At 41.9% G+C, this 72,089-nt stretch overlaps 1 long non-coding RNA gene and 1 other non-coding gene across 2 annotated transcripts; one reads left to right on the top strand and one right to left on the bottom strand.

Moving 5' to 3' along the window:
• The first annotated feature begins 1,112 nt into the window (after positions 1–1,112).
• Positions 1,113–1,193, top strand: trnav-uac (transfer RNA valine (anticodon UAC)). Its single transcript has one exon. It is a non-coding gene; the product is annotated as a tRNA-Val (tRNA).
• Positions 1,194–43,182: 41,989 nt separating this feature from the next.
• Positions 43,183–67,183, bottom strand: LOC115145878 (uncharacterized). Its single transcript, XR_010459734.1, has 3 exons — positions 66,907–67,183; positions 46,771–47,508; positions 43,183–46,367 (listed from the first exon to the last, which is right to left on the bottom strand). It is a non-coding gene; the product is annotated as an uncharacterized LOC115145878 (long non-coding RNA).
• Positions 67,184–72,089: the final 4,906 nt, after the last annotated feature.

Below are 72,089 nucleotides of genomic sequence, written 5' to 3'. Positions count from 1 at the left end.
GGTCAGGGTGGTGCAGCACCTTTGTTCTTCTCTGACAGACAGACCTGGTGTGTTTGGGAATAGGCCTGTTTTACTACCTGGAACACAGCCCAGTCTAGTGAGACACAGATGGGTCTCTGTGTGAACTACACCTGTACCTGGTTACAGGTAAACTGACACCACCAATGGCCTTTCAGAGAATCAAATGCTAATGTGTACTATCTGTACTATAACGGTCAGTTAGCACTGGACCCAATGCCGCTAATAGAATTACAGGGGGATCATGAATGTCATGTAAAGAATGATATATGTATTTACAAATAAATCCGCTGTATAGGCTCAGTCCCTGAAACACAACTGAAAAAAAACGAAATCAAGTCTGTTTATTTAAGCAGCAATGTATTTGTCCTCCAGTGAAAGTAAATGTTCAGTTCCACAATTTAGCAAGAAGTAAAATAATAAGCAAACATGTCATTGATACAGCTAAATGAAACAAATGTAGTTTGTGTAAAAAATCCCAAAAGAGGAATAGTCCACAGAGATCCCCACCACCACACACACACACACACACACACACACACACACACAAGAAAACATACATTGTACATAGTACAGATGTAGGATCTTAATTTGGTTACCCTGTTGCAGGAGAACTTTCCTGCTTTAAAAAGGCTTCTAAAGTTTTAAATGTTCACTTCGAAATTTCAGACTTTATTTTCCCTTATGAAAAAAGTATCAACCCCTACAAAAATGGCCATGAATTATAATCCACATAATAATTCACATTTCCTGTTGCTGCAGGATTATTTTCCTGCTGTAGGAAACTGGCTCAAATTAAGATCCTAAAGCTGAATATGCACAGTAGAGACACATTATTAATAGTTTTCCCCACAAAACCCTTTATGTTTCCACAAATTGAATACAATTTTACTTCTGGGAATCACAGCCTCCACTCTGATGAATTTCTGTTGCTTCCCTCAGAGCACAGATACAAGCTCCCTATGATTAAAACGAACAGGTCAAAACTGTACTTCATGCCAGCTGCTATCAGCTTTCTCAATAAGCTGCAGTAGTACTGTTAGGTATGGATTGACTCTGTATTCATGCCTGGTTTATAGGTCTACTTCCTTACTTCCTCTTGTACTTTGTGGCTCAGTTGGTAGAGCATGGCGCTTACAACGCCAGGGTTGTGGGTTTGATTCCCATGGGGGGAAAAATATGAAAATGCATACACTCAGTACTGTAAATTGCTCTGGATAAGAGCATCTACTAAATTACAAAAACGTAAATATCAGGGTTGGGGTCAATTCAGGAAGTACAATGAAATTCCAATGCTTTTCAATTGAGGAACATTTGTAATTCGGTTTGTACAGTGCCCTCAGAAAGTATTCACACCCCTTGACTTTTTCCAAATGCTGTTGCGTTACAACCTGAATTGAAAATAGATTCAATTGCGATTTCCTTTTTTGTCACTGACCTACACAATGCCCCATAAAGTGTATTTATTTATTTTTTATGTTTACAAATTAATTGAAAATGAAAGCTGAAATAACTTGAGTCAATAAGTATTCAACCCCTTTGTTATGGCAAGCCGAAATAAGTTCAGGAGTAAATATGTGCTTGACAAGTCACATAATAAGTTGCATGGACTCACTTTGTGTTCAATAATAGTTTTTAACATGATTTTTGAATGACTATCTCATCTCTGTACCCCAAACATACAATTGTCTGTATGGTCCCTAAAGTCGAGCAGTGGATTACAACAAAGATTCAACCACAAAGACCAGGCAGGTTTTCCAATGTCTCGGAAAGAAGGGCACATATTGGTAGATGGGTAAAATAAAATAATATACCTTTGAGCATGTTGAAGTTACACTTTGGATGGTGTATCAATAAACCCAGTCACTTCAAAGATACAGGCGTCCTTCCTAACTCAGTTGCCAAAGAGGAAGGAAACCACTCAGTGATTTCACCATGAGGCCAATGGTGACTTTAAAAAGGTTACAGAGTTTAATGACTGTGATAGGAGAAAACTGAGGATGGATGAACAGTATTGTAGTTAATACACAATACTAACCTGATTGACACAGTGAAAAGATGGAAGCCTGTACAGAATAAAAATGTTCCAAAACATTCATCCGGTTTGCAACAAGGCATTAAATTAATACTGCAAAAAAATTGGTAAAGCAATGAACTTTTACCCTGAATACATAGTGTAATGTTTGTGGCAAATCCTATACAACACATTACTGAGTACCACTCTCCATATTTTCAAGCATAGTGGTGGCTGCATCATGTTATGGGTATGCTTGTAATCGTTAGGACTGGGAAGTTTTTCAGGATAAAAAATTAACGGAATGGAGCTAAGCACAGCCAAAATCCTAGAGGAAAACCTGGTTCAGTCTGCTTTCCTCCAGACACTGGGAGATGAATTCACCTTTCAGCAGGACAATAACCTAAAACACAATTTTACACTTGAGTTGCTTACAAAGAAGGTAGTGAATGTTCCTGAGTGGCCGAGTTACAGTTTTGACTTAAATGTATTTGAAAATCTATGGCAATACCTGAAAATGCTTGTCTTGCAATGATCAACAAGAAATTTGACACAAGCTTGAAGAATTTTGAAAATAATAATGGGCAAATGTTGCGCAATCCAGGTGTAGAAAGCTCTTAGAGACTTACCCATAAAGACAACTGTAATCGCTTGCCAAAGGTGCTTTTGCAAAGTATTGACTTTGGGTGTGAAAACTTATGTAAATGAGATATTTCTGTATTTTATTTTCAATACATTTACAAAAATGTCTAAAAACATGTTTTCAGTTTGATATTATAGATGTGTAGATCGTTGAGAAAAAATATATTTAATCCATTTTAAATTCAGGCTGTAACACAATAAAATGTGGAATTAGTCAAGGGGTATGAATACTTTCTGAAGGCAGTGTATTGCTGTATATATTGCTTTTTTGTGTATCTTTAATGTAATTTGTCCATTGAGTTTTTCCAATGCGATGTTAAATGAATTGCTTCCAATAATTTATATATATGGTAACCTGGTGGGTAGGAGTGTTGGGCCAGTAACCAAAAAGTTGCTGGATCGAATCCCTGAGCTGACAAGGTAAAGATCTGTCATTCTGCCCCTGAGAGCAAGGCAGTTAACACACTATTCCCCGGGTGCCGAAGACATGGCTGTAGATTAAGGCTGTCCTCTGCACCTCTCTGATTCAGAGGGGTTGGGTTAACTGTGGCAGACCCATTTCAGTTGAATACATTCAGTTGTATGTAGGTATCTCCCTACATACACTATATGACTGATAGGGGGTGCAGTTTGGAAGCCACTGCGCTTCCATCTTGGCACTCCCCCACCTATGTAAAACGTATTTTGCAAGCTATAGAAATGCATTTATTAATGTCTACATTTGTTTTTGAAACGTTTATTCTAATACAGACACCTTAACTTCATTGGGATAGGGGGCAGTATTTTCACGTCCGGATGAAAAGCATGCCCAAAGTAAACTGTCTGTTTCTCAGGCCCAGAAGCTAGGATATGCATATCATTGGTAGATTTAGATAGAAACTTTTGAGTGTTTTCTAAAACTGTTCAACTCATGTCTGTGAGTATAACAGAACTCATTTGGCGGGCGAAACCCAGAGGACAAACCATCCAGGAAAAAACTAATTGAGGTAACTGTGTTTTCAATTAGTTTCCTAAGGGAAATTATATGTATGAGGAATCTGGTTGCAGTTCCTATGGCTTCCACTAGATGTCAACAGTCTTTAGAAATTGGTTGATGTTTTTATTTTGAGAAATGAAGAAGTAAAATATAGGCCACATGGGCCTGCCATCATGCACTTTGAACTGGACTGTGTGTTTACAGGAAGAAGTAACAGCGCAACTGTAGACCATTAGAAAGCGATCGCTTTTTTGGGCATTTGCCAAAAGCACAAAAAACACCTGAATGGATTTCTGCAAATATACATTTGGGAACTTTACAATCCTATTGATACAAACAACCATGAAAAGGTAGGCTCTCTTTCCCTCAGTTGCCTATGCACATCAACAACAAGATCAACAACTAATGTTAGCCAGGGCGAGATGAGATAAAAATAAACAAGGGAACAGTATAAATCCTCTCAAACTTTTTTGGGTAGTTGCCGTTAAAATTGCACTGATAAACATTGGGGAATAGTAGCATGCATGCCTTTCTGCAGCTTTCCTGCCAATGCATGCTTGTCCCAACCCATGTTTTGACAACTGAATGTGAACTTGCTAGCCTGCCCGCTTGTTTGATCGATGCCAAATACATTTGATTGACAACTAAGAGATATGCTAACTATGGATAACAGTCATTGAAATACAGCATAGCTAGCTAGAAAAGTAATTCACGTTTCTTACAAGAAAACCAAATGACACCTGCATCTCTAGCTGTAGCCACAGAAAAACAATATGGGGGAAAAAGTTGGCCACTCACTCACTCGTCCAACGACAACATCCTCCCAGCAGCTGGCTAGCTAACATTTTTTAGTTTGCTAAATAAATAGAAAAGCTAGCCTATTAGCCATGTTATGACTAACTTGTGATTATAGCCCTTGCTTGTTTGGTTGTATTGACATTTGCAGCCTTTTTTTCTTTTATATATACAGTGCCTTCAGAAAGTATTCAGACCCCTTGACTTTTTCCACATTTTGTTAATGTTACAGCCTTATTCTAAAATAGATTAAATAAATGAAAATCCTCAGCAATGTATACACAATACTCATAAAGATAAAGCGAAAACACGAATACGTAAGTATTCAGACCCTTTGCTATGAGACTCAGAAATTGAACACAGGTGCATCCTGTTTCCATTGATCATCCTTGAGAAGTTTCTACAACTTGATTGGAGTCCACCTGTTGTAAATTCAATTGATTGGGCATGATTTGGAAAGGAGTTGACAGTACAAGTCAGAGCAAAAACCAAGCCATGAGGTTGAAGGAATTGTCCGTAGGGCTCCGAGCCAGGATTGTGTCAATGCACAGATCTGGGGAAGTGGCCTTCATCATTCTTAAATGTAAGACGTTTGGAACCACCAAGACTCTTTCTAGAGCATGCTGCCTGGACAAACTGAGCAATCAGGGGAGAAGGGCCTTGGTCAGAGAGGTGACCAAGAACTTGATGGTCACTCTGTCAGAGTTCTAGATGGGAGAACCTTCCAGAAGGACAACCATCTCTACAGCACTCCACCAATGAGGCCTTTATGGAAGAGTGGCCATACGGAAACCACTCCTCAGTAAAAAGGTATATGACAGCCCGCTTGGAGTTTGCTAAAAGGCACCTAAAGACTCCCAGACATGACAAACAAGATCCTCTGGTCTGATGAAACCAAGATTGAACTCTTCATCAATAATTGCATCGATGACGTCATCTCCACAGTGACTGTACGTACATACCCCAACCAGAAGCCATGGATTACAGGCAACATCCACACTGAGCTAAAGGGTAGAGCTACCGCTTTCAAGGAGCGGGACTTATAAGCTTATAAGAAATCCCGCTATGCCCTCCGACTAACAATCAAACAGGCAAAGCTCCAATACAGGACAAAGATCGAATTGTACTACACCGGCTCTGACACTCGTCGGATGTGGCAGGCTACAAAGGGAAGCTATTACAGCAGCACCATGAAGACCAAGGAGTTCTCCAAACAGGTCAGGGACAAAGTTGTGGAGAAGTACAGATCAGGGTTGGGTTATAACAAAATATCAGAAACTTTGAACATCCCACGGAGCACCATTAAATCCATTATTAAAAAAAGGAAAGAATATGGTACCACAGCAAACCTGCCAAGAGCGGGCCCAGCAAAACTCACGGACCAGGCAAGGAGGGCATTAATCAGAGAGGCAACAAAGAGACCAAAGATAACCCTGAAGGCGCTGCAAAACTCCACAGCGGAGATTGGAGTATCTGTCCATAGGACCACTTTAAGCTGTACACTCCACAGAGCTGGGCATTACAGAAGAGTGGCCAGAAAAAAGCCATTGATTAAAGAAAAAATAAGCAAATAGGTTTGGTGTTTGCCAAAAGTAATGTGGGAGACTCCCCAAACATATTGAAGAAGGTACTCTGGTCAGATGAGACTAAGATTGAGCCTTTTGCCATCAAAGAAAACACTATGTCTGGAGCAAACCCAACAACTCTCATCACCATCCCAGTGAATCATGGTGGTGGTAACATCATGCTGTGGGGATGTTTTTCATCGACAGGGACTGGGAAACTGGTCAGAATTGAAGGAATGATGGGTGGCACTAAAAACAGGGAAATTCTTGAGGGAAACCCGTTTCAGTCTTCCAGAGATTTGAGACTGGGACGTAGGTTCACCTTCCAGCAGGACAATGACCCTAAGCATACTGCTAAAGTAACATTCAAGTGGTTTAAGGGGAAACATGTAAATGTCTTGGAATGGCCTAGTCAAAGCCTCTGATGACAGGTGTTGGGTTCAATCCAATTGAGAATCTGTCTTATGACTTAAAGATTGCTGTACATCAGCGGAACCCATCGATCTTGAAGGAGCTGGAGCAGTTTTGCCTTGAAGAATGGGCAAAAATCCCAGTGGCTACATGTGCCAAGCTTATTTAGACATGCCCCAAAGGTGGCTCTACAAATTATTGACTTTGGGGGGTGAACAATAATGCACACTCAAGTTTTCATTTTTTGTCTTGTTTTTTGTTTGTTTCACAAAAACTATTTGGTATCTTCAAAGTGTTAGGCATGGTGTGTACATCAAATGATGCAACCCCCCAAACTATCAATTTAAATTCCAGATTGTTAGGCAACAAAATAGGAAAAATGACAAGGGGGGTGAATACTTTCGCAAGGCACTGTATAGCTGCACCATCGAGAGCATCCTGACAGGTTGCATCACTACCTAGTATGACAACTGCTCGGCCTCCGACCGCAAGGCACTACAGAGGGTAGTGTGTATGGCCCAGAACATCACTGGGGCCAAGCTTCCTGCCTACCAGGACCTTTATATACCAGGCGGTATCAGAGTAAGGCCCTAAAAACTGTCCAAGACTCCAGCCACCCTAGTCATAGACAGTTCTCTCTGTTACCACATGGCAAGTGGTACCAGAGCGCCAAGTCTAGGTCCAAGAGGCTTCTTAATGCATACTTTAGAATTATATTATGTGAGCTAAACAAAAACAACAACAAAAAGTTTGTTATTCATTTCATTTTCATTTAAGTCATTTAGCAGACGCTCTTATCCAGAGTGACTTACAAATTGGTGCATTCACCTTATGACATCCAGTGGAACAGCCACTTTACAATAGTGCATCTAGATCTTTTAAGGGGGGGGTGAGAAGGATTACTTTATCCTATCCTAGGTATTCCTTAAAGAGGTGGGGTTTCAGGTGTCTCCGGAAGGTGGTGATTGACTCCGCTGTCCTGGCGTCGTGAGGGAGTTTGTTCCACCATTGGGGGGCCAGAGCAGCGAACAGTTTTGACTGGGCTGAGCGGGAACTGTACTTCCTCAGTGGTAGGGAGGCGAGCAGGCCAGAGGTGGATGAACGCAGTGCCCTTGTTTGGGTGTAGGGCCTGATCGGAGGCTGGAGGTACTGAGGTGCCGTTCCCCTCACAGCTCCGTAGGCAAGCACCATGGTCTTGTAGCGGATGCGAGCTTCAACTGGAAGCCAGTGGAGAGAGCGGAGGAGCGGGGTGACGTGAGAGAACTTGGGAAGGTTGAACACCAGACGGGCTGCGGCGTTCTGGATGAGTTGTAGGGGTTTAATGGCACAGGCAGGAAGCCCAGCCAACAGCGAGTTGCAGTAATCCAGACGGGAGATGACAAGTGCCTGGATTAGGACCTGCGCCGCTTCCTGTGTGAGGCAGGGTCGTACTCTGCGGATGTTGTAGAGCATGAACCTACAGGAACGGGCCACCGCCTTGATGTTAGTTGAGAACGACAGGGTGTTGTCCAGGATCACGCCAAGGTTCTTAGCGCTCTGGGAGGAGGACACGATGGAGTTGTCAACCGTGATGGCGAGATCATGGAGCGGGCAGTCCTTCCCGGGAGGAAGAGCAGCTCCGTCTTGCCGAGGTTCAGCTTGAGGTGGTGATCCGTCATCCACACTGATATGTCTGCCAGACATGCAGAGATGCGATTCGCAACCTGGTCATCAGAGGGGGGAAAGGAGAAGATTAATTGTGTGTCGTCTGCATAGCAATGATAGGAGAGACCATGTGAGGTTATGACAGAGCCAAGTGACTTGGTGTATAGCGAGAATAGGAGAGGGCCTAGAACAGAGCCCTGGGGGACACCAGTGGTGAGAGCGCGTGGTGAGGAGACAGATTCTCGCCACGCCACCTGGTAGGAGCGACCTGTCAGGTAGGACGCAAATCAAGCATGGGCCGCGCCGGAGATGCCCAACTCGGAGAGGGTGGAGAGGAGGATCTGATGGTTCACAGTATCGAAGGCAGCCGATAGGTCTAGAAGGATGAGAGCAGAGGAGAGAGAGTTAGCTTTAGCAGTGCGGAGTGCCTCCGTGATACAGAGAAGAGCAGTCTCAGTTGAATGACTAGTCTTGAAACCTGACTGATTTGGATCAAGAAGGTCATTCTGAGAGAGATAGCGGGAGAGCTGGCCAAGGACGGCACGTTCAAGAGTTTTGGAGAGAAAAGAAAGAAGGGATACTGGTCTGTAGTTGTTGACATCGGAGGGATCGAGTGTAGGTTTTTTCAGAAGGGGTGCAACTCTCGCTCTCTTGAAGACGGGAGGGACATAGCCAGCGGTCAGGGATGAGTTGATGAGCGAGGTGAGGTAAGGGAGAAGGTCACCGGAAATGGTCTGGAGAAGAGAGGAGGGGATAGGGTCAAGCGGGCAGGTTGTTGGGCGGCCGGCCGTCACAAGACGCGAGATGTCATCTGGAGAGAGAGGGAGAAAGAGGTCAGAGCACAGGGTAGGGCAGTGTGAGCAGAACCAGCGGTGTCGTTTGACTTAGCAAACGAGGATCGGATGTCGTCGACCTTCTTTTCAAAATGGTTGACGAAGTCATCTGCAGAGAGGGAGGAGGGGGAGGGGGAGGAGGATTCAGGAGGGAGGAGAAGGTGGCAAAGAGCTTCCTAGGGTTAGAGGCAGATGCTTGGAATTTAGAGTGGTAGAAAGTGGCTTTAGCAGCAGAGACAGAGGAGGAAAATGTAGAGAGGAGGGAGTGAAAGGATGCCAGGTCCGCAGGGAGGCGAGTTTTCCTCCATTTCCGCTCGGCTGCCCGGAGCCCTGTTCTGTGAGCTCGCAATGAGTCGTCGAGCCACGGAGGCGGGAGGGGAGGACCGAGCCGGCCTGGAGGATAGGGGACATAGAGAGTCAAAGGATGCAGAAAGGGAGGAGAGGAGGGTTGAGGAGGCAGAATCAGGAGATAGGTTGGAGAAGGTTTGAGCAGAGGGAAGAGATGATAGGATGGAAGAGGAGAGAGTAGCGGGGGAGAGAGAGCGAAGGTTGGGACGGCGCGATACCATCCGAGTAGGGGCAGTGTGGGAAGTGTTGGATGAGAGCGAGAGGGAAAAGGATACAAGGTAGTGGTCGGAGACTTGGAGGGGAGTTGCAATGAGGTTAGTGGAAGAACAGCATCTAGTAAAGATGAGGTCGAGCGTATTGCCTGCCTTGTGAGTAGGGGGAAGGTGAGAGGGTGAGGTCAAAAGAGGAGAGGAGTGGAAAGAAGGAGGCAGAGAGGAATGAGTCAAAGGTAGACGTGGGGAGGTTAAAGTCGCCCAGAACTGTGAGAGGTGAGCCGTCCTCAGGAAAGGAGCTTATCAAGGCATCAAGCTCATTGATGAACTCTCCGAGGAACCTGGAGGGCGATAAATGATAAGGATGTTAAGCTTGAAAGGGCTGGTAACTGTGATAGCATGGAATTCAAAGGAGGCGATAGACAGATGGGTAAGGGGAGAAAGAGAGAATGACCACTTGGGAGAGATGAGGATCCCGGTGCCACCACCCCGCTGACCAGAAGCTCTCGGGGTGTGCAAGAACACGTGGGCGGACGAAGAGAGAGCAGTAGGAGTAGCGGTGTTGTCTGTGGTGATCCATGTTTCCGTCAGTGCCAAGAAGTCGAGGGACTGGAGGGAGGCATAGGCTGAGATGAACTCTGCCTTGTTGGCCGCAGATCGGCAGTTCTAGAGGCTACCGGAGACCTGGAACTCCATGTGGGTCGTGCGCGCTGGGACCACCAGATTAGGGTGGCCGCGGCCACGCGGTGTGGAGCGTTTGTATGGTCTGTGCAGAGAGGAGAGAACAGGGATAGACAGACACATAGTTGACAGGCTAGAGAAGAGGCTACGCTAATGCAAAGGAGATTGGAATGACAAGTGGACTACACGTCTCGAATGTTCAGAAAGTTAAGCTTACGTAGCAAGAATCTAATTGATTAAAATGATACGGTACTGCTGAGGTAGGCTAGCTGGCAGTGGCTGCGTTGTTGACTTTGTAGGCTAGCTGGCAGTGGCTGCGTTGTTGATACTACACTAATCAAGTCGTTCCGTTGAGTGTAAAGTTTCTACAATGCTGCTATTCGGGGGCTAGCTGGCTAGCTAGCAGTGTTGATTACGTTACGTTGCGTTAAAAGAACGACAATTGCTGGCTAGCTAACCTAGAAAATCGCTCTAGACTACACAATTATCTTTGAAACAAAGACGGCTATGTAGCTAGCTATGTAGCTAGCTACGATCAAACAAATCACACCGTTGGGACTGTAATGAAATGAAATGAAAATGTGATACTACCTGTGGAGCGAGCGGAATGCGACCGAATGCGAAAGTTCTATTCAGTAGACGTTGGCTAGCTGTTGGCTAGCTAGGAGTGACTCCTACGTTAAGGACGACAAATAGCTGGCTAGCTAACCTCGGTAAATTAAGATAATCGCTCTAAGACTACACACTCTAAACTACACAATTATCTTGGATACGACGACAGCAAAGACAACTATGTAGCTAGCTAACACTACACTAATCAAGTCGTTCAGTTGAGTGTGATAGTTACTACAGTGCTACGGTAGACGTTGAACGTTAGCTAGCTGGCTAGCTGCTGGGCAGATAGGAGGACGACGAAATACGATAATTACGCAATTATCTTTGATACAAAGACGGCTATGTAGCTAGCTAAGAAGAAATTGCTAAGATTAGACAAATCAAACCGTTGTACTATAATGAAATGTAATGAAAAGTTATACAACCTGCAGACCGAAGCAGACCGAAGCGCGGATGCGACCGCTCGCTCCAACATCCGTGCCCAACCTCACTAATGCTCTTGTGGCAGTTATAAGTTATAATGCTACTGTCCCCACTTCAAAAGCAAGTACTTAAATATGTGTGATTTTGTCCTTTAAACATTGAATTGAAATAGTGTAGAATTCCATTCATTCCTATGGAGGAATGCTCCTTCTGGGGAGTGCCAATATGGCCGACCGGTGGCGTCAAAGGGTCTATAATAAAGGCTCTATAATAAATACTCTACTCTACTATGGTATTATTGTTTATGTTGCCAAAAATGAAACATTTCATTGTGAATCCAACCAGAACACTGACCTAACCTGTAATCATGAATAATAATGCTCCAACCCAAGGCTGTGGTTATAGGCAAGTCTGACCCCAAAGGCAACCACCATTTAGCAGCAACATGTGATTTGTGTTCGGCTTGTGGGTGAGAGTTTCAGTATTATCTTTTTTTTTATTTTTACAACAGCAAGTCCACAATTCAGCAGCTGAGAGGGAAAAGCTAGTTATACACACCAACTTTACCCCTCTCTCTAAGAATCAAGTGTTTCAACTACATACATGATGTCCTGTGGTATTGTGACCATAGAGATCCTATTAAATAACTAGAGGAGTTATGTCATAAAATCTCAAAGTTCCATAAAGTGGTGAAAATGGCAGCCATCTTGGTCAGGGAGGAATCCAAACCAGTCAAATGGGAATTAATGGCAGTAGAGGCATAGGTGATGCATTTCCTGCTTTTACTTATACAGGAAAATAAAAGTAAGGCATGTGATGTATCAGACATTGTGTAATGGAAATGTAGTCAACCTAACATATTGTCACATATGATTATAAATACCATTTACATTAGTTTTAGACACATGTTTATACACACGAAAAACATACGATTGCACCCCATATTTTAAATTGCTCTATGGTGTCTATTAACTATCCAAATGCATGACCGCTTTTCCACTCTATATTGCAATAGAATTTTCACAAATGTCTTACTATTGACCGTATACTAGATTACATATTGTTTAAACACTTTCAGTTCCACTTTGAAGTCGTTGTCCAGTGTTCCAGATTTCTATGAAATATCATGAATTATAATATGAATTAAATAGGTTTCCTTCCAGAAAATTAAAGAATTGAAAAAGTAGCTTTTCTCTTTGCCCCTGCTAGGCCTGTTAGGAAACAACAGAATGGTGTGGGCTATACTGGTCAAAAAAAGCTGATTTGCCAGCTCAGCTAATGAGACGTGCATTCACATAGATATTCGAATTAGCTACAAACTCCAGGTAGGGCAGGGCTGCACATACTGGCTAGCAGGCTTGCTTTATTTTACCCTTGCGGCAGCTTAACCAAGTCAAATAGTGTGGATGGATTCAGGATTTGGAAAAGCATTCATGGAACTACTAGGGCACTTTACTATAACAGCAATAACTGCAGACTGATTATTTATCAAAAGTGAGTTGTTTCTGTCCATTGCTTTGTCACTATTCCTGATATTTGTGTTGTTAGCTAGCTAGCTGTGATTGCTAGCAGCTAAGCTAGCTACTGCTGTTACATATATCAGTCAATAACGAGTGGCGCAGCGGTCTAAGGCACTGCATCTCAGACCTAGAGGTGTCACTTACAGACCCTGGTTCAATTCCAGACTGTATCACAACCAACTGTGATTGGGAATCCCATAGGGTGGGTTAGGGGTTGGCTGGGGTAGGCCGTCATTGCAAATAAGAATTTGTTCTTAACTGACTTGCCTAGTTAAAAAGTAACTCAGCAAAAAAAGAAATGTCAACTGCATTTATTTTCAGCAAACTTAACGTGTGTAAATATTTGTATGAAAATAACAAAATTCAACAACTGAGACATAAACTGAACAAGTTCCACAGACATATGACTAACAGAAATGGAATAATGTATCCCTGAACAAAGGAGGGGTCAAAATCTAAAGTAACAGTCAGCATCTGGTGTGGCCACCATCTGCATTAAGTACTGCAGTGCATCTCCTCCTCATGGACTGCACCAGATTTGTCAGTTCTTGCTGTGAGATGTTACCCCACTCTTCTACCAAGGCACCTGAAAGTTCCCGGATATTTCTGTGGGGAATGGCCCTAGCCCTCATCCTCCGATCCAACAGGTCCTAGACGTGCTCAATGGGATTGAGATCCGGGCTTTTCGCTGGCCAAGGCAGAACACTGCCTTGCAGGAAATCACGCACAGAACGAGCAGTATGGCTGGTGGCATTGATATGCTGGAGGGTCATGTCAGGATGAGCCTGCAGGAAGGGTACCACATGAGGGAGGAGGATGTCTTCCCTGTAACGCACAGCGTTGAGATTGCCTGCAATGACAACAAACTCAGTCCGATGATACTGTGACACACCGCCCCAGACATAACGGACCCTCCAGCTCCAAATCGATCCTGCTCCAGAGTACAGGCCATGGTGTAACGCTCAGTCCTTTGACGATAAACGCGAATCCGACCATCACCCCTGGTGAGACAAAACCGCGACTCGTCAGTGAAGAGCACTTTTTGCCAGTCCTGTCTGGTCCAGCGCCGGTGGGTTTGTGCCCATAGGTGACCTTGTTTCTGGTGATGTCTGGTGAGGATCTGCCTTACAACAGGCCTACAAGCCCTCAGTCCAGCCTCTCTTAGCCTGTTGCGGACAGTCTGAGCACTGATAGAGGGATTGTGCGTTCCTGGTGTAACTCGGGCAGTTGTTGTTGCCATCCTGTACCTGTCCCGCAGGTGTGATGTTCGGATGTACCGATCCTGTGCAGGTGTTGTTACATGTGCTCTGCCACTGCGATGATGATCAGCTGTCCGTCCTGTCTCGCTGTCTTAGGCGTCTCACAGTACGGACATTGCAATTTATTGCCCTGGCCACATTTGCAGTCCTCATGCCTTCTATTAGCATGCCTAAGGCACGTTCACGCAGATGAGCAGGGATCCTGGGCATCTTTCTTTTGTTTTTTTTCAGAGTCAGTAGAAAGGCCTCTTTAGTGTCCTAAGTTTTCATAACTGTGACCTTAATTGCCTACCGTCTGTAAGCTGTTCCACAGCCATTCCACAGGTGCATGTTCATTAAATGCTTATGGTTCATTGAACAAGCATGGGAAACAGTGTTTAAACCCTTTACAATGAATATCTGTGAAGTTATTTGGATTTTTATGAATTATCTTTGAAAGACAGGGTTTAGTTTTCCTCTTGACATACAACTTTTAGTTAAACACAGGGTTTCAAATAGAATTGACTGGTAAGATAGTTGTTGTCCTTTTTGCTGACACCAGCTGTGGATTGCTTGGTTTACTAGCTAGCTTGTGTGTAGTGTGCACTCCTGATCAACAACAACAACAAAAAACTGCTGGACCAATCCCATACAGGCCTGTCTCAGCCAAAGAGGATGATGTCATGTTCCAACCAAATCTCAAGCATTTAAAAAAAAAAAAAAAAAAAGTCCCCATCCTCTCAGGCCAGAGGCACAATATATGGATTTGTGGTTGGATCAGAGTCAGAGAGAATTAAGTAAAACCACAAGTCCAAATCCCTATCCCCCATCCATGGCTAAATTAGGAAAGGGACAATTATATCTAGATAGGTAGCCACTGGAAGACAACAACACAACGAGATGCAACAATTACATTTTTTTCTGTCAATGACCTTTGGCTTTTGATGTAATTGGTGTGAAGCCAAATCCAAACTGGCTTCCCTTGAAACTTTTTTTGGTGCGCCAGGATCATTCACAGTTGAGCTCACTCAGTTTAGCTCAACGCTGATTGGCTATTATTTATATTTTTTATCAAGAGAACCCAAATACTTGCTGGCTTCCCTTTCATTCACTGCTACAGATGGCAACAATGTCATACTCTTTGACCAGACAGCATCAGATAGATGGGATACATACATACACAAAGGGGCACTGTTTCGCTCATTCGGATACTTTGTCCAGGGAGATACACTATATATTTAAAAGTATGTGGACACCCCTTCAAATTAGTGCATTCGGCTATTTCAGCCACAGCCGTTGCTGACACGTGTATAAAATCAAGCACACAACCATGCAATCTCCATCGGCAAACATTGGCAGAAGAATGGCCTTACTGAAGAGCTCAGTGACTTTCAAAGTGGCACCTTCATATGATGCCAACTTTCCAATGAGTCGGTTCGTCAGAATTCTACCCTGCTACAGCTGCCCCAGTCAACTGTAAGTCCAGTTATTGTGAAGTGGAAACGTCAAGGAGTAACAACAGCTCAGCCGTGAAGTGGTAGGCCACACAAGCTCACAGAACGGGACGATCAATCATAATCTGCCCAATTCCGTACTATCATTAGAAAAAAATACATTCCCAAACTGTTGAGCCTTAAGGCTGCTGCTCAACAGTTTCCTTTTCACTGGGATATCATTTTTTTCTGACCCCAAACGTAGCTCTTCCACCACTGAAGGGATGTAGCTGAGTGGAGGAGTTCATGTCTTGCATGTTTGAGACCCCGGGTTCAATCCGCTGCATCTCCATGGAACTGCCAATCTCAGTTTGCCACTCCTCAGCAAGAAAAACAAAGCTGCTATTCAAATCACATAGGGCTTGTCTCAGCCAAAGAGGATGATGTCATGTTACAAGCAAATTTCAAGCATCTTTTTAAACGGGAAATTAGATTTTTAGTGAGTGTTTTCTCTCTCATTTGTGCTTTGGACCCAACTACTGTACAAGTAAAGGATGAGTCAACAACATTATTCAGGTATGAGTTAACAGAATATGAGCTGTTAAGAAATGAGATTTTCACTGGACAGTTCATTTAAAGTCAAATTGTATTGAATTTAAGCAGTGTAACTGAGTTGTGTTGTCTCTCTTCCCCAGCTCAATTGGACAAAGGCTCTCTGGCTCCAAACTGTTTCTTTGTTGATGTTGCTGGCCTTTTCTGCCGTTTTGACACCTGCAGATGCCATGGGGATTTTTGTTTGTTTTTGTGCACTCACGGATGAAGGGCCCATCACTTCTACAGTGATGGGCCCTAGTCTACACTGCTGGGTCTAAATGCATTTGAATAACAGCACTAATCAGCAACTTATTTTGGCTGTGGTTGTCTAGAGACAAAAGTACCTGATGACATTGACCTTGTCATACAGGGCCACCGGAACCTTTCCTGGAATCTGTCACTGTCTCTGGCAGCTAAACTGAGGCTCCGAACCGAGGGAGATCAGATTTATTTTGACCATTATACTGTAGAATCAGGACATTGCACTTCAATTACCTTTGAGAATTACTGCAGGGACAAAAGACATACGGACGGACGCCTGCACACGCTCATGCATCCCCACCAACACACACCACTATTCACACATTGTCAGTGTATGACTGAATGTCTATAATAGGAATTGTCTCATGTCCTGTAGAATTCATGACCAGATGTCCCATTTACATTTACTGTGCTGTCTACAGGGTGGGGGAGGCAGATACACTGTCTGTCTTTAATTAACGCCAGGTTTGACACTTCCCTTTAATGACTGTGCCAGAAAAAGATGTGTCCAGATACGACGATTATAATGCCAAACAATCAGACTTCAGAGATGGGAAACATACCCAAACACTTGGCTCAAGCCCTGGATCATGTCTACCTGGTTCACAAATACCAGCCCTAAAAATAACAATTTCTCTACTGCTCGATCTGCAAAAACAAATCAAACTTTTAGGCTTCAAAGGGCTAGACATTCCAATATTTCTGATTGTGATCTGATTGGATTTGCTTCATAGGGCAGGCTCAAAGTGACAATTGTATTTTGTAGCAACCACATTATATCATAATTTGATTATGAAATAAAGTTAGAATTTGGGAGAAGGTAGATTGATTATAAATTTGTGCTAATGGGACAGAAGGTAAAATAGAGTACAGTGGCAAATATTGGCAGCAATTCACAAAGATACTGTATACCATGGGGAATGAGTTAGAGATATAAGTCTATGAAAGATATCCAATACTTTGGATGGATACATGGAAATCATTGCTCAAAGTCTTGGGAAGTGTGGGAAAAGATTGGCTTTCCATTCTGCTGGAAAAGCTGAGCATATCAAATACAGCAAAAACAATACAGAAGTTTGTTGACATTAGGTTGACAATGGATTCTGTGTTACATTATGCATGGACTTACTTTGCAATGGGATTTGCTAAGATAGCCTTCTTCTTTATAGTTCTAGCTGAAATTCAATTGAATTATATGTGTCCCTATAGTCCAAAGGTCCTATGGTGTGTTTCATCCTCAGAACTTCTAATAAACATGATCATCTTTCCAAATTAATCAACAAAACCCAAATACACCCAGCAATTATATGATGCCTGGGTGATGCCTTCTGCACTGACCCAAACGTAAAAATCATCACCATCTGATTCCACCCCCATAATCTTGTTAGGGAAGGAAATGGAAGAAACCTAAGGATTTATGACCTACAATTTGACCGTTGTAGCCAGGAGTGCCTCCACTCCCATCCATAGCCTATTAATCTGCATTGCCCTGAGGAAGAGAAGATAGAGAGAGGAAGAGAGGAAGGAGGCTGGCAGGAGCCATATCAGCTTTCTGTAGGTAGCCTTCTCTTCTCACGGTCCTCGGATGATGCCAAAGTCAGGACATGTTAAGACAGAAGCACGGACCTGGATCGAAATGGACTTAGCCCACTCAGATGAGTGATGAGCCCCCTCAGTTTTGTTCCAATTTAAAAATAGAAAAAAAGTTCTAAAGATTGCGTGACAGGTTGGCTAAAAATCGGTGTCTCCGCTGCGTTGTGTCAGCACAATGGACAGAGTGCACCACGGTGTGTGTAGGTGGGCTATGGAAAACCACTTGGGTGGTTAGGAATGACTCCTTTAGGTTTCCATAAGAAGCAGGAAAAAAGTGCTTCTCATCTGTGGTAGACTAAGTGAATAACGTGATACGCCCCCACCTGTAATATTTGATTTAGATTTATAAGGGCGGGATCAAGTTTACCGTTGAAGCTGCTTCACTCAACTCTGCCTCACCACTATAGAGTTTAGTTAGCTTCTTAGCTAGCTGTAACAAGCATTAGTGTTATTAGCCTTAGGCTATTTAGCAAGCTCGAACCAGCTAATCTGCCACTGCCACGATGTATAACAGAAATTGGCTTCGCCAAAGAACCCAAACAAAGCCAAAAGGAGGGGAGCGATGAGCAGCAGAATCAGCATCAAACCACAGAGGTCGCCACCAAGCCCAGCAGCGATGATCCTGCCAAGCTCTACGTGCAGAACCTACCCACCCTTCCAGAAGTGCCGCCAGGATAATGGCTCCACAGCCCCCTCCAACTGTTCCCGACGGCAGTGCAGGGGGCCTGCAGTGGTGATACCTCTGAATATTAACCACTAGACCACCAGGTAGAGGCTTGCCACTTGTGGCCTTGAGGCGACTCAACAGTTTCCTTTTCACTGGGATATCATTTTTTCTGTCCTCAAACGCACCTCTTGCACCACTGAGGGGATGTAGCTCAGTGGATTAGTCTATATTCATTACCAAAACGGCCTTTACTGTGTAGGGCGCTGTCCATTATGCTGATACAGCGCAGCGGAGATGGGCTACAGATTTCGCGACAACCTGTCACTTCAAGAGCACTCAATCAATGGTCTTGGAGTCTCGGCATTTGAACTTTATGTTTATTATGGTATAGCATGGTATAAGCAGAATTCAATATAATTCCAATGCAAGAACCCCACCAAAACTGTGCCCCTTCAACGATTTAACTACCCTCTTGGCCACTTTATCCTGGTGGAAGGACAAGAGGACATAAGGGTTAGACTAGGTGAAAAAGAGAATTATGATGGGAGGCAGAACACAGTGAAACCAGAATGGAATAGAAAAGAACACACTTTTTGCCAGGGGCAGCTCCACCATGTACATTACGTGCCTAACAAAAGGAAATTGTATCAGAATTATGGATAACTTTTTCTCCAACAATACGCCATTGTACCAAAATGAAAACAAATAACATTGCGTTTAACTCTTAAGGCCCAGCACAGATCCTGTGGATGATGTGAGGAATCACGCTCGGTTAGGAGGTGATAGAGAGCAAGCTCTGAAACGAAACAAAAAAACTCTCCCTGCCAGGTCTTGTTAGTGATGTTTGAACACCTAACTGCTAATAAAACAAAGTAATGGAAGAAACCCAGCCAAGTCTTGAGGGCTTTTGGGCCTTGTGTTCGAAGGGGCTTGACGTCATCACAAACCACAATGCTTTCAATATCCCCACTCAAGACGTAGGACAGCTGACGTGTATTGTGAGGAAGAATCGTGCCAGCTTCTCTCCCTCTCTTCTCCCTCAGTGATCAACAACAATGCGTCAGGCCTGTCTAACGGAAGAGGAACAAACATTGGGAAATTTAGCGGAATTCTATCACAGTTCTAAATCCTCTGATTGTCCCCGGGGTTCCTCCTCTGATCTCCTGGTGGAAATGGGCTCTGGGAAAGACGATAGGATCAACTACACAATGGTACAGGGTTCAGCCAAAAGTGGAACCGCTCTTTCTCTCTCTCCCTTTCTCAACTAACTTTTACAACCTCCCACTGTCTCTCTCTCTCTCTCTCTTTGTACCCCCACCCACACCCATTTCCTCTTCTTAAAAGCTGCCCTAAATCATGGTTGGACCAATGCAGTGTATAACTCCTTTTCTGGTGATGAAATATGACCCCCATATCCCTCCACGCCCCCCTCCCACATCACTTCCCCCTGCTCTGGATATAAACTCAGAGTTTTGGATGGGAGCATGTTTTATCTCAGTGAACCCCAACCCCCCTCCAGCCCCCAAACCCTTAAAGGGCTACTTTGGGATTTTGGCAATGAGGCCCTTTATCTACTTCCCCAGAGTCAGATGAACTCAAGGATACATTTTTATGTCTCTGTGTCAAAAATAAAGGAAGCTAGAGGAAGTTTTGCGACCCAATGCTAACTAGCATTAGCGCAATGACTGGATGTCTATGGGTATCTGCGAGCATGCTAGTAGATAACCATAGACAGTCATTGCGCTATGAATTTGTTATTCAATGTGTTTCTATGGGCTAATAGCAGTAAGGCCAAATTCAATGTTTTATCAAATATACATTACCAGTAAAAGGTTTGGACACACCAAATGGTTTTTCTTTATTTAAAAAAATATTTTCTACATTGTAGAATAATAGTGAAGATATCAAACTATGAAATAACACATATGGAATGATGTAGTAACCAAAAATGTGTTAAATAAATCTAAATATATTTTAGATTCTTCAAAGTAGGGACCCTTAGCCTTAATGACAGCTTTGCAGACTCTTGGCATTCTCTCAACCAGCTTCATGAGGAATACTTTTCCAACAGTCTTGAAGAAGTTCCCACATATGCTGAGCACTTGTTGGCTGCTTTTCCTTCTCTCTGTGGTCCAACTAATCCCAAACCATCTCAATTGGGTTGAGGTCGGGTGATTGTGGAGGCCAGGTCATCTAATGCAGCACTCCATCACTCTCCTTCTTGGTCAAATAGCCCTTACAAAGCCTGTAGGTGTGTTGGGTCATTGTCCTGTTTTAAATGAAAGTCCCACAAAGTGCAAACCAGATGGGATGGCGTATGTCTGCAGAATGCTGTAGTAACCATGCCGGTTAAGTGTGCCTTGAATTCTAAATATATCACAGACCGTGTCACCAGCAGAGCACCCCCACACCATCACACTTCCTCCTCCATGTTTCACAGTGGGAACCACACGTGCGGAGATCATCCGTTCACCTACTCTGCGTCTCACAAAGACAGGGCGGTTGGAACCAAAAATCTCACATTTGGACTCATCAGACCGAAGGACAGATTTCTATCCGTCTAATGTCCATTGCTGGTGTTTCTTGGCCTAAGCAAGTCTCTTCTTATTATTAGTGTCCTTCAGTAGTGGTTTCTTTGCAGCAATTTGACCACGCAGGACTGATTCCCCTTCCTAACCATCTTAAATAAACATGCCCCATTCAAGAAATTTAGAACCAGGAACAGATATAGCCCTTGGTTCTCCCCAGACCTGACTGCCCTTAACCAACACAAAAACATCCTATGGCGTTCTGCATTAGCATCGAACAGCCCCCGTGATATGCAGCTGTTCAGGGAAGCTAGAAACCATTATACACAAGCAGTTAGAAAAGCCAAGGCTAGCTTTTTCAAGCAGAAATTTGCTTCCTGCAACACTGACTCAAAAAAGTTCTGGGACACTGTAAAGTCCATGGAGAATAAGAACACCTCCTCCCAGCTGCCCACTGCACTGAAGATAGGAAACACTGTCACCACTGACAAATCCACCATAATTGAGAATTTCAATAAGCATTTTTCTACGGCTGGCCATGCTTTCCACCTGGCTACTCCTACCCCGGTCAACAGCAATGCACCCCCAACAGCAACTCGCCCAAGCCTTCCCCATTTCTCCTTCTCCCAAATCCGTTCAGCTGATGTTCTGAAAGAGCTGCAAAATCTGGACCCCTACAAATCAGCCGGGCTAGACAATCTGGACCCTTTCTTTCTAAAATGATCTGCCAAAATTGTTGCCACCCCTATTACTAGCCTGTTCAACCTCTCTTTCGTGTCATCTGAGATTCCCAAAGATTGGAAAGCAGCTGCGGTCATCCCCCTCTTCAAAGGGGGGGACACTCTTGACCCAGACTGCTACAGACCTATATCTATCCTACCATGCCTTTCTAAGGTCTTCGAAAGCCAAGTCAACAAACAGATTACCGACCATTTCGAATCTCACCATACCTTCTCTGCTATGCAATCTGGTTTCAGAGCTGGTCATGGGTGCACCTCAGCCACGCTCAAGGTCCTAAACGATATCTTAACCGCCATCGATAAGAAACATTACTGTGCAGCCGTATTCATTGATCTGGCCAAGGCTTTCGACTCTGTCAATCACCACATCCTCATCGGCAGACTCGACAGCCTTGGTTTCTCAAATGATTGCCTCGCCTGGTTCACCAACTACTTCTCTGATAGAGTTCAGTGTGTCAAATCGGGGGGCCTGCTGTCCGGACCTCTGGCAGTCTCTATGGGGGTGCCACAGGGTTCAATTCCGACTCTCTTCTCTGTATACATCAATGAGGTCGCTCTTGCTGCTGGTGAGTCTCTGATCCACCTCTACGCAGACGACACCATTCTGTATACTTCTGGCCCTTCTTTGGACACTGTGTTAACAACCCTCCAGGCAAGCTTCAATGCAATACAACACTCCTTCCGTGGCCTCCAACTGCTCTTAAACGCTTGTAAAACCAAATGCATGCTTTTCAACCGTTCGCTGCCTGCACTCGCCCGCCCGACTAGCATCACTACTCTGGATGGTTCTGACCTAGAATATGTGTACAACTACCTAGGTGTCTGGCTAGACTGTAAACTCTCTTTCCAGACTCATATTAAACATCTCCAATCCAAAATCAAAGCCTCCTTCACTCACGCCGCCAAACTTACCCTAGTAAAACTGACTATCCTACCGATCCTCGACTTCGGCGATGTCATCTACAAAATAGCTTCCAATACTCTACTCAGCAAACTGGATGCAGTCTATCACAGTGCCACCGTTTTGTTTCCAAAGCCCCTCATACCACCCACTACTGCGACCTGTATGCTCTAGTCAGCTGGCCCTCGCTACATACTCTTCACCAGACCCACTGGCTCCAGGTCATCTATCAGTCTATGCTAGGTAAATCTCCGCCTTATCTCAGCTCACTGGTCACGATAACAACACCCACCCAGCCAGTGACTGGAACGAATTGCAAATATCGCTGAAGCTGGAGATTTATATTTCCCTCCCTAACTTTAAACATCAGCTATCTGAGCAGCTAACCGATCGCTGCAGCTGTACATAGTCCATCTGTAAATCGCCCACCCAATCTACCTACCTCATCCCCATATTGTTTTATTTACTTTTCTGCTCTTTTGCACATCAGTGTCACTACTTGCACATCATCATCTGCTCATCTATCACTCCAGTGTTAATCTGCTAAATTGTAATCACTTCGCTACTATGGCCTATTTATTGCTTTACTTTCTCGCGCCATTTGCACACTATTGTGTTATTGACTGTACGCTTCTTTATTCCATGTGTAATTCTGTGTTGCTTGTGTCGCACTGCTAGCAGGGTCTTGTAGATGACCTGGAGCCAGTGGGTTTGGCGACGAGTATGAAGTGAGGGCCAGCCAACGAGAGCGTACAGGTCGCAGTGGTAGGTAGTATATGGGACTTTGGTGACATTTACATTTACATTTAAGTCATTTAGCAGACGCTCTTATCCAGAGCGACTTACAAATTGGTGCGTTCACCTTATGACATCCAGTGGAACAGCCACTTTACAATAGTGCATCTAAATCTTTTAAGGGGGGTGAGAAGGATTACTTTATCCTATCCTAGGTATTCCTTAAAGAGGTGGGGTTTCAGGTGTCTCCGGAAGGTGGTGATTGACTCCGCTGTCCTGGCGTCGTGAGGGAGTTTGTTCCACCATTGGGGGGCCAGAGCAGCGAACAGTTTTGACTGGGCTGAGCGGGAACTGTACTTCCTCAGTGGTAGGGAGGCAAGCAGGCCAGAGGTGGATGAACGCAGTGCCCTTGTTTGGGTGTAGGGCCTGATCAGAGCCTGGAGGTACTGAGGTGCCGTTCCCCTCACAGCTCCGTAGGCAAGCACCATGGTCTTGTAGCGGATGCGAGCTTCAACTGGAAGCCAGTGGAGGGAGCGGAGGAGCAGGGTGACGTGAGAGAACTTGGGAAGGTTGAACACCAGACGGGCTGCGGCGTTCTGGATGAGTTGTAGGGGTTTAATGGCACAGGCAGGGAGCCCAGCCAACAGCGAGTTGCAGTAATCCAGACGGGAGATGACAAGTGCCTGGATTAGGACCTGTGCCGCTTCCTGTGTGAGGCAGGGTCGTACTCTGCGGATGTTGTAGAGCATGAACCTACAGGAGCGGGCCACCGCCTTGATGTTAGTTGAGAACGACAGGGTGTTGTCCAGGATCACGCCAAGGTTCTTAGCGCTCTGGGAGGAGGACACAATGGAGTTGTCAACCGTGATGGCGAGATCATGGAACGGGCAGTCCTTCCCGGGAGGAAGAGCAGCTCCGTCTTGCCGAGGTTCAGCTTGAGGTGGTGATCCGTCATCCACACTGATATGTCTGCCAGACATGCAGAGATGCGATTCGCCACCTGGTCATCAGAAGGGGGAAAGGAGAAGATTAATTGTGTGTCGTCTGCATAGCAATGATAGGAGAGACCATGTGAGGTTATGACAGAGCCAAGTGACTTGGTGTATAGCGAGAATAGGAGAGGGCCTAGAACAGAGCCCTGGGGGACGCCAGTGGTGAGAGCGCGTGGTGAGGAGACAGATTCTCGCCACGCCACCTGGTAGGAGCGACCTGTCAGGTAGGACGCAATCCAAGCGTGGGCCGCGCCGGAGATGCCCAACTCGGAGAGGGTGGAGAGGAGGATCTGGTGGTTCACAGTAATGAAGGCAGCCGATAGGTCTAGAAGGATGAGAGCAGAGGAGAGAGAGTTAGCTTTAGCAGTGCGGAGCGCCTCCGTGATACAGAGAAGAGCAGTCTCAGTTGAATGACTAGTCTTGAAACCTGACTGATTTGGATCAAGAAGGTCATTCTGAGAGAGATAGCGGGAGAGCTGGCCAAGGACGGCACGTTCAAGAGTTTTGGAGAGAAAAGAAAGAAGGGATACTGGTCTGTAGTTGTTGACATCGGAGGGATCGAGTGTACGTTTTTTCAGAAGGGGTGACAAAACGGATGGCACTGTGATAGACTGCATCCAATTTATTGAGTAGGGTATTGGAGGCCATTTTGTAAATGACATCGCCGAAGTCGAGAATCAGTAGGATGGTCAGTTTTACAAGGGTATGTTTGGTAGCATGAGTGAAGGATGCTTTGTTGCGAAATAGGAAGCCAATTCTAGATTTAACTTTGGATTGGAGATGTTTGCTGTGAGTCTGGAAGGAGAGTTCACAGTCTAACCAGACACCTAGGTATTTGTAGTTGTCCACATATTCTAAGTCAGAACCGTCCAGAGTAGTGATGTTGGACGGGCGGGCAGATGCAGGCAGCGATCGGTTGAAGAGCATGCATTTAGTTTTACTTTAATTTAAGAGCAATTGGAGGCCACGGAAGGAGAGTTGTATGGCATTGAAGCTTGCCTGGAGGGTTGTTAACAGTGTCCAAAGAAGGGCCAGAAGTATACAGAATGGTCGTCTGCATAGAGGTGGATCAGAGACTCACCAGCAGCAAGAGCGACATCATTGATGTATACATAGAAGAGTCGGTCCAAGAATCGAACCCTGTATATAAAGTAACGGTAAAATAAAGGTGAAATAAAATAAGACAAGAAAACGTATAATTGTTTGTGTTATTAGTTTAAGCAGACTGTGTTTGTCTATTGTTGTGACCTAGAAGAAGATCAGATCAAATTTGATTCCCAATTTATGCAGAAATACAGCTATTTCCAAAGGGTTCACATACTTTTTCTTGCCACTGTACCCACGTGGGTGATTGGAAGTTGAACTGAGGCCCACACTCCAGTCCAGTTGGTGGTGGTAATGCCGCTTGAAGTTGGTTGCCAACCACCTTATAAAGTCCACAGAAGAAGACTGAACTAGGAGACATTACCAGAAACTAACTAGGTTTCCCCTTTTATCTGTCGATTAATTGTCGGAGTAGAGAACACACGATTTTGTATGACTGAAAATGGGTCAAAATTCTACAAAGATCCAGAAAAAAAAGGACCTTGTGCATTTCAGGTAAAATAACAACCCAATGTTTATATCCCAGGACAAATGAGCTAGCAACATCAAGCTAAATAGCTCAATTTCCATAAATTTGTCATGGGTTTCGACCTGTCCCCAAATTAGTATAGTTGGTTCAGAGTTAATTTTGATATTTCAATCTGCGTGTCCTAATTGCTTCTGGTGTGGATGGACAAAATCAACATGAGCATGCAGACACGCTCCAGTCCAGTCTAGTCAGCATGTTATACAGACGTGCACACACCAAGGGCCAAAATGACTGACGCACCTCCTAACCCGTTCTTCAGGAGAAGCCAATATAAAGCAAATACTTGGCCTATATTTTCCCTTTCCGACAAAAGCCCCTCCAACGCTAAACCACTCCAGAGTTCATAAACACTTGACTGACATGCCAAAGAGAGAGAGGGGGAAAAAAATGGATTTCTCCAGTTTAACAAGATAACTCTTCCTGAGCAGATCTGAATGTGGGAGGACGGGAGATAGAGTATGGAGTCAGAGGGGCATATTTAATAACCCAGTCAGTATAGAATCAGCCTGGTGAATGGTTATTTATGACTGGGTCCTGGTCTATCAAACCCAGACAGAGTACAATGCTGTCTACTGTATCTGGTCAGATATTCATCTTCTCCACTCCTCACTGGTCCCCCCTCTCTCATAACCATAATGGAGACGGGTCTGATCCAGAACATCCCACACATATACACATACAGGCAAGCATGCACGCACACACACCACAGTGGAAATCCAGTCTGGTCCTCCATCTTGCCATCTTTCTTGGGTAAAGCTTTTCTCCAGACACGGTTTGTCTGCCTGGGTCGAATGCTCTATAGGTCTGGACAAGTCAATGCAGACTACAGGAATACACTAATGGAGGTTGAATACATTAGTCATTGGCATTGCCTTTATAGGTCATAAGTGCACCTTTCTGTCTTGTCTCTGATGAATCATTTGAAACTCACAAGTGAAAGTCTACTGACATAAGGATTCAAATATTAAAATAGCTAAAAACGGACACATGCAGTGAACTTCCTCTCTCTTCTCAACACTTCTACATATAAAAGAGTAGTCAGAGAATGAGGAAATCATGTATGAAACAATTTAGCTAAGTTGACTTGGAAGAATATCGGTTTTGTACTACCCAGCAGAAAACTGAAATTTAAAAAAAAAGGCAGTTCAGTCACTGCATTCTCCACGGCTGAGTTTCCTGTATCTGTGAGTCTGCTGTGGAAATTGAATACACTCCGGAAAAAAACTGTAAGTCTCAGGGTACCTTAGGAAACCACAACACAGTTTTGGAAAGAAATAAGACAGTTAAGTCTGTCACTGCCATCCACCGGAATGGTAGAAAAGTCGGAAGGCTGGACGGAAGGAAGGGTAAGTCCTGTTGGACATAATGCCATAGGGGTCTAATTACATAGAAAACAGAGTGAGCAGTGCGAGTGTGGGACTTCACTATGCCCTGGGTAGGAAAGGAGAAAGGGAGGAAGAGGAGGGGGGAAAAAGAAGACAAAAGGAAAGAGAGGGGGCGTGGAGAGTGAGACAAAAGAAATAAAAAGAAAGCAAGAGTGGGAGAGAAAGGGAGAGATAGAGGCTAAGAGGCTAGGATAATCTGCTTTCCATTACATATCATCTCCCAGGTCAATATCCAACTCAATCATGCAAGCCTCCATTCATCAACACAATGGAACTCACAATGAGCCTGAAACCCTGCCATAAGTACATCAATGGGGGAGTGTGTGTTAATATCTATGTGCAGGGTAATAAGTGTGTGTGTGTGCAGGCTTGGGAACGGAGTGCATTTTGAGGATTGTATGTACAGTGCCTTCGGAAAGCATTCAGACCCCTTGATTTTTTCCATGTTACAACCTTATTCTAAAATTGATAAAATAGTTTTTTTCCCTCATCAATTTACACACAATAACCCATGATGACAAAGCAAAAACAGGTTTTTGCAAATATATTACAAATAAAAAACTGAAATATCACATTTACGGAAGTATTCAGACCATTTACTCAATACTTTGTTGCAAAACCTTTGCAGCGATTACAGCATTGAGTCTTATTGGGTATGACGCTACAAGCTTGGCACAATTCTATTTGGGGAGTTTGTCCCATTGTTCTCTGCAGATCCTCTGAAGCTCTGTCAGTTTGGTCGGGTGGCCAGCTCTAGGAAGAGTCTTGGTGGTTCCAATACTCTTCCATTTAAGAATGATGGAGGCCACTGTGTTCTTGGGGACCTTCAATGCTACAGAAATATTTTGGTACCCTTCCCCAAATATGTGCCTCGACACGATTCTTTCGACCTCATGGCTTGGTTTTTGCTCTGACATGCCCTGTCAACTGTGAGACCTTATATAGACAGGTATGTGCCTTTCCAAATCATGTCCAACAATTGAATTGATCACAGATGGTCTCCAATTAAGTTGTAAAAACATCTCAAGGATGATCAATGGAAACAGGGTGCATCTGAGCTCAATTTCGAGTCTCATAGCAAAGGGTCAGAATACCTATGTAAATTTCTGTTAAAGTTCTGTTCTTCATTTTTAATAAATATGCCCCCAAAAAATGTTAAACTGTTTTTCCTTTGTGATTTTGGGGTATTGTGTGTAGAACAAGGCTGTAACATAATAAAATGTGGAAAAAGTCAACGGGTCTGAATAATTTCTGAAGGCACTGTATGGGTGGATGTGTGTGTAGTGTGCAAGTCGGCCATGTTTCCATCTACGTATCATTCCAGTTCTTCAGTGAAGGACACTTGGCTAACCACAACATGTTTTCAGGTATGGTATGACTATTCTCTTCAATTAGAGAAGGTTCTTCCTTTACACCAGTGTTTTATTGTTTTATGTCACTATCAGAGCGGTATCAACAATCAGAGTTCTTTCCAGGACCCTGCTTTCCTGATTTTCTTTTTGGCATGCCATTGACAAGGTGAGGTGGGGAGGTGGAAGGAAACAAAGAAAGAATGAATGAAAGAAAAAGAGAGAAACAGGAGTGTAGTATAAATAGAGTCCTTTTGGTGTGGGAGCGGAGGGATTTCCTCCACCCCTAAAAAATGGGAACACCAGGGAGAGTCAATGACATCATAGCCTTAGCGGTGGGTAGCCAAGCAGTTAAGAGTGTTGGGCCAGTAACCGAAAGGTCGCTGGTTTGAGAAAAACGTGGCAATATTACGGTTATTAATTATAAAGTTTTTGCCGAGCTCTTATTCGCACAATTTTACATCTAACTAAGATGTTGGGTGCTATATTTCTTAAGTGAAAAAAATGCCATGAAAACTAGTTGTCCAACTGTTTTGACTGGGAAGCATAAGGCAAACTTAAGTCTCACTGGATAAGAGCGTCTGCTAAATGACAAAAATTTTTTAAAAAAGAAGACAGAGAGAGAAGAACCTTCAGCTACGAGGCCTTGGCAGCATTCAGTCATCTAAGTTCACATGGGGGAGCTGACCAGGGCAAACATCATGGCTGAGGTGTTACAATATTCACTGCTCCGTCTACAGCATCCAACAAAGGAAGCTTGATAAACACAGGCCAAGGGTCTCTGGGTCTGTAAATCACCTCTGTGTGTGTGTGTCTGGCATCTGGCAGTCCTATTAACCTTGACGCCTCAGCAGCTCGGTCCTCCTTGGGTTATGAGACCCACAAAACGGATACAGCAACATAACTTTGACTGTGTGCCATGTCAACATCTGCTGTAAGCTAGTGAACGGCAGCTGGAGGGTCTACCCTAGCATGACCTGTGATATGATTATGTTGTAATTTATGTCACATGGCCGAGCGGAACCAATCAATAATGCCTCTCGTTATAAACAGGAAGTGTTACGCTGTACACCGTATCCTGCCGGCAGTGTTCTACCAGATAAAACCTGGCTCAAAAACAGCATTATCTGGGTTTCATTCAAAATCACATGCAGTCTTCCTCCCTGCCCTGAAGGAACACGATACAGAGGAAACACACTTGGAGATTTCTCTTTTCTTGTTGTTAGGGCATCCTTTGACGTCCTCTCCCCCTTTCTCCTCCTCTTTTTAACCCAAGGAAATTTTGGTTCAGGGCTGTTTCAGTGCCCGATGGAGTTCTGGAGAGTACGAACTGACCTGGATGTCTGTTCCCAGTGGTGTTGCCTCCACACACTCCTGTCATCGTCAGGAAGGTCACCAAGGTTACCGCTCTGCAGAGAAGAATGTTGTGCATGTTTTACGTCGCAGCAGCCATTGCTTCCAGAGTCCCCCTGGCAGGCAGCAGGAAGATCGATTTGTATTTTAGATCATAATGAATAAGATTATATGCACAGGGAGGTCCGGATCCTAGATCAGCACTCCAACTTCGAGCCACTGAATATGGGCCCAGAAAAATGAATAACACAATTCCAAATACCATCTATTGTTTACTGTATGACTTCTCAAAGACATTCCCAGCCCATTGAGAGAGCAATATGAGAGTGATGATAAAGTTAATATTCACTTTACATATACATCATTTGTTACAATTTTTGTCATTTAGCAGACACTTATGCAGAGCGATTTACAGTTAGTGCATGAATCTTCAGCCTGGTCTCATAGACTAGACGTAACATAGTAAAAGTAAATCCGGGACACTCAAATTAGTATGATATGTTATGTTTGGTATGGTTACATAAGACAGACTTAAGGCAAAACCAAAAGTAGGGTTGTTGGCCAGAGTGGATAGGTAGGCATATAACCCGAATGTCTAGCAACCCAAAGGTTGAGAGTTCGAATCTCATCACGGACAACTTTACAATTTTTGCTAATTAGCAACTTTAACTACTTACTACTTTTTAGCTACTTTGCAACTACCTAGTATCCCTTCCCCAAATAATAGCCTTAACCCTTTTAGCTAACCCTTCAAATTGGAACTGACAGCATTTGAACTACTTTGCAGATATGAAAGAAACAATATATCTGTAACAAATATACAATCCCAGTTTATGCTATGAAACCAACTTTATAAGAGGTTTTAAAAGTAGGTTAAATTTGACTCAATATTCTATGGCATACACTAAGACATTGTTGGCAGAACAATTCAATGCATGATTAATATAATTCACCAATACATTTCTTGGTAGTGCAAAAAATATTTTTATTAGGTTGTAAATTATAGCTAGCCTGGTACATTGTCTGCTGCCTCCATTCAGGATTCACTGTTTCAGTTTCAATGACTCAATATTTTTGAAAAAAACAGACGAATGTAACCAGGGCTGGGGATGTCAATTCAATCCAACTAGCAAGGGCATTGATCACAAGTCAGTCATAACTTGGCTAATATCTTAGCGCATCTAATTAAGTAGCAAGCTAAAAACACAGAGCCTAACGTTAGCTAGATAGCTAGCTGCTACGAAGACATCATGTCATTGGATGAGTGGTTGAGTGACTGACTTTTCCCCTCATATAATTTTTCAGTGACTACACAGCTAGAGATGCACGTGCCATTTGGGTAGCTAGTAAGAAATGTGAAACACTAGTTAAACGGAACGACTGTTATCTAGTTAGCATATTGTTTGCATTCGCAAATTCACTCTGGCTAGCTGTCTACTCTGATTTCAGAGCACTCTTCTCTGAGTGTGCCAGAGCACAGAATAACTGATGAATTTACAAACGCACAACACCAACTGAATATGACCGGTGTCAGTAAACATAGGCAAAAAAATTTAAGTTAGTCACGAATGCTATATACAACATGTTAACAGCCTAACCAGCTCTGTTAGGGTGAGTAAAATGGTCAGTGAGGTGTTCTCTCATTTGTGTCTGGACGTAGCTGGCTAGCCAACTTTACCCAGTTAGCTTGGGTGCTTGGTTGGGACAACGCATGCATTGGCAGGCAAGCTGCAGAAGGACGAGTAGGCTATTCCCCATCATTTATCAGTGCAATTTCGACAACCAACTAGCTGAAAACATTTGAGAGGGTTTATTTAATGTTTCTTTGTTAGATTTTAGCTCATTTTGCTCTGGCTACCATTAGTTGTTGATCTGGTGATCTGTGCATATAGGGAAAGATAGCCTACCTTATGGTTGTTGTTACCTTATGATCAATAGGACTATAAATCCTCCAAATGTAAGAAGACTCCTGTGGTATTTAGCTGCATATTTGCTGAAATCCATTCAAGTGTATTTTGTTGCTTTTGCCGAATGTGTTCTAATGATCTTCCTGTAAAGTTGCACTGTTGCAACACACAGTCCAGTTCAAAGTGAATTATGGCAGGCCTTTGTGGTAAATGGCTTGTTTGTCTATAGGCCTACTGCTCCTCTGATTGGGGTAGACCCTGGTCAAGACATGTTTTATTAGGTTTTATTTACTGCAGTGTCTATTAATTGTCCAAACGCAGGCCACTTTCTCGCTCTATATTGCTTTATGCCTTAGTACACAAAATTCAAAGAATTTATGAAAATGTGAAAATGACCATGCTCACTTGTCAGAAAATGTAAAAATAATTAAATAAATCCTGTCATATTCTTCCTGGGGGTATATGAACAGAATTAAATAAGATTTCATGTTGCTATAATACTTTGTTCCACTTTAAACAAACTCCTAAACTTAACCCCTAATCCCTAGCCTAGCTAACATTGGCCACCTAGCTAGAATTCGTAACATCATACGTTTTTCAAATTCATAAGATTTTGTAAATTGTTAACATTCTCCATTTTGAAAATGTGGAACATATAATACAAATTGTAATTTGTAACATATATGAAATGGGTGATGGACATCCACAAATTAATATATATCATACAAAACATATCATGAGTATCCAGTACCTCGGATTTCCGTAGAGAATAATTAGAAATGCTCTGAGACCAGGTTGGAATCATTGGATAGCTAGGTGAGACAACCACATATCACAGACATAGTAAGTACATGTTTCCCTCAATAAAGCTATCAGCAAAGTCATTGCTAGTACAAAAATACAAGTACAAATTCAAGAAAGTCAAGGGTGTTACTTTAAACGCTCTCTCTGGTCCCTCTATGTCATGGCTGTGGGAGGTGAGAGAGTGTGTAGAAGTGTAATCACATGATATAGAGATTGAACCCAGTCTTGGCCTGACCTCATTGGTCAGGTTGGAGATTTCATGGTCGATAACTCAGGAAGTACAGTTAAAAATCCTATGTAGGATTTTTAACTATGTATGGGATTCTCCAACACTTTGGCCATCTGTTGTCCCCTGCACCATCGAAAGACAAGTCAAAGTCCAAACAGAGTTTAAAGCTGTTACTTTCCCCATTTTCTTTAAAATATGAGGAAACTCCCTGCAAAACAGCTGTGTAGAAATAACCTGGTTTTATCAAATGGCTCTCTGCTGTTTCAAGTGCATGTCCCGGCTCGGCCAGCGTGGCGGTCCCGTCTGTTTGGATAGCGCTTGAGTGTTTCCTGGTTGTAATTGGGACCAAACGGCTCAGGGTGAGAAACAGCAGCCATGGAATGAGGAGGGGATACGAGGGGGGAGAAGTGTGGAGATGACTGAGGCCTCTGGGGGTTTGGCAGGAGTAAGGGGGGGGGGCAGGTCCATCATCACTCTCAGAGCATCTAAATGGGTCACAATGTTTTTCTGTAGTACCTTATTTGAACAGTACCTACATAAAAATGACCTTATAACACATTCATAAGCCACGCACAATCCTTGCATAAAGAGTTCTAGGTTGCTCAAGCAAACCTCCAACTAGACTGAAAAAGCAGTTAGTGGGAGAAGGGAGGGAGCAGTGTAGAGTTTTCTATACTTTTGCATATTTTATCAGATTTTCAACCAAAACCTAACATTTGATCACTCAGGTTACCTTTAATAACACAAGAATGACGCTCTTATTTACTTAATAAACAAAGTTATGCAACACCCAATGCCCCTGTGTGAAAAGGTAATTGCCCTCTTACACTCAATAGCTGGTTGTGCCACCTGTAGTTGCAATGACTCCAACCCAACACTCCCTGTAGTTGATGATCAGTCTCTCACATTGCTGTGGAGGAATTTTGGCCCTCTCTTCCTTGCAGAACTGCTTTAACTCAGCGACATTTGTGGGATTTTAAGCATGAACTGCTCATTTCAAGTCCTGCCAAAATATCTCAATTGGGATTAGATCTGGACTTTAACTAAACTTAACTCAAGTAAGGCCATTCCAAAACTTAAAATACAAAAAGTTATACTTTTAAATCATCTGTCCATAGAACATTCTTCCAAGAGTCTTGATGATCATCCAGGTGCTTCTTGGCAAACTTGAGGCAAAATTTTGGACGACATGTGTCCCATTATGCCTGGCGAAAACCAAAGATTGCATTCCACAGTAAGAACCTCATACCAACGGTCCAGCATGGTGGTTTGGGGATGCTTTGCTGTCTCAGGACCTGGACGACTTGTCTTAATAGAAGGAACCATGAATTCCGCTTTGTATCAGAGAATTCTGCAGAAAACTGTCAGTCCATCCGTCTGTGAGCTGAAGCTACATGAAAATGGCTAAAAAGCAACAGATTTGAAGTTTTAGAATAGTCAAAGTCCAGACCTAATCCCAAATGAGATGTGGCAGGACTTGAAACGAGCAGTTCATGGGAGTCCCATAGGGCGGCGCACAATTGGCCCAGCGTCATCCGGGTTAGGGTTTGGCCGGGGTAGGCCGTCATTGTAAATAAGAATGGTGTTATTTTAACTGACTTGCATAATTAAATAAAGGTTTAAAAATCAATTGTTTTAAATAAATACAGTTGGGCAAATACTTTTTCACATCACTGTACGTTTCAGCAATTACATAAACATATGTTTTATAGAGCATCTACACCCATGATGGAAACAATTAGATATGGTTTTCTCATCTGCCCATACATGAGCATTGAGGTCAAACAAACCCTGGATGCACTAGATCAGTCCAACAGGCCTGTCGTCAACAAAGCAAAGCCATTGTTTGGCTTGGCCGGTGTTTTTCCCTTTGATTTACCCTGAACAGCTCAGCAGCGAGGGGGAAAAGAAAGCATCGTCTTTGCCAGAGAGGGTTATAGGCATAATTACTGTTGGATTGAAATACAAGTGATGATGGAAAATGTATCACGAGCTGAGAATCTCAACATGGACACATTAAGAGCCATTCAATCCTGAGCATCTGTTAACGAAGCCACTTTTGAGTCATGATATTCCATGTGTTGTATTAACGAGGATATGCAGTGGCGAGCTTGTAGATAACGCCACATTCATTAGTCAGGACATGAAAAGAAGTGCAGTGAAACAACAAAGAATTGCTTCTTAAAAATAGTTCTGTTTTAGATTCAAAACAATCTGGAAATATACCCTTAAACTGTTGTTTACTGCGCTTCATGGTTTGACCTTATAAATTCAGATAAAGCACAGTACTGTAGAAAGATTAGGCATACACATGCTTTGTGGCTTTACTATGCCTCACCACCAGTTAACAAACATAAGCAATTTAAAGCTCAGCCATAGCCTTCTATCCCAGACAAACAACCAACACCATATGGTATCCTAGAGAGGAGAGACTTTCACCATCTACTCCTTATGACAGTCTAAAGTGGAGTAGAGGTCAAGTCTCTGGGCTGTGTAAATATACCCCTGGCTTTGCCCCTTGAAAGGGCTTTATTAGGGTCTCCCCTTAGCGAGTCTCCGTGTGTCCCAAATGGCACCCTATTCTCTATATAGTGCACTACTTTTGATCAGTGACCTTCGGGCTCTGTTCAAAAGTAAAATAGGGTGCCATTAGGGATGCAGCACTGAGTCTCTTTGATGGACTTGTGCCAGAGTTTGTCTATCAACCCAGAAATTCCTCTGTTGCCCCAGCTGCTGGAATCTCATTATACTGAATTCCTTGCTTCTTTTGTTTAGCACTTTACCCCACAACATGGGGGAAATGCATTAAGGTCAGTAACATTATTAGCCCGGGATGAGGAAGGTCGCCGTGTGACCTCAGAGTGGCACGGCCCCCCACGGTGTGTGACAATATAATGCGTAAATTGATGCGTTGAGGTCAAAATGAAAAGGACCTAACGTCACTAAGGTCTATGAGCTGAATTACCTGAGATGGTCAAGGAAGGGGTTTGTCTGTGTCGTCTCTGCTGTTCTCAGATGATGAAAGACAACTGACCAATATATATCGCTGGGGAATTTAATCTACACTTTTAGTGAAATGTATGCCGTGAGGCATAGAAACAGAGTTACAAATTCCAACACCTCTAAAGTATAATCAGCATTTCTGCATATCACGACCACAAGACAACACCCCCTGAGAAACTAGAGCGAAGGAGAAATAATATGCAACCAGTGGAGGCTGCTGAGAGGAGGATGGCTCATAATAATGGCTGGAATGAAGTCAATGGAATGGTATCAAACATGTGGCTTCCATGTGGTTGATCCCATTCTACTGACTCCATTCCAGCCAATATTATGAGCCTTCCTACTCTCAGCAACCTCCACTGTTTGCAGCTACGTCCACCTAGCATGATACTGTACCTCACTTTCACCACCATGTTAAAGAGGAGATAAACATAGGTTCCAGGATAATCCGAATTCCATTCATACTGAGACATATGACACAGGCGAAACAGTCCACATAAACCGAAGTTAAGTGGAAATATTAGCAATGGATCGGATGTTACGAAAGCAGAACACTGGCTCGAATATAACCGATTGACACACTCTATATGCCACTAGTCACAGAAATCTTGTCTCAGAGCATTTTGTATTACTCTGTACATAAATTCAAGACACTCCATTTAGTATGATATGTTAATGTTTTGTATGGTATGTATTCATTTGTGGATGTCCATCATCTATTTCGTATATGTTAAGAATTGTAATTCGTATGATGTTACGAATATGTTAAATGTATATGTTACAAATTCCAATTTGTTGTGGCTAACGTTAGCTAGGTGGATAACACTAACATTAGCTAGTTGGCTAACATTCACTGGGCTAGGGGAAGGGTTAGCTAAAAGGGTTAAGGTCAGTGGTGTAAATTACTTAAGGAAAAATAAGTATTACTGAAATAGTTTTTTGGGGTATCTGTACTTCATTATTTATATTTTTTACAACTTGTACTGTTAATTCAATTACATTCCTAAAGAAAACATTTCCCCTGACACCCAAAAGTACATTACAATTTCAATGCTTATAGCAGTATAGGAAAATGGTCCAATTCATGCACTCATTAAAATAATGTCCCTAGTCATCCCTACTGCCTCTGATCTGGCAGACTCACTAAACACAAATGCTTAGTTTCTACAGTGCCTTGCGAAAGTATTCGGCCCCCTTGAACTTTGCGACCTTTTGCCACATTTCAGGCTTCAAACAAAGATATAAAACTGTATTTTTTTGTGAAGAATCAACAACAAGTGGGACACAATCATGAAGTGGAACGACATTTATTGGATATTTCAAACTTTTTTAACAAATCAAAAACTGAAGAATTGGGCGTGCAAAATTATTCAGCCCCTTTACTTTCAGTGCAGCAAACTCTCTCCAGAAGTTCAGTGAGGATCTCTGAATGATCCAATGTTGACCTAAATGACTAATGATGATAAATACAATCCACCTGTGCGTAATCAAGTCTCCGTATAAATGCACCTGCACTGTGATAGTCTCAGAGGTCCGTTAAAAGCGCAGAGAGACTCATGAAGAACAAGGAACACACCAGGCAGGTCCGAGATACTGTTGTGAAGAAGTTTAAAGCCGGATTTGGATACAAAAAGATTTCCCAAGCTTTAAACATCCCAAGGAGCACTGTGCAAGCGATAATATTGAAATGGAAGGAGTATCAGACCACTGCAAATCTACCAAGACCTGGCCGTCCCTCTAAACTTTCAGCTCATACAAGGAGAAGACTGATCAGAGATGCAGCCAAGAGGCCCATGATCACTCTGGATGAACTGCAGAGATCTACAGCTGAGGTGTATATCAGTCGTATATTGCACAAATCTGGCCTTTATGGAAGAGTGGCAAGAAGAAAGCCATTTCTTAACCCATAAAAAGTGTTGTTTAAAGTTTGCCACGAGCCACCTGGGAGACACCCCAAACATGTGGAAGAAGATGCTCTGGTCAGATGAAACCAAAATTGAACTTTTTGGCAACAATGCAAAACGTTATGTTTGGCGTAAAAGCAACACAGCACATCACCCTGAACACACCATCCCCACTGTCAAACGTGGTGGCAGCATCATGGTTTGGGCCTGCTTTTCTTCAGCAGGGACAGGGAAGATGGTTAAAATTGATGGGAAGATGGATGGAGCCAAATACAGGACCATTCTGGAAGAAAACCTGATGGAGTCTGCAAAAGACCTGAGACTGGGACGGAGATTTGTCTTCCAACAAGACAATGATCCAAAACATAAAGCAAAATCTACAATGGAATGGTTCAAAAATAAACATATCCAGGTGTTAGAATGGCCAAGTCAAAGTCCAGACCTGAATCCAATCGAGAATCTGTGGAAAGAACTGAAAACTGCTGTTCACAAAAGCTCTCCATCCAACCTCACTGAGCTCGAGCTGTTTTGCAAGGAGGAATGGGAAAAAATTTCAGTCTCTCGATGTGCAAAACTGATAGACATACCCCAAGTGACTTACAGCTGTAATCGCAGCAAAAGGTGGCGCTACAAAGTATTAACTTAAGGGGGCTGAATAATTTCGCACGCCCAATTTTTCAGTTTTTGATTTGTTAAAAAGTTTGAAATATCCAATAAATGTCGTTCCACTTCATGATTGTGTCCCATTTGTTGATTCTTCACAAAAAAATAGTTTTATATCTTTATGTTTGAAGCCTGAAATGTGGCAAAAGGTCGCAAAGTTCAAGGGGGCCGAATACTTTCGCAAGGCACTGTAAATGACGTCTGAGTGTTGGAGTATGCCCCTGGCTGTCAAAATGTTTATTTTTTTAAACAAAATCATGCCGTCTGGTTTTCTTAATATAAGTCCATTTAAAACCAGATCGTTTTAGACTTTTACCCTAGTAGTTTTTTAAACTTTTCTTTTACTTGAGTGATTTTATATTAAGGTTTCTATTAAGGTACTTGTTCCACTTCTGGTTAAGGTTACATGCTAAGTATTTGCAAAGTTGCTAATTAGATACAATGCTAACGTTGTCCGGGATGAGATTCTAACATGCAACCTTGGGTTGCTAGACATTTGCGTTATACGCCTGACCAAACACACTCTTTTAATTTTTGCCATAAGTAACCTTCTGTCTTATGTTATGTTCTGTCCCGGATTTACATTTACTATGTTACATCTAGTCTGAGACCAGGCTGATCAAAGAACCATCTTCTCGATGAGCTAAGAGGTTGGAGCTCATATCCAGATTGTATCACATTCGGCCGTGATTGGGAGTCCCATAGAGCGGCGCACAATTGGCCCAGAGTTGTCCGGGTTTGTCCCGGGGTAGGTCGTCATTGTAAATAAGAATTTGATCTTAACCGACTTGCCTAAATAAATAAATATCTAGGCCAAAGTAGAGCCACAGCAAATGCTGGTAAAACATATCTGAGAGTTTAGTAAGAGTTTAGCCTTTCAAAGTCTCCATGCTTGACATCCACTGGTCAGTCAACCATGAATTACTGCACACATCAGCTTACACTGAGCAGCTTTAGCCCCATGATCACTGCAGTCTCACAATGCAGGATTAGTTCTCCACATCGGAGTAAGAATTTACACTGGTTACCACTTCAAAACAAAGTAGAAATACTAAAAACTCTTCGTTTCTATAGAAATTAAATCTGATTCATTATTTCATTTGGTATTTCTAATTCTGTAGCCACTCAAGGTAGATGTTTATTTTAGTTGCCACAGATCTCCCTGGAGAAGTGGTAATTGTTATTGAGTGGAGGGAGAGTTGTTTTTGTTCTGCCCATTCTGCTTGTGCCATTTTGTATTTTGCTTGGTACATGTATGTTTTGTTGTTTATATGTTAAAAAAGTAGCACAGGAATGTCTTGTACAGATTTGAAGAAAGAAATGAATCAATGTCCACCCAGTGAGCAAAGACGTTAGATTAATTTTCAGTTCTGAATCAAAAGTAGAAAATACTTTTTTTTTCGGACTTTGAAATCAGGTACATTTTCTGTTCTGAATCAAAGTTGAAAACTTGTCATTTACGGACGTTGTGTAAATATGTATTTTTTTGGTCATTGATTCTATGGCCAAATTTCATCTGTACATACAGTACATTCTCAATGAAGCATTATATCACAATATTTTTTTATCCATTTAATATAGGAAAGAGGAGCCAACTAAAGATCGCAACATAAAATATTTATTGCTCCCATCTGTTACATGCACTAATTAGTGATGGGTCGTTTGCAAATGAACGGCTCTTTTTGGTGAACGCCGGGAACCGAATCGCTTCGGTGTAAGAGCTCCCTGATTTGCATACGGCTACTACTGCCTTTTGAGCTCAAAACAATGATTATCTGCAGATTATTTTTGCTAAAGCGTGTGAAAACTGAACAGAAACAATAAATAGTGGGGAGATTGTTGCAGTGAGTTAAAAATAAACTTACTTTTTTTATTCAGGTGATCTGATAATTTGTCCAGGTAAAAATCTATTTGAATGCACATTTCACAATCTGACATGATAGACTGCTTTTTGGGCTTTACATTGGAGAAGAGCATTTTTTTCATGGCTCTAGGTACATTTTTAAGCATTTACAACACAGAGCCATTCAGGAGCCCAGAAAAAAAATCAATACCAATCACTAGAATTGATTTTATGGTTTCAAAAGCTTAAAAACTGTCACCAGTTCTATGGCAGGAGCGCCGAAACCAGCCGTCGGTTTTAATTGGCTGATCTCTCAGTCCGTCGCCATCTAGCATTACCCTTAGAAACTCCCCCCAACATTGTGGACAATTTAAACAAGGAAGTGAGTTTAGAAAAACTGAAAGTATGCATCTTAGAAATAGTTATCGCGTGTAAACTTTATATGTCTGAGCTCAGAGTCAAATTGGGCTTCCCAAAAATAATATGGTCAATGTGATAAATAAAATGTTCTAATTGCCGATTCTTGCCATTTTTCAAAGTCCTGATACAGCAGTAGCAGGCTCGCTTCCTCTCCCGCCTCGATTTTAACCACACCACTTTCAAGTCCCACTTTGTAGCAGTTTTACCAAGCTCTATGCGCCAATAATTCGAGCCTGGCTCCCATGTTAAATCTGAACCACATATGGGCCACATATAGGCCTGTCCGGACCGGATTTGAACCAAACATATGATTGGTTCAGACCAGATCAAATCAAGGCCAGTCAGAGAGAAGAAGTGTCATCATCCTCATCACAGTTTTTCTCCATGTAGGGCAGTGAGGTTTCCATGAAGATTTCCACAGCTCCAAACCTTAAAAATGTGAAAAACATGGGCCGTCCACTACAAAACAGATTTGACATTTAACCAGAGGGACTCAAACTGACAAGGTGATTTATTGTCTTGAAGGATCAGAACATCTCTTGCCTTCACCACACAATTTAAAGGCTAAACCAAACAAGGGCATTAAGCAAAAACAGAGATGGGCAACAGGTGGAGTCAATGACAAAGAGACGGAACAGTAACTGTTCTTTTCTCCCATAGTCTAGTGTTTAGCCTGATTTTCATGAAGTATAAGCCGGCTGAACTCACTACAACAGTGGCCTTATAGACTTTAACCATAGTTTTTTCTGGTTAGGTCACATGATCAGGATAAACTCAGGAAACTGACCCAGTATTCACTTACTCAAGCATTATGGCGAGGTCACAGGCACAGCAGTTTCCACAGTGACCACACAACTGCCCAAAATGGCTGCCATGCACGAAGCACCAGAGATGGGTGATACTACCGGGTGTGTCACCGTCTCCTCAGAGGTGTGGTTCAGTAAACGGCAGCAAATCTGTCAGCGCCGCCAGCCCTGTCCTGTTATTAGGGAAGCAGCTGCATCACACAGGAAAGTTGATCAGTCAATAGAGCCATTTACCAGAAATGTGAGCGATTCAAAACATTGGCGCAACTTTACTGTCCCTCATCATTCAATTCCCCTCATCTAGAGAATAAGCTTTCTGGTGCACGCAATACTTTCTATTATGTTTTCCCTTTGGTGTTACTAGTGCAGTTATTCCTTGTTTGGTAACTACTAATTCTCTGTGGACTCATAAATTGCCTGGAGAATCGTTTTACAGCGTCCTTGTTTCATTTTCATGACCTAGTAAACTAAATTTTGTTTATGGAGAGTTTATCATTTGAGCTCAACAACAACCCATGTCAACCTAGAGACAGAAATCTAGAACCTGGATCCTATCATCCATTGAGTAAAATGCTTGCAGCCCACACAGACCTGGCCTCTCTCTGAAACAGGGGCAAGTGTTATTGTGGAATGTTCTGTTTAAACGATCTCAAGGCCCTGTACTCAGCTGGAGGGCCCAGGCTCCAGGGTTAGTTAGGGCTTGTTCTACAATGGGTTTGAGGGAGAGAGGGGTGGATATTGATGAATGGGATAACAGGGGGTAGAGTTTCGACCCTGGCTGCTGTTCACTCACCTAAACCTTATTGAGCACTAATGAGACGCAGACCCTACTGTACTACAGAGAAAGCCTCCTCAATACTCCTCTTCTGAAAGTTGCCAGGCTGCATTCAGGCATAATGTAAACATGATATATGAGACAGAGGGCAACTGAAGCACATAGTATGGATTCCTGCGTGTTCCTGAGATTATTTGAACATGTTATGGACCCATAAAAAGTGACTGACTTGAACTGTGTAAATAGTTCAAGTTTTTTAATTCAGTACCATCTGAAGTCTTCAGGTAAATAAATGGTATTTTCCTCTCTGCATATAATAAACAAAATATAAAATATATAAAGTTATTAATATGATAGCAGTAAATGTGCAATCAATGAGCTTTAAACATAAATGGTTGGGTGTTTTTCAGTGAGGATGAGAGGATATGTTCAAATGTGGTCAAAGCCAACACTGCCATCTGCTGGTGAAATTAACAGTGTGCACAATTGAAACTTACATCCTTAGATCTGCCCCTATAATACAAGCATTCTAGGATAATATTTAGCTTTAGGATGAGCACACTAGAGCCGACCTGTACTGGCTCTGACATTTCATTTTCACAATCCTTTCTAGCACGGTTCCAGCAATTATGGATGTGTTACCAGAACAGTGCAACTTGACTCGGCTCAGTAAAAGGTACAATTATTACACTGTGTCCATGCAGTACATTTGAAAGGACTGGATGGGTGTCACAGGAAAAGTATCTTTATTATCTGACATCGGAATAATTGACCAAACAGACATTTAAACCACTTCAAGTTACAGTTGAGTAGGATAATTGTAGCTTATCTATTGTGATTGCACATCATCTTACGCTAAGTAAACAGTATATTCACATGCCATCTACAAAAGGTGATCTAAGCATGGTAGCAAAATAAAAGTTACTATGGTAACATAGTAATAATTACCACTCCTTTTCAATGTTCAGGCCATCATACTATTCAGATAGGACAATGATTGTGTTTTGTGACCTGGTGTCTCTTAAAAAGGTTCCCAATTGGGAAATGTTGATCCCATAGTCAAAGCAGTGGTATGGCTTCTCACAAGTTTAGATTCTACAGGTTTACAAAACTCTTTTCATATCCAGTACAGTCATAAAGAGATCCTCCAGTGTGGGTTTGCTGATGTGCTCTAAGGCCAGAAATCTGCCTGAAACACTTCCCACAGTCAGAGCAGCGATGGGGTTTATCTCTAGTAGAGCGCATGTGAGGAGGCCTATGCGTAACCTGGTGTATTTTTAGATAATCTACCCGGGTGAAACATTTCTCACAGTCAAGACATTGATACGGTTTTTCTCCAGTATGTTCACGCTGATGTATCTTTAAGTGTTTTCCGTGGCTAAACTGTTTCCCACACTCAGGGCAGACATAAGGCTTCTCTCCAGTATGCATTCGCTGGTGGTCTGTAAGGTTGCCTAGTTTACCAAAGCTCTTTCCACAGTCAGAGCAAAGGTATGGTTTATCTTGTCTATGTATTATTCTCTGATGATTTTTCAATTGGGTGGAATTATTGTAGCTTTTCTCACATTCAGGACATTGGTATGGTTTCTCTCCATTATGCGACATAATATGAACTTTCAACCGATCTGATCTTGTGAACTTCTCATCACAATGCGTACAATGAAAAGGCTTCTCTCCAGTATGTAACCGCTTGTGTTTTTTCAAATTACCTTCTGAAGATAATCCTTTCCCGCACTCAGAACAGTGGTGAGGCTTCTCTCCAGTGTGTATCCTTTCGTGTGCTTTTAGGTCTTCTTCTATAAGGAAGGTAAGACCACAGTTAGAGCACAGGTGAGGCTTCTCTCCAGTGTGTTGTTGTTTATGTCTCTTAAAAGGTCTCCAAGATGTAAAACTTTCGTTACAGTCTGGACAGTGGTGACGGGGCTTCTCTCCAGTGTGTGTGTACAGGTGATGGTTAAGACCTGTTTGTGTTGTGAAAGTCTTTTCACACTGAGAGCACTGGTAAGGTCTCTCACCAGTGTGTATACGCACATGTTCTTTAAGATGTGATCGTTTTGAGTATCTCTTTTCACAGATGGGGCACTGGTGAGGCTTTACCCCAGTGTGAGTTCGCTGGTGGGCATTAAGGTTGCCCAGTAGAGCAAAGCTCTTTCCACAGTCAGAGCAAATGTAAGAAGATGCTGTATGCACTGCTCTCTGGTGAACTTTTAATTTGCTAGAATCATGGAATTTCTTCTCACAAACAGGGCATTGATAAGGCTTCTCTTCAGAATGTATTTTCATATGATCTTTTAACTGGTCAGCTCTGGTGTACCGCTTATCACACTGTGTGCAGTGGAAAGGTTTCTCTCCTGAATGTAACAGCTTGTGTTTCTTTAAACAACCTGCGGTAGAGAAATTTCGCCCGCAGTCAGAGCAGTGGTGAGGATTCTGTGTGTGAATCCTTTCATGTGCTTTTAGATCTTCTAATAAAGGGAAACTAACACTACAGACAGAGCATTGGTGAGGCTTCTTTCCAGTGTGCTTGTGTCTTTTCAATTCCAATGCATTTGGGAAATATAAATTGCAATTTTCACAATGGTAAAGTTTCTCTTCAGAGTGTGAGGACAAATGCCGCTTAAGATGTATTTGTTTTGTGAAAGTCTTTGCACACTGAGAACACTGGTAAGGTCTCTCACCAGTGTGTGAGCGCAGGTGTTCTTTGAAATGTGAAGCGCTATGGTATTTTTTCCCACATTCAGGGCAGAGGTGAGACTTTTTCCCGGTGTGTGTTTGCTGGTGTTCTGTCAGGTTGTCTTGTTGAGCGAAATCTGTTCCATAGTCAGGGCTATGGTCAGGTTTTTTGACAGTATGAGCCATCTCTTGACATTGGTTTTCTACACTTCTGGTATTTGATCTATTCTCAGAACCAGGCTGAGAATCAGGCAGCTCCTCAGCACGAATCTTCATATGTTCTTTCAACTCCTCTGAAGTACTGTACCTATTCTCGCAATGCAGACAGTGGAATGGCTTTTCTCCAGAATTTACTTGCAGGTGTTGAATAAGATCGGAGCTTTTTTTGACAGCAAGTGACATTTCCTGACATTTTTGTTCTTCATGTCTGGAACTTGGTGACCTATTAGCAGAACTAGGCTGCTCCTCATGAGTCATCATATGATCTTTTAACTCATTTGACCTCTTGTCGCATTGCAGACAGTGGAAAGGTTTCTCTCCCGTGTGTAACAGCATGTGTTCCTTTAAAGTTTCCTCAGTGGAGAAACTTTGATCACAGTCAGGGCTGTGGTGAGACATCTCCACCTTGTGTAATAACAGGTGGTCTTTAAGATTTGACTTCATTTTAAAACTCTTCTCACACTGACCACATTGGTAAGGCCGCTCCCCAGTATGTGCCATCATATGGACTTTTAACTGGTCTGATCTGACGAACCTCTTGTCACACTGATGGCAACAGAAAGGCTTAATCCCTGAATGTAGCCGCTTGTGTTTCGTTAAATACCGCACTGTAGAGAAAGTTCGCCCACAGTCAGAGCAGTGGTGAGGCTTCTCTCCAGAGTGCACTGGCAGGTGTTGATAAAGATTTGAACTATTAATGAAACTCTTGTCACACTGTGAGCACTGGAAAGGCCTCTCACCACTATGTATTCGCATGTGTTTTTGAAGACCTGCATTGCTAGAGAATCTCTTCTTACATTCAGTGCATTGGTAAGAACTCACAGAAGAGAAACATTCATCGCTATCTGAACAGTGGGAAGACGTCTTTCTAGAATGTGCCTGCAGGTGTCGTTGAGGGTGTGATAGTTTTGTGGAGCTCTTCTTACGTTGAAGGCTCTTTCCTTTGTCAACTTCCTGGTGTTGCATGCCTGATGTAGACAATGCCTCCACTGATGAGTCTGAGGACTCAGGAGGACACACTCCTGTACGAATGACAACAGAAAAACATGTCAGTAGCTGCAACAAGTTACACTATATCAACTTCGGAAAGGAAGAGGTGCAAAGCTCGCTCACCATTAATTTTTCATTTAATTAAACAACTATTAAAATATTGATGTTTCAGCCTTATTCAATGAACTTCATCTGAACATCAAGCTTTAACTGTTTAAATAAAATATGTTAATGAGCGAGAGTGTGCACTTTTTCCCATTTCAAGGCACATTTTGGGGGGGGGGGGGGGGTCGCACCTCAACTTACATTGGTTAAGTGCCCTCCACTTCTTTCCACAATATCAACTTTGCATGATAATATCAATTGTGCTCTCAAGTCCAATGTGACGTCATTACCACTTTTAGTGGATCTTTAATACAATCTGTCTGTTCATACCTGCATTAGCAAAGACTGAAATCATATCCTCCTCCTTTTCCACTTTGATGTTGAATCTCTGCCCCAGCATAAACCTGCAGTCCTCCAGCAGCAGTGTTGCATCCTGCTGTAACGACTGGGCTCCACTGTCACAACTAGGAACTAGTGACTCCCTCTGCTGGGGTATAATGAGCCACTCTGGAGCTGGATCCGCCAACTGCCTGTTGTTGGGTAGCCAAACCCCTCCCTCATTCGGTTCACCATCGCAGCTTGCTTGTGAGCTGTCCACCTCTACAGTCGCTGACTGGCTGGGACTTGTTGGCACATTGCTAGCATCTTTCTGTATTCCTTTGATGTCTTCTTTCAGTTGGAGTAACTGAGAGATTCCCTGGTCCTCTGAATCCATTATGATTACATTTTCACAATACTCCCCTACTATACGACGCAATGAGCGTTGACTCTTTCCTTTGACTTCTGATCCATCCTTGCCCCCTATTCCACAACGGTCGCACAAGTAATGTAAATTGTCCTCAGATAAAGTATATAAACTCAGTTCAATTTCATCCAACAATGTTTCCCTCTCCCGACTCATATTGCCCTACTCACGTCACAACCACGACCGGTTAGACAGCAAGCTTTTGCAATGTCTCGGACACTTTGCCCACTTCCCGTGTGATATGTGCTGATGCTCACATGAAAATAAAGCTGAGTGTTGCCTCCAGGGTGCCCAGAACTTATCTAGGACATGTCCTCGCTCTCCTGAAATAAAATCACACACAGAAGGGGAATGAAAATCAGCCTGCCTCCACTTGTTCCCCACTGACACTGTATGAGCTTAAGGTAAACAAATACTAAATGTTTACTGAATGGCACCACAAGCGTTTCCACCGAAACAGTAACATTGTTTAAAACAATATTTATTGGACTTGTTCCTGGAGTGCCACAGGTAGTCAACTTTAGGGTTGTGTCAACCATCACATCTGATTTAATCACATCATCAAACAGTGGGCTTATTGGCGAAATTCAAAACACCAGTGCCCACTTTCCCGAAAAAGATGGAACATACCAGTACTTTCGGATTTGGTATACCCCAACAGAATGCTGTTGGTCATTAAAATTGTTAATGTCAGTAGACCTCTGATTGGCCTGCTCATCCAATGAGCCAACATTACATAGTGTTCTATAAGGAAATGGCAAGCATTTTTTAAACTATGATACAAGTTTGACGTGGGTTTTTTTGTTTCTCCAATTTAATCTTTAGCTACAAAGAGTATACTGTAGGATGAGTCAAAAACCTTATTTGGGTAAGAGTTAAAAGAAAATGAACTTTTAAAAGTGAGACTTTCACTGGACAGTTACTTTAAGCTTATGAATGCTTTAAATGATGTATCGTTCCTATAAAAACAGCCAAAGATGTCACATGCATTTCCCAATACTTTCTTTATATTTTACCTTTATTTAACCAGGTAGGCCAGTTGAGAACAAGTTCTCATTTACAACCTGGTCAAGATAAAGCAAAGTAGTGTGACAAACAACAGTTAAACAAATGTAGTCAATAACACAATAGAAAAATCTATGTCCAGTTTGTGCAAATATAGAAGAGTAGGGAGATAGGCCTGAGGTGAAATAATTACAATTTAGCATTAACACTGGAGTGATAGATGTGCAGATGATGATGTGCAAGTAGAGATACTGGGGTGCAAAAGAGCAAGAGGGTAAGTAATAATATGGGGATGAGGTAGTTGGGTGTGCTATTTACAGATTGGCTATGTACAGGTAGAGTGATTGGTAAGCTGCTCTGATAGCTGATGCTTAAAGTTAGAGAGGGAAATATAAGCCTCTAACTTCAGCGATTTTTGCAATTTGTTCCAGTGGCAGCAGAGAACTGGAAGGAAAGGCAGCCAAAGAAAGTGTTGGCTTTGGGGATGACCACTGAAATATACCTGCTGGAGCGTGTGCTACGGGTGGGTGTTGCTATGGTGACCAGTGAGCTGAGATAAGGCGGGGCTTTAACTAGCAAAGACTTATAGATGACCTGGAGCTAGTGGGTTTGGCAACGAATATGTAGCGAGGGCCAGCCAACAAGAGCTAACAGGTCGCAGTGGTGGGTAGTAAATGGGGCTTTGGTGACAAAACGGATGGCAATGTGATTGACTACATCCAATTTGCTGAGTAGAGTGTTGGGGGCTATTTTGTAAATGACATCGCCGAAGTCAAGGATCGGTAGGATAGTCCGTTTTACAAGGGTATGTTAGGCAGCATGAGTGAAGGAGGCTTTGTTGTGAAATAGGAAGCCGATTCTAGATTTAACTTCGGATTGGGGTGCTTAATGTGAGTCTGGATGGAGAGTCTAATCAGTCACCTAGGTATTTGTAGTTGTCCACATATTCTGATGCTAGTTGGGTGGGAGGGTGCGGGCAACGATCGGCTGAAGACCATGCACTTAGTTTTACTAGCATTTAAAAGCAGTTGGAAGCCACGGAAGGAGTGTTATGGCGTTAAAGCTCATTTGGAGGTTTGTTAGCACAGTGTCCAAAGAAAGGTCAGAGGTATACAGAATGGTGTCGTCTGTGTAGATGTGAATCAGAGAATCACCAACAGCAAGAGCGACATCATTGATATATACAGAGAAAAGAGTTGGCCCGAGAATTGAACCCTGTGGCACCCCCATAGAGACTGCCAGAGGTCCGGACAACAGGCCCTCCGATTTGACACACTGAACTCTGAGAAGTAGTTAGTGAATCAAGCGAGGTAGTCATTTGAGAAACCAAGGCTGTTGAGTCTGCAGATAAGAACGCGGTGATTGAGAGTCGAAAGCCTTGGCCAGGTCGATGAAGACTGCTGCACAGCACTGTCTTTTATCATTATATCATTATATCATATGATATCGTTTTGAACCTTCGGCGTGGGTGAGGTGCACCCATGACCAGCTCAGAAACCAGATTGCATAGTGGAGAAGGTACAGTGGGATTCGAAATGGTCGGTGATCTGTTAACTCAAAGATTTTAGAAAAGGCAGGGCAGGATGGATATAGGTCTATTACAGTTTGGGTCTATAGTGTCTCCCTCTTTGAAGAGGGGGATGACCACGGCAGCTTTACAATCTTTGGGAATCGCAGACGATATGAGATGTTGAATAGGCTAGTAATAGTTATAATATATAAACAGTTATAATAGGGGTTGCAACAATTTCGGCGGATAATTTTATAGAGGGTCCAGACTGTCTAGCCTGGCTGATTTGTAGGGATCCAGATTTTGGAGCTCTTTCAGAACATCAGCTGTCTGGATTTGGGTGAAGGAGAAGCTGGGGGGGATTGGGCAAATTGCTGCAGGGGGTGCTGAGATGTTGGCAGGGGTAGCAAGGTGGAAAGCATGGCCAGCCAAAGAAAAATGCACATCGAAATGATCGATTATCGTAGATTTATCAGTGGTGACAGTGTTTCCTATCCTCAGTGCAGTGGGCAGCTGGGAGGAGGTGCTCTTTTTCTCCATGGCTTTTACAGTGTCCCAAAACTTTTTAGAATTAGTGCTAGAATCAAATTTCTGTTTTAAAAAGCTAGCCTTAGCTTTTTAACTGACTGAGTATATTGGTTCCTGACTTCCCTGAAAAGTTGCATATCGCAGGGGCTATTCGATGCTAAATTCACCATGTAGAGAGATAGTTCATAAGTGCGTCATTGGTGCATGTGTTGATACAGAGAGGACTGAAAAGCAAGGCTGCTCTCGGAACAGCTTTCTCCATTAAAATCGTACCTTTACAATTATTTCACAATAATGACAAAGAATCAGCTCCAAGAGAGATGTTACCACCTTTAGTTGCAAATATTGATGCAGCTTCAAGGGGAACAGAAGTAAAGCTAAGCAAAGAGATGTATTAATCCACTAATACTAAAACACGCATTTAAGATAAACATAAATATTTGTAGTACTTTGAACAATGTTTATTTGAGGATGTTTGCGGTATGCTCAGCATTGTAAAACAGTCAATTCTGGGACATCGACATGTCTTAAAATAGGCAGAAAGCTTAAATTCTTGTTAATCTAACTGCAGTGTCCAATTTACAATAGCTATTAGAGCAAAAAAAGACTGCTATTGTTTGAGGATAGTGCACAACAATAAAACAGCAACTGGTTTGATACATTCACTTCTGAAGGTAAATATCATACTTACATTCAGTAATCTTGCTCTGATTTGTCATCCTGAGGGTCACATAGATAAAATGGAGCATAGTTTTGATTGTTAAAATCCATTTTTATATTAAAATGTAGGAAATGTAGTTACTGGGTTCTACAGTTTGAACCCCCTGCTGTCTCTGGCTCCACCCCGGCCATCTAGATGCGGGAAGGTTCATGTATTTTCTGTAGTGAAGCTAACAATCCATCATGTATGACATTCCTGGGAGTGTGTAAACTATAATTTTTTATTACCATAGCATGTTTGTATGTTCTGGTATTATCTTTTACCAGATCTTATGTGTTATATTCTCCTACATTAATTTCACATTTCCACAAACTGTTTCCTTTGAAATGTTATCAAGAATATGCATGTCCTTGCTTCAGGTACTGAGCTAAAGACAGTTAGATTTGAGCATGTCATTTTAGGCGAATTTATTTATATACATACACACACACACACGTTGGTGTTGGGCTGGTGCTGGAGATGAATATGTTGAACAATTTTGAAATTTCCCATATATATATATTTTTTTTTAAGGGGCCGATCCTTAAATGGGAAATTTCTAAATTGTTCAACATATTCATCTCCAGCACCAGCCCAACACCAACATGTGTGAAAATGGTGTGTTTCTATGTTTGATGTAAAAAAAAAAAAAAATTTAAGTGTTTCAAATGACAACCAAATAGTAGGCAATGCCTACTCACAAATTTGTTAAAATCACACAATGTACACCAGGGTCACTGGAAACACTTATCGTCCTCTATCTTTTTTACAACTAAAAATAGAAATACACAATTTTCACATATGTTGATGTTGGGCGATGCTGGAGATGATGAATATGAAGTAGAACAATTGTGAAGTTTCCCTTTAAGGTATGAAACTTTATACAATTTGTTTATGTTCGTTATTATTTTTCCGGTTGAATAATTAAGATGACTCAGAAAATTAACTTTTGACACCTGGTGAGAGAGCTAGCTATCTAACATTGTTAACTAACAGGTAGGGTGTCCAATCAAAAATACAATTTGACCACTGGGTAAAATAATTGTGCAGATGATCTAAGAAAATTAATGGTCCAAACCTCATGCCTCGATCATAAGCCAATCAAAGTTTTTGGATGTCCAGAATTAGAGTAACTAAATCAATGGAGAAAAAATCTGGAAAATTATAAAGCGTATACTAGGCTTGACTCTGTACAAGAATTAAGGCTACTGGCTAACTGACGGGCTCACTTTCCCGTTGAATATGTCATCTTCTCGAATCCGCAAGACATAACACAATATAGGTAAGATGGATAGAGTTTGAGACATGTAGTATTTTCACATACACTTAATATTAATTTGAAATTCCCTTTCTGAGATTTCTCACAAAAACAAGCGTATCGCTTGGAAATGTCAGAGCACCGAGCGTAAAAAATTGTTTTTTTCAAAGCCTTACATTTAATTCAACTAATGCCATGCTAATTTAGGTTTTTGAGACCCGCCGAAACAACTTTGAAGAAGACAACCACTAAATTTAAAATCCTCAAAAGCTGTAAAAATAAACCTGCAATGTAGGCTTGGGCGGTATTGAGATTGTCATACCGACCTTGTGCCATACCAGGATACTCGGTGATAACGGCAAGGAACACAAGGGGTGTTGTTTTCAAATCCCACTGATACTCTGTAATTCGAAGGCTAACAATGCTAACAAGTACATGTAACATCTCATAGAGAATGCTAACTAAATGCTAATGAGCACCATGAACATTTTCTGAACAAACTATACAAGTAACTAAAAAAATGCTACTCAGTTTGCTGCATGCACAATACAAATATTAGCCAGCAAGGCTCTTGACACAGTAGGGGATGCTCTGCAGTTGTTACCAAGCGAATGCTTGATTTTGGAAGGAGCCAACCCCTTAGCTAGATAGCTAACTTGCTACTAAATTAGCTAACCAAATGCAATGCAAAGCATTTAGCACATTTTAAACAAACATTTTGTTTGCGAATTCCATACTGTAATTAGATCAGTTTATAGCAGCATGTGCAAGGTGGTAACCAACTTAATTAGAACAGTAAAACTTATTTTTGTCATACCTGTGGTAAACAGTCTGATATACCATGGCTGTAAGCCAATCAGCATTCAGGGCCCGAACCACCCAGTTTATAATTAGCAGGACAGGCAAGTGACAATTTTCTGACAAGTGTGTTGTTTATTAAATGTGCCAGATGTTAAGAATAGGGGTAAGAGGACACACAGTGTACAGGCAAGTGAACATTGCCTGCTAGAGACATGTGGCTTGCCTGGGCCCAGATATATGTTTATGATGACTTGCAAACTCCTACTGTATTCTTGTAGTCATGCCATGTTACTTTAAGTGTTGGCTGCATATAGGAGTTGGCTATACAAACAGATCAAAAAACCAGGCTAACATTTGCCTGATTGTCAGAGCAGAAAGAAACTTCAAGGTACTGGAGGACTACTCTCAAAATGATTTGCTTTATTAGAGGAATGATAGAAAGAAGAATGACAGTTTGTTTATTATATTTTGTAACTCCAGATAAATCACGATGACAGTATCTCAGATGAATGTTGTAATGTTAGGGTTATTATAGCAATGTAACTTACGTTTTGTTTTCAGGTTTGAATGAGAATGTACTTCCCTAACCTTTCAGTAAAGTTCAGGGTGTATTCATATGATTTGTGTATGTCTTTCCCTATATGCAAGACTAACTGCCATGTGTACTTTGTTTTGGTGCAGATATGCCTTTAATATATTGTGGAGTGGGTAACAAGTGCGGTCTAACTTTATTAGCTGGGTGCTCTGCCATATGTGACTGTAACCAAGTATCCATCCAAGTTTTTTTATGCTGAGTAAAGTAGCTTGGATAAAACATGTCGTTACGACAGGCTTGATGGAAACAGAAAATGTGTTGGTAAACTTAACAAACGTCGACAAAACAAAATATTCTAGACACGTGGTATCTTTTTTGTCAGTAAAATAAATGCTTGAGATTGCAGTGGATATTTTTTTTTTATGCACAGATATGGAAATAAAAAAACAAAATCGACAGCTCAAGTCGGACGTTTACATACACCTTAGCCAAAAACATTTAAAATCAGTTTCACAATTCCTGACATTTAATCCTAGTAAAAAAATCACTGTCTTAGGTCAGTTAGGATCACCACGTTATTTTAAGAATGTGACAAGTCAGAATAGTAGAGAGAATGATTTATTTAATCTTTCATTTCTTTCATCACATTCCCAGTGGGTCAGAAGTTTACATACACTCAATTAGTACTTGGTAGCATTGCCTTTAAATTGTTTAACTTGGGTCAAATGTTCGTGTAGCCTTCCACAAGCTTCCCACAATAAGTTGGGTGAATTTTGTCCCATTCCTCCAGACAGAGGTGGTGTAACCGAGTCAGGTTTGTCGGCCTCCTTGCTCGCACACGCTTTTTCAGTTCTGCCCACAAATTTTCTAAATCGGATTGAGGTCAGGGCTTTGTGATGGCCACTCCAATACCCTGACTTTGTTGTCCTTAAATTAAGCCATTTTGCTTCATTTTTGGAAGTATGCTTGGGGTCATTGTCCATTTGGAAGACCAATTTGCAAACAAGCTTTAACTTCCTGACTTACATCTTGAGATGCTGCTTCAAAACATCCACATAATTTTAATTCCTCTATTTTGTGAAGTGCAAAGCACTTTTTATTTTCGGTCTGGTAGGCTAAAGCGTTTTGGCAGTTATGCCTTCATCAGAGCATCCTCTGCTAAATAGAACTTGATTGAACATAAAACTGATTTCAATATGATAATATAAAGGCCTATGTAGCCTATACTGTAGTAGGCTATTTATCTTTAAGGCAGCTATCCATTTTTCATTTCAAGCACCTTTCTATCATTTGCTTGTTTGTAACAATTGCAAAGACATTGGGACATTGTATTTGTAGTAAACTTTGTTCTTAAGTTATCAGCAGTCACAGAGAGACAAATAAACATCTTGATTCTATACTATTCTAGAAAAAAATGCAACATGTAAAGTGTTGGTCCCATGTTTCATGAGCTGACAAAGGATCACAGAAATGTTCCATATACACAAAAAGCTTATTTCTCTCAAATTGTGTGCACAAATTTGTTTACATCCCTGTTACTGAGCATTTCTCCTTTGCCAAGATAATCCAGCCACCTGTGGCATATCAAGAAGCTGATTAACACTAGAACCACCATAGACCTATGACATTTGTAAATACATTTTTTTGTAATAAAAAAAAAATTAAAAGCCATGTCCTGCTCCTTCCCTGACTTTTCCTAAATGTTTGTATGTCAGAATTTTGAAAATCACAGACAGAAAAGTATTAGCGGTCACACTTATTCCCAACTTAACCCACTGAGAAAATTGTGCTGTAGGACGTTGGTACCCAGCCAGGCGCATCTCTTTCTCCTCACTGAATGACACATGGATGAATGGGCAATAATTGTGCACGTTACTTCACAACTGAACAATGAAGGTGAAGAGGTTTGTTTAAATTAGAAAGACAAGTGTAATGATTAGTTTGTGTTATGCCTATATCAGCACCAAATAATTTGACCGCTCTGTAAAAAGAAGCTGTTAAGCCACTTATTTACTGTAACTATTAAAAATCGAATGTATTGAAAGGGAACCAAAAACATGCTGTGTGTTGCAGTAGGCCTTTAGAATAATGCAAAACATATCCTTGACTATCCAAGTTGATGAGCGGGAAACAAAACAATGCCAGTCAGCCTACACAGCCGGCCCATTGAAACTTCATCTAAGTTATACAGAAACTAATTTCACACATAAGAGTTAGCCTACAGACAGGATTAAATTGACAATAATATTGAAATTCTTGGAGGTGCAGCTCCATTTCCAAAATGTCACTTTTTCTAAGAATATCCATGCTGTCCATGCATTCAGCACATGACCGCTCTGGCTACTAAGCAAAAACTACTAACATAATAAAATTAAAATATGCTATTCTGTCATCAATGGACAAATGGGCAATAGAAACTGATAATGGTGCATGTCACTTAAATTAACTGAATGATGAGCATGATGAAGAGGGTGATTGAATTTAGAACAATAGTGTAATAAAGAATTGAGGGCAGTCTATTTTATTATGAAAGGCTGGAAATGGCATAGAATTCCTATAAATCTAGGCTTTAGGCTTACATTTTTTCTAGGACTTTGTAGAATTATACAAAACATACTTTACTCAACAAATAACTATTGTTGTTATTTTTTTATATTGATACATTTAAATTAATATTTATTCATGCAATTAATCCTTTACAATAGTTTATGCACTACTTATCAAGTGTTGGCACCTTTGTTTGCGCACCTAGTGGGTTGATATGTATCTGATGCATGTGCTAAAGGGCACACCTGGCAAAGTTCACTTATAGGCTCTCGTGATAAACAGCATGATCATTACACAGGTGCACCTTGTGCTGGGGACAATAAAAGGCTACTAAAATGTGCAGTTCTGTCACAACACAACGCCACAGACGTCTCAAGTTGAGGGAGCATGCAATTGGCATGCTGACTGCAGGAATCTCCACCAGAGCGGTTGCCAGAGATTTGAATGTTCGTTTCTCTACCATAAGCCGCCTCCAATGACATTATAGAGAATTTGTCAGTACATCCATCCGACCTACTTCAGTGGGCAAATGCTCATCTTCGATGACCACTGGAACGCTGGAGAAGTGTGCTCTTCACGGATGAATCCCGGGTTTCAAGTGTACCGGGCAGATGGCGTGTTCGGCATGTAAACAGAGCGTCCCATGGTGGAGGTAGGGTTATGGTATGGGCAGGCATAAGCTACAGACAACGAACACAATAGAATTTTATCAATGGCCATTTGAATGCTCAGAGATACTGAACGAGATCCTGAGGCCCATTGTAGTGTCATTCACCTGTCAGCAGATGGAGGTCCCAAAGAATGTCCTAAGAGAATGACATGCCGACGACCACCGCTCGCGTCCTGTGCGTTGCAAAATAAATGTACACATACATGTTATTCAATCATTGCACCCACACTGCTCGCACACGCCAACAAGCATCTGCATTGCCAAGTCCCACCTCTCCCATCTCCTCAGTGGTTTATAGAAGCAGATACCCACAAGCCATCTCCTCATTGGTTATACCCACGTTGGACAAAATAAAGCGTGCCTATCTATATCGTGAATATGAACTGGTTGGGTTGAGATTATTAAATATGAAAGCACTAAACCTCTCTCTAAAAGCTTCACTTATTCAAAAGTTTTACTTGGACCCTAAAAGAGATTAATAAGAAAAGCCATACATCCATTGTATAAAAATTGCCTTTTTGCCTTTGTGCAGACTCAAAGTATAATTTTCAATTAATCGTAAATGAAATATAGCAAAAAAGTCTATCAAACAAGCATTGCAGAGCTAGCTACAAAAGTGCTGTTTGAATTAATGATTACGAGCCTGCTGCCTACCACCGCTCAGTCAGACTGCTCTATCAAATCATAGACTTAATTATAATAACACAGAAATATGAGCCTTTGGTCATTAATATGGTCAAATGCGGAACTATCATTTCGAAAACAAAATGTTTATTCTTTCAGTGAAATACGGAACAGTTACGTATTTATTCTAAGTCGAAATATTGCTGTTATCATTGAAGGTTGTGCAATGTATGTCAAATTAATTGCGGTCTTTGTTAGGAAGAAATGGTCTTCACACAGTTCGCAACGAGCCAGGTGGTACAGAACTGCTGCATATACCCTGACTGCTTGCACAGAACGCAAGAGAAGTGACACAATTTCCCTAGTTACTCCCGGTCCTAGTGAAAAGCCAACTGTCCCGGTTTATATATTATCGAATAGATATTTGAAAAACACCTTGAGGATTGATTAGAAAAAACATCTGACATGTTTCTGTGGACATTATGGATATAATTTGAAATGTGTCTGCTTGTCGTGACCGGATTCCTGGGCATAACGCACTAAACTAACGGAGGTATTTGTATATAAAAACTATCTTTATGGAACAAAAGGAACATTTGTTGTCTAACTGGGAGTCTCGTGAGTGAAAACATCCGAAGAGCAAAGGTAAACAATTTCCTGATTTTCGTGACCAAGTTACCTGATGCTAAGTGTACTTATTGTTTTGTCGAGCGATCGATAAACTTACACAAACGCTTGTATTGTTTTCACTGTAAAGCATAATTTCAAAATCTGAGACTGGGTGTTTTGCAATATTGCACTTGTGATTTCATGAATATTTTCTAGTAATATTATTTGTCTGTGGTGCTATGCTATTCAGCGTTGCTGATGACAATTATCCCGGATCCGGTATGGGTGGTTCAGAGAGGTTAAAAGTTGTCGTCACAGCAAAGGGTGGCTATTTGAAGAATCTCAAATATATTTTGATTTGTTGAACACTTTTTTGGTTACTACATGATTCCATATGTGCTATTTAATAGTTTTGATGTCTTCACTATTATTCTACAATTTAGAAAACAGTAAAAATAAAGAAAAACACATGAATGAGTAGGTGTCCTAAAAAAAACTTGACCGGTAGTGTACACACACACACACACACACACGTGGACACCCCTTGAAATGTATGGATGTCAGCCACACCCATTGCTGACAGGTGTATAAAACAGAGCACACAGACATGCAATCCCCATAGACAAACATTGGCAGTAGAACGGCCTTACTGAATTGCTCGGTATCTTTCAATGCGGCACAATCACAAAATACCATCTTTCCAACAAGTCAGTTCCTCAAATTTCTGCTCTGCTAGAGTAGTCCCGGTCAACTGTAAGTGCTGTTATTGTGAAGTGGAAACGTCAGAAGCAACAACAGCACAGCCACAAAGTGGTAGGCCACACAAGCTCACAGAACGGGACCGCAGAGTGCTGAAGCACATAAAAAATGGTTTGTCCTCGGTTGCAACACTCACTAGAGTTCCAAACTGCCTCTGGAAGCAACGTCAGCACAAGAAGTGTTCGTCTGAAGCTTTATGAAATGGGTTTCCATGGCTGAGCAGCCGCACACAAGCCTAAGATCACGATGGGAAATGCGGTATAAAGTGGTATAAAGATCGCCACCATTGGAATCTGGAACAGCTGAAACGCAGTCTCTGGAGTGATGAATCACGCTTCACCATCTGGCAGCCCGAAGGACAAATCTGGGTTTAGCGGATGCCAGGAGAACACTACCTGCCTCAATGCATTGTGCCAACTGTAAAGTTTGGTGGAGGAGGAATAAGGGTGGAAGTGGAATCTTAACGGTAGGGCATACAATGCCATTCCAGAAAATTCTGTGCTTCCAACTTTGTGGCAACAGTTTGGGGAAGGCCCTTTCCTGTTTCAGCATGACAATTCCCCTGTGCATAAAGTAAGTTCCATACAGAAATGTTCTTTGAGATCGGTGTAGAATAACTTTACCGACCTGCAGAGCCCCGACTTCAAGCCCATTGAGCACATTTGGGATGAATTGTAATGTTGACTGAGAGCCAGGACTAACCGCCCAACATCAGTGTCCGACCTCCCTAATGCTCCTGGGTGAATGGAAGCAAGTCCCCGCAGGAATGTTCCAACATCTAGTGAAAAGCCTTCCCAGAAGAGTGGAGGCCCATGATTTTGAAAAGAGGAATGAGAACTGAATGAGAACCGGAATGGGAACTGATACTTAGTTGACATGGACCGTTGGGAGTTGGGAACCAATGACTTACAGTATAATGGCATTAGGTATATGGGCATTGCATCTGAAGTAGAGAATAGCTTAACTCACACTATTTACATATCGTTTTTAAATTGAGAACATATGGCTCAACAATAATAGTAGACAATGTAAACTCACAAACAAAAAAGAAACGTCCTCTCACTGTGAACTGCGTTTATTTTCAGCAAACTTAACGTGTAAATATTTGTATGAACATGAGATTCAACAACAGACAAACTGAACAAGTTCCACAGACATGTGAAATTGAATAATGTATCCCTGAACAAAGGTGGGGGTCAAAAACAAAAGTAACATTCAGTATCTGGTGTGGCCACCAGCTGCATTAACCTCATAGTCCGCCCCATCCCGCATGCGGTAGCGTTACTACAGCCTCAAGCTCATTACCATAACGCAACGTTAGCGATTTCTAAAAATCGCAAATGAAATGAAATAAATATGCCTGCTCTCAAGCTTATCCTTTTCTTAACAATCCTGTCGTCTCAGATTTTCAAAATATGCTTTAGAACCAGAGAAAATCAATAATTTGTGTAAGAGTGGTGATAGCTAGCTTAGCATTTAGCGTTAGCATTTAGCACGCAACATATTCACAAAAACCAGCAAAGGAATCAAATAAAATAATTTACCTTTGAAGAACTTCAGATGTTTCAATGAGGAGACTCGGTTACATAGCAGATGTCCAGTTTTTCCTGAAAGATTCTTGTGTAGGACACATCGTTCCGTTTTGTTACTATGCATTTGGCTACCGAAACTAACCGAAAATTCAGTCACCTACATGTCGAACTTTTTTCCGAATTAACTCCATAATATCGACTGAAACATGGAAAACGTTGTTTGAATCAATCCTCAAGGTGTTTTGTCATATATCTCTTCATTGAAATGGCAGTCCTAGAAGCCTTCTTTGTTCTCTGATTCGGATGGAAAAATACTGGTAGCTGACTTTTGCGCACCAATTTCCACGCAGACACCGTGCGGGACACTTGGCAATTGTAGTCTCTTATGGTCAATCTTCCAATGATATGCCTACAAATACGTCACAATGCTGCAGACACCTTGGGGAAACGCTAGAAAGTGTCCGTTCATTCCTGTCGCATTCACAGCCATATAAGGCGATCATGGAAAACGTAGCTTCAGAAATCCTGTTCATTTCCTGGTCGCTCAAACATCTTGGTTTTGCCTGAAGCTTTTGTTATAAGGCACTCACAGTGAAAATCTTTGCAGTTCTGGAAACGTAAGAGTGTCTTCTTTCCAAAACTATCAATTCCAAGCATAGTCGAGCATCTTTTCGTGACAAAATATTGCGCTTAAAACGGGCACGTCTTTTTATCCAAAAATGAAATAATGCCCCTATAGGACTAACAGGTTAAGTACTGCAATGCATCTCCTCCTCATGGACTGCACCAGATTTGCCAGTTCTTGCTGTGAGATGTTACCCCACTATTCTATCAAGGCACCTGCAAATTCCCAGACATTTCTGGGGAGAATGGCCCTAGCCCTCACCCTCCGATCCAACAGGTCCCAGACGTGCTCAATGGGATTGAGATCCGGGCTCTTCGCTGGCCATGGCAGAACACTAACATTCCAGGAAATCACACACAGAATGAGCAGTATGGCTGGTGGCATAGTCATGCTGGAGGGTCATGTCAGGATGAGCCTGCAGAAAGGGTACCACATGAGGGAGCAGGATATCTTCCCTGAAACATACAGCGTTGAGATTGCCTGCAATGACAACAAGCTCAGCCCGATGATGCTGCGACACACCTCCCCAGATAATGACGGACCCTCCACATCAATCCCGCTTCAGAGTACAGGCCTCGGCTCATTCCTTCGCCGATAAACGCAAACCGATAAACGCAAAGCCAACCATCACCCCTGGTGAGACAAAACCGTGACTCGTCAGTGAAGAGCACTTTTTGCCAGTACTGTCTGGTCCAGCGACAGTGGGTTTGAGTCCATAGGCGACGTTATTGCCGGTGATGTCTGGTGAGGACCTGCCTTACAACAAGCCCTCAGTCCAGCCTCTTGCCTATTGCGGACAGCAATAGAGCACTGATGGAGTGATTGTGCGTTCTTGGTGTAACTCGGGCAGTTGTTGTTGCCATCCTGTACCTGTCCCGCAGGTGTGATGTTCAGATGTACCGATCCTATGCAGGTGTTGTTACACGTGGTCTGCCACTGCGATGACGATCAGCTGTCCATCCGGTCTCCCTGTAGCGCTGTCTTAGGCGTTTTACAGTAAGGACATTGCAATGTATTTCCCTGGCCACATCTGCAGTCCTCATGCCGCCTTGCAGCATGCCTTAGGCACGTTCACGCAGATGAACAGGGACCCTGAGCATCTTTCTTTTGGTCAGTAGAAAGGCCTCTAGTGTCCTAAGTTTTCATAACTGCTTGTTCATTAATTGTTTATGGTTCATTGAACAAGCATGGGAAACAGTGCTTAAACCCTTTACAATGAAGACCTGTGAAGTTACTTGGATTTTTACGAATTATCTTTGAAAGACAGGGTCCTGAAAAAGGGACGTTTCTTTTTTTTGCTGAGTTTATATGAGGCTAATCAATTCAATTCAATTTCAATTCAAGGGCTTTATTGGCATGAGAAACATGTGTTAACATTGCCAAAGCAAGTGAGGTAGACAACATACAAAGTGAATATATAAGGTGAAAAACAACAAAAATGAACAGTAAACATTGCACATACAGAAGTTTCAAAACAGTAAAGACATTACAAATGTCATATTATATATATATATATATATATATATATATATATATATATATACAATGTACAAATAGTTAAAGGACACAAGATAAAATAAATAAGCATAAATATGGGTTGTATTTACAATGGTGTTTGTTCTTCACTGGTTGCCCTTTTCTCGTGGCAACAGGTCACAAATCTTGCTGCTGTGATGGCACACTGTGGAATTTCACCCAGTAGATATGGGAGTTTTTCAAAATTGGATTTGTTTTCGAATTCTTTGTGGATCTGTGGGAAATATGTATCTCTAATATGGTCATACATTGGGCAGGAGGTTAGGAAGTGCAGCTCAGTTTCCACCTCATTTTGTGGGCAGTGAGCACATAGCCTGTCTTCTCTTGAGAGCAATGTCTGCCTACGGCGGCCTTTCTCAATAGCAAGGCTATGCTCACTGAGTCTGTACATAGTCAAAGCTTTCCTTAATTTTGGGTCAGTCACAGTGGTCAGGTATTCTGCCACTGTGTACTCTCTGTGTAGGGCCAAATAGCATTCTAGTTTGCTCTGTTTTTTTGTTAATTCTTTCCAATGTGTCAAGTAATTATCTTTTTGTTTTCTCATGATTTGGTTGGGTCTAATTGTGCTGTTGTCCTGGGGCTCTGTAGGGTGTGTTTGTGTTTGTGAACAGAGCCCCAGGACCAGCTTGCTTAGGGGACTCTTCTCCAGGTTCATCTTTCTGTAGGTGATGGCTTTGTTATGGAAGGTTTGTGAATCGCTTCCTTTTAGGTGGTTGTAGAATTTAATGGCTCTTTTCTGGATTTTGATAATTAGTGGGTATCGGCCTAATTCTGCTCTGCATGCATTATTTGGTGTTTTACGTTGTACACGGAGGATATTTTTGCAGAATTCTGCGTGCAGAGTCTCAATTTGGTGTTTGTCAGAGAATCATTACATTACAGAATCATTACACTAGATTTTGTACATGCCTTGTGCTGCCATGAAATGTTTTATTGGAAATCCAACCCTTGTAATCTAGGTGGTGAAATTTCTGGAAGCAGAAGATGGGACCCTTAGCTTAAAACATACATACAACTACAACCAAGTTCAACGCCAGATAGACCATCTGGGAGAAAAGTGAGTGGCACTTGGAGACGCCACTGCGATAATGAAGATGGTTTGCCTAAGACTACCACAACAATTAAATTGTCTATGCTAAACGTGTTTCAATTGTAAAGAAATAGTAGTTGGGCTATAAGAAATACTTTTTATTCAATGGGGCTAGGCAAAGCAGAGAATACAAAATATTTTGTCAATTTCACCCATACAACAATATCACCTATTAAAGTACAGTATTTTTACAAAATCATAAACAATGGTCTAACTTACATTTTAAATATTCATACGGTTTAAGGGGGGCGGCAGGTAGCCTAGTGGTTTGAGCGTTGGGCCAGTAACTGAAAGGTTGCTAGAATCCCCGAGCTGACAAGGTAAAAATCTGTAATTCTGCCCCTGAGCAAGGCAGTTAACCCACTGTTCCTAGGCCTTCATTGTAAATAAGAATTTGTTCTTAACTGACTTGCCAAGTTGAACAACAAATAAAAAGGGGGCACTGTTGTTAGGACAAGGTGAAGATGCTCTACCCAAACGGAATCATTCAGATCGACCAAAGCACAGCATATAAAAATCATATCACCGCCCGGTACGGCAACTGCACCGCCCACAACCGCAAGGCTCTCCAGAGGGTGTCACAGTCTGCCCAACGCATCACCAGGGGCAAACTACCTGCCCTCCAGGATTGCCTACCCTTTGGTTTTGAACTACTGTAGCTAGCTAACTAACTTAGTATGTTATATATAAATCGAGACAACACTGGAACTAGATATGGAACGCCGTTTGGGTATTTCAGTGTCAAAAAACATACACATCACATAACACTATGAAGTGTCAAATAAGCTTGTTAACCAATCAGGATTGGTCAACCAATTTATCACATTAATTCATTTTTGACGTAGTTATTACACTCTCACTCATATGTCACAACGATTCATCGATATGTATGCTATGATGCTGGTAAAATTGTCTGGCGTTGGACACTTCTGCAAGCTTTGGACAGTGCTGGTCGTAAAAAAGCTAGCTAGCTGATGGATGCAAGCAATGTTCTTCCCCCAAAACATAGCAAAACGACAAATGTTTCAGTAGCTATAGTTAGCTAGCTATCTAGTTAAGTGTCATCATCTAAAATACCCCTAATTTATAACCGTTCTTATTTGATTAATGGTGGTCAGACCCACCTATGTGGAGCTAGCCACAATAAGGATTAGCCACAATAGTGGAATTTGCGATTTGCCTTCAAAATAAGTCTCAATGAAAGTCATGCAAATAACACAAACAGTGGAATCATGCCATAATGGAAAAGATCATGCTAAATGAGGCTGGAATGTTCTTATATAAATTTAACAAAAGACTATTTGTTATTTTGACATAAATCTGTTGAAATCGCACTGAATGTATTAGACTTTAGAATTGAATTGGGGGCATACTTATTTCACTGTATAACCTTACCTATGGATTGTGGATCAATGACATGGGGTATCAGTCTATTCAATGACACCGAGAGAACATTAGTGTTGTAGCTCTTATCGCGGGACTATGAAATCACCGGGGGCAAACTACCTGCCCCCCAGGACACCTACAGCACCCGATGTCACAGGAAGGCCATATAGATCATCAAGGACAACAACCACCCGAGCCACTGCCTGTTCACCCCGCTACCATCCAGAAGGCGAGGTCAGTACAGGTTCATCAAAGCTGGGACAGAGAGACTGAAAAACAGCTTCTATCTCAAGGCCATCATACTGTTAAACAGCCATCACTAACACAGAGAGATTGCTGCCTACATACAGACTCAAAATCATTGGACACTTTAATAAATGGATCACTAGTCACTTTAATAATGTTTATATATCTTGCATTACTCATCTTATATGGATATACTGTATTTTATACCATCTATTGCATCTTGCCTATGCCGCTCTGTCATTGCTCATCCATATATTTATATATTCGTATTCCTTTACTTAGATTTCTGTGTATTAGGGAGTATTATGTAGTTGTTGAAGAATTGTTAGATTCCTTGTTAGATATTGCTGCACTGTCAGAACTAGCAGCACAAGCATTTCACTACACTCGCAATAACATCTGCGTATGTGTATGTGACCAAAACATTTTTAATTTAGCCACATTTATTGTACCAGTCAACCTACTGTGTGTATTGAACACTATTCCAGAGGAAAAAAACAATACAACGTGGATGGTTTGAGCCTGATAACGCAAGGACTTTGGGAAAAAAAGCACTAGGGTACTGCGTAGGCTGATACCTAACGATTGGAGATCAATGAGATGGGGTAAGGCTGTACAGTGCAATATGAATGTCAATATGCACAATAAACTGACTGTGGAGGTGATTTCCCACAAAGCCCCGCAATAACCTACAACGCTAATATTTCCGTGAACTCTTCACAGTTGTGTTCTCTGGGTGTCACCAAGTAGACCGATACCCCTATTTCATTGCTCCACATTCCAACCATGATTAACATGATCAAGTGATCATGGCCTGATTTCACCAATTGTAACCTTATGCATCAATTTCAATGAGGGACTTTTATTTTAAAGGCGAACTGCAAATTCCACTATTGTGGCTAACGTCACAACATAATCCGGTCCAGTCAAACAATTGTATAGTAGACAAATGACGCTTAATGGCTGCTTATAAAGTTAGTTTTGGGCATCAGGGTTAAGTGTCGGACTAGCTAGTTATTTCAATAGGAGAACAACAAGTGACTACCTAGCTAATACTTACTCACATGGATTCCTAAATCATTGCTAAGAATATAGAAAATGATTGCAGTTTCTACTGTTTGTTTTCAGGCTGGTTGCTTATAACATCTGTATCGTTTGATCCTGATCTAATTTCAAATGCTCACACAGACGAACAAATAATGCCTTATTACCAACGCGGTATTGTACAGCTTTGACATTGATCGTAATGGTGGCGCTTGGCTTGCACATGCAAATCCAGCACAAACAACATTCTATTCTATAATACAATTGTGTTATTTGACTTGTCAAATAAATTAAAAGCTTATTTGACACGTGAAATTGTGTTTTGACACACAAAGACCCAAACGGCGTTCCATAACGAGATGCTAAGTAGGTTAATTTCACTCACAAGCTTGACGATTTGAGAATGTATAACGCTACCATGCTGAAAAGTAAAATATTTGTAATCATTGTATTTTCAAGGTTCAATTGCCTAGCTGTTTAGCAATACTGGCTAACTAGCGATATAGTTCGTTTGGCGTTCTCTTGCTAGCTAACGTTACCGTAGCTAGCTGTAAGTGATTCGAACAATGCACATACTTTGACCGCGTGCGCGCGTTTCTCATTGGTAGGTACATTTCAGGACTAAGACATTCGACTTCTCCTGACAAAGCAACATTAGCAATGTATTTAAAAGGTGAACAAATGATATGAACCAAAATCGGACCTTTTTTACATACCTGCTTCTCCAAGAAAACTGCCTTTTCTCTGAAGACGCTGGCCTGGATGCGGTTGCCACAAAGTCAACATTGGCTATACGTAATTTTTTTTGAAAACAATCATTTGTTTTTTTGGTCTTAATTCAAGGTTAGTCATAATGTTAGCAGTGTGGTTACGTTTAAATAATTTTAAGATGAGAAATGGTAATACTGGTGAGGTTATTACTCTGTGGTAGTTAGTGGCGATATCTATACGGGATCCTTGGGACGTCACTGCACTTCTTCTATGAGATTTAACGGCAGTTGGCATCCAATTTGTTGCATTACCGCCACCTACTAGACTGGAGTACAACTCCCTTCTACTTTACTTGAAAAATCTAACCAAAGTTGATTTTTCACGTGCGCGGAATACAACAGTGAAATGCTTACTTACAGGCTCTAACCAATAGTGCAAAAAAGGTATTAGGTGAACAATACTAAATAAATACCCTATAATCTAGCACTATACTCACTAATTTCAAAATTATATAAAATAAAATGAACACCCCCCCCCCCTTCTCCACTAATTAAATGTATTTATTCCTACCTAATGCCATCACACTGACATCACCACTTAACACTTAACACTCGCTCTTGCTGCTGGTGAGTCTCTGATCCACCTCTACGCAGACGACACCATTCTGTATACTTCCGGCCCTTCTTTGGACACTGTGTTAACAACCCTCCAGGCAAGCTTCAATGCCATACAACTCTCCTTCCGTGGCCTCCAATTGCTCTTAAATACAAGTAAAACTAAATGCATGCTCTTCAATCGATCGCTACCTGCACCTACCCGCCTGTCCAACATCACTACTCTGGACGGCTCTGACTTAGAATACGTGGACAACTACAAATACTTAGGTGTCTGGTTAGACTGTAAACTCTCCTTCCAGACCCATATCAAACATCTCCAATCCAAAGTTAAATCTAGAATTGGCTTCCTATTTCGCAACAAAGCATCCTTCACTCATGCTGCCAAACATACCCTTGTAAAATTGACCATCCTACCAATCCTCGACTTTGGCGATGTCATTTACAAAATAGCCTCCAATACCCTACTCAACAAATTGGATGCAGTCTATCACAGTGCAATCCGTTTTGTCACCAAAGCCCCATATACTACCCACCATTGCGACCTGTACGCTCTCGTTGGCTGGCCCTCGCTTCATACTCGTCGCCAAACCCACTGGCTCCATGTCATCTACAAGACCCTGCTAGGTAAAGTCCCCCTTATCTCAGCTCGCTGGTCACCATAGCATCTCCCACCTGTAGCACACGCTCCAGCAGGTATATCTCTCTAGTCACCCCCAAAACCAATTCTTTCTTTGGCCGCCTCTCCTTCCAGTTCTCTGCTGCCAATGACTGGAACGAACTACAAAAAATCTCTTAAATTGGAAACACTTATCTCCCTCACTAGCTTTAAGCACCAACTGTCAGAGCATCTTACAGATTACTGCACCTGTACATAGCCCACCTATAATTTAGCCCAAACAACTACCTCTTTCCCAACTGTATTTAATTTATTTATTTATTTTGCTCCTTTGCACCCCATTATTTTTATTTCTACTTTGCACATTCTTCCATTGCAAAACTACCATTCCAGTGTTTTACTTGCTATATTGTATTTACTTTGCCACCATGGCCTTTTTTGCCTTTACCTCCCTTCTCACCTAATTTGCTCACATTGTATATAGACTTGTTTTTTTTTTACTGTATTATTGACTGTATGTTTGTTTTACTCCATGTGTAACTCTGTGTCGTTGTATGTGTCGAACTGCTTTGCTTTATCTTGGCCAGGTCGCAATTGTAAATGAGAACTTGTTCTCAACTTGCTTACCTGGTTAAATAAAGGTGAAATAAAATAAAAACACATCCTGTAACTCTTCTGTTGTCAAGTCCCGCACACCCAAATACCTCCCTGCAGCTGCCACCACAACCTCAATTTTCGGAGACTTCCGATCCATCCCTGCAGTAAAATTAATAACCATTGCTATAAATGCTAAAAATCCATTCTTACTGAAACGTATTTCACTTTTTGGCCTATCCCTCTGTACTGGAATATATCTCTACTACTCTCACCACTCCTCCCCCTTGACCCATCTTCCTCTACTTTCTTCACTGCCTCAGCATATGACAACTTCTGCTCTACTCTAACCCTGGAAACCTCATCCAGCCTCTCTCACACGGGACATTTCTGATCCCCAGCTACATTGCTGCCACATGCCCATAAGCTTAACAACTGTAACACCTTATTGTATTCAGCACATACGCTCATACAGGATAACTTATATATCCTAACTTCACTTTGTCAAGCGAAGACTCAACTTCAAAACTCAAAAGATCAGACAATGACTCTTCTGTTTCCCCACTCTCACCACCCTGTCTGCATTGCATCAAAAGACGAGCATCACCGGGAATCTTTGCCCTCAGCTGGTCAACGTTTATCTACTGCTACTCCAGCTATCACTCCTTTCATTGGTGCCCTTTTCTTGAGAATGAAACAATTAACTTATCTTGCCCCCATTCATTTTACTTCGAGCGCATTCTTCCTCTGCCCAACAGAAACACAAACAATTATCACTAGACCACATGACCCAACTATTTTTTCACCCACCGTGAAACCACAAATGGATCAGCAAAAAGGCAAGAGTCCACTTTTTCCATACACTTCACTCCTACTGTCACAGACTCTTCTTCATCCTGATCCTCGGTGCATACCTCGGTCTCAGATAACTTTACTGCACCTACCACCTCCGATTCTTCACCCTCATTCACTTCTATTTCTCCTCCTGTCTTCAGCCCCCTCTGCTTACACTTTCTACCATTCTTTTTTTACAAACCATCTCCCTTTTTCCCACCATTTTTATCTGACTCAAGATCACCCTCTTCTACCCTCACTCTCTTAGACCTCTTCTCCCTCTCTTTTTCCCTCCATTTCTTCTCTGTTTACCAAGTACACGTCTCCTTATAATAATATTGCCCTTCCATCCCTGACACCCATCTTGTACTTGCTTTCTTTAGGGACTCCATTTTCCCCTTCCGGATTTCTGCTCATGTCCCCCATAACGTGCCTACAACAACCCAAATGGTTACAAATTTTGTTGACACACGTCTTGGCTCGGGCATGAAAGAAAGCCAATGTAATCATGCAGCGCCTGAGCGTCAGTATCAGATCCCCCATCCCTACACCATTGAAGTTAACGTCTAAAATGGTAAAGGTTAGGGACATCCCAAGGATCACAGATACCACTGACTGGGCTGCAGTGCCATCTGTGGTGCCATCACATCCTTGATGGATGATGAATGGATTCGCTGGCGCCAACTATCACCCCGGAACACTAAATAAATAGTGTTCTTATTCTTTGCAATTGCAAAATTGTGTTTGATCAATATTGCAGTTAGAGCCTGGCGACCTAACCTGAGGGCTTTTTGCACTATCATGTCAACCAACTTAGCACAAGGGCTACCAAGAATGTGTCTGCATCAGATTTGTTGATAAGTGATTTTATTGCTGAGGATTTAATAAAAAATAAAAAAGAGAGAGAGTTAATTGCTGTTATTGATGCCGTGTTCATGTGCTAGTCAGAACTAGGAAACTCTGAAATGTCCAACTTGATAACTGGATGAAAGCGGCACATGTATAACTACAAACAGTATCGGTGTGTGGGTAAAATCACTGGGAAGCAAAGCCAGGAAAAGTATTACAACATATGGTGTGATAATTGTATTGTTTGTTCTATAACCCATTTGTTCATATGCCACTGTGATATACAATTAAGGTTGAGACAACAAAAAGACAACAGTCACACAGTGGCGGAATATATTCAACCTCGCATACGTTTGTTTCATCACAAAACCGGAGAGCAACATCTGTCCGTTGAAGTCTGCAAAGCAAATATTGCATGTAACAAACAAACAATTTAGTTAAACTACTAATTTAGAACCACAGAGAGTTACTGCAAGTCAGCACAGAGACAAGAGGAGCACTGCCTCCGCTATTCCAGCACCATTTCAACTTAAACATCATCAAATCAACTAAACTATAAATGCTTAGTTTAATACTGTGAAAGCAAACTTAAAGATACCAATCACTGTTGCTAAATATCCATTGTATGTGTGTGTGCGTGGGCAAGTTTAAAAAAGTTGACTCACCCTACTTGTAGACTAGAGAATGCCATGAGTGTGCAAAGCTGTCATCAAGGAAAAGGGTGGCTACTTTTTTGTTTACTACATGATTCCATGTGTCATTTCATAGTTTTATACAATGTAGAAAATAATAAAAAATAAAGAAAAACCCTTGAATGAGTAGGTGTGTCCAAACTTTTGACTGGTACTTCCATACATTTTTGAAACTGGTACCGGGCCACCTGTAGTACCGAGGCGTGTGTCCTAGAGCATTCCTGAACATGGGGTGAGACATTCTTACTAATCTGCTAGAGAACCAGTTGGGATTTAAGTATAACCTTTGTATGATTGAAGCCTTTAGTGAGAGGTCTGATGCTTTAATATTTAATCATTTCTGCCCTCAGAATTCATATTCATTATATAAATAGGCCTGTTTAATTTTGTCTGGCTTGCTGTTCCAAATAAAATGTAATATTTTTTGCTCACATAATTTAAAAAACAAGTTGCTAGGTGTAGGCAAGGCCATAAGCAAATAAGTAAACTTGGATATGACTAATCAGGGTGATTTTTCCACAAATAGACAGGTATATCCCTTTCCATGGTATCAAGAGCTTATCTATTTTTGCTAACTTTCTATTAAAATGTATTGTAGTGTATTTAGATAATTTCTTTCTTTCAGGATATGAATACAGAGTATGTCCACTTGACCATCACACTATTTTATTGGTAAACTACACGGTAATGAAAAGGTTGTATTTTATAGTGATCCAATACATAATATTGAACACATCATTTGGTTGTAATCCAGAGAGGTTAGAAAAATATCTAGATCCTCTATGAGGCTGTAGAGGGATCCAAATTGTGGATTTAAAAGAACATGAACATACAATGACACCTTTGTTTTTAAGCCCTGGATTTCTAGCCCCTTGATATTATTGTTGGATCTGATTTTAATAGCTAACATTTCGATGGCCATAATAAATAGATATGCCGATAGTGGACAACCTTGTTTTACTCCTCTTGACAGTTTATAACTTTCT

Source organism: Oncorhynchus nerka, linkage group LG18 (assembly GCF_034236695.1).
Source record: "Oncorhynchus nerka isolate Pitt River linkage group LG18, Oner_Uvic_2.0, whole genome shotgun sequence".
Taxonomy (NCBI): domain Eukaryota; kingdom Metazoa; phylum Chordata; class Actinopteri; order Salmoniformes; family Salmonidae; genus Oncorhynchus; species Oncorhynchus nerka.
The sequence above is the reverse complement of the archived record's forward strand: the minus strand, read 5'-3'. Positions and strand labels throughout refer to the sequence as shown.